This window comes from Daucus carota, chromosome 5, assembly GCF_001625215.2.
Source record: "Daucus carota subsp. sativus chromosome 5, DH1 v3.0, whole genome shotgun sequence".
NCBI classification, from domain to species: Eukaryota; Viridiplantae; Streptophyta; class Magnoliopsida; order Apiales; family Apiaceae; genus Daucus; species Daucus carota.
The window spans coordinates 13,916,366-13,988,244 of NC_030385.2; the positions used below are offsets into that span (position 1 = coordinate 13,916,366).

Consider the following 71,879-nt stretch of genomic DNA (forward strand, 5'->3'; position numbering starts at 1 on the left):
AGACTTGGCTACATTAGTGGAATTTTCAGGTGGTGGACGAAGACGAGTACGAAGCGATGCAGCAACAGGAGATGATGAAGGATGTTCAGGGAGGGGATGCGAGTGCTGGTGTCCAGACAAGCGAGAGTGGAGGCTCTGTTGCTGGTGGCTTGGCTGGGCATGGCGTGGCGAACGTCGACTAAGGTCCTTCCCTACTCATCTATTATGTTGCATGACTCTTTATCTCCTGTTGCAAGTTTGCATGCTGCAGTTTTCAATTCAACTATTATTATTAAGATCCTTATTAATCTAGTTTTTGATTTGAACTGTTCCATTAGCTCTTTGCGTAGAGATTAAGCCAATTAAGGGGTTGTAATTTTCAGATTTGGTTAATTTTGCTATGGATGTTTAATAGGGCTAGGCCCTGGATGTTTTATTTTTGACGAGAGTGGTTTTTTCCCTCTCAGTTAATGAATGTTGATTATAAAAAAAAACTGTTTTTATTTGGATCAGACCGATCATCAAACCTAAAACCGACACATTTACCTCTTTTATTTATGCAAAATAATATTTACAGAAAATAGGAATTTATTTCGACAAAAAATTATATTGACTTTCAAATTTTAGATAATTGGAAAAAGTTTAATATTAGCTGATTGAACTGAGTATTTGGGTTTAACTAAAACTAGTCGAGAAGCCGCGCGTTGCGGCATCCCATAAAAATTATATTAACGATTCAAAATTTATATTTGTAGAATAAAATAAATTTGCGACGGGCTATAAAAATTATAATAATGATTCAAAATTAATATTTGTAGAATAAAATAAATTTATATTAAAAGCATCTTGATGCAATACCAATATTAATATTTAAAATTGCAAAATTGGGTTATAATTCATGAGTGAAAAAATGAAAATTAATTTTCACATGCAATTAACGATTTAAAGTACAACAAATCTTAATTTTAATTATGTTTTTCTTAAATAATCATGTTCTTCAATGACATTGTCATTACCTTTTACAAACACTGCTTCTTAGACATATACACCACCCTTGCATATAAAAAGCATACAATTTTTCAACATAACTGATTGAAGACATCTAACCACATACATCGAATGGCCAATATATAATACAGACAGTAAGGTTGTTAGAACATAGGTGTATAAAAGCGTAAAAGATATTGAGATGCAATTCTGAAACCATCCGTAGTTTTAATAGAGATAAACATTATGTTCGAGTTGAAGATAGTATAATTATAAAAGAATAACCAATAAACATGTATCACTAACAGTTAACTTTATTGATGTTTTCATCCATTAATATCATGTCAAGACTATATTTTGTCACGTGTTTGAATTTGTCGACTCCCACATCTGACAAACTCTTAGTCTTATAAGCCAATCATCTCTATCGTCATGCTAAGCGTCTAGCATAGTGTAATTCATTATTGTATTAGATGGAGAAAATTAATAGGCATAAAAAATTGATTATGTTAAATTTTATGATATCTGGCCTCAATTTATAGAGGTTGATTTAAAAAAATACCGGCTTATCAAAAATATTTTCTATTTTCGATATACACCCTGTTCAAAAATATGGTCATAGCTTTGGAAGAAAAGCAAGCCTTTTTCAGATCAAAATAATTAAAAAAATATCGAATTCTGAGTTGATATTTATTAAGGTAGGTAGTTTTTATTTTTGATATATTGAAAAGGATACTTTTGAAACTTTTTTCTAATATATCCAAAACTTAAAATAATAATTTTTATTTTTGATATTTTAAAAATTAAAACCATAATTTAAAACTTTCTTCCAATAATTTTGATATTAAAAAAGGTAGGTAGATTTTTTTTGATATTTTGAAAAAGGTAGTTCTGAAACTTGCTTCCAATATATCCGAAACTAAAAACGGTAATTTTTATTTTTGATATTTTTCACCCAAAAATTCCAAAAATTTAGAAAAATAGAACGAAGCTTTTTGACATCTTTTCCAAAAATATGGACATAGTCTTGCAAGAAAAATAAGCCATTTTCGGTTTCAAAATAATTGAAAAGAACGAAGTTATCTGAGAGGCGCCACTTATACGCCCCTCGTTTCTCCTTTATATAAGTATACTAGTTGAGAAGCCGCAGGCGGCCTATATAAATTATATTAAGGATTCATATTTAATATTTGTAAAACAAAATGAATTTGCAACGTCTTATAAAAATTATATTAATAATTCAAAATTAATATTTATAGAATTAAATAAATTTCATATCATAAACATCTCGAGTATAAAAAAAAATACGTGATAGTATATCCTTATCATTAATGTATGAACTCAAATCCACGAGTATATTAGTGTTTTTGATATATAATTTTTCCAGAAATATATAGTCATAGTCTTGGAAGAAAAAGTAAGCTTTTTTCGTAAAAGTTAACAAAACAAACATGTCGGATGAACAAAACAAATATTATAAAAGAATGATAACAAACTTATATCACTAACAATTAATTTATTAACCTTTTCATCCATGCCTTTTTCGGTATCAAAATAATTGAAAAGAAGTTTTGAATACTGATTTGATATTTATTAAGGTAAACATTTTTTATTTTTGATATATTGAAAAAGGTAGTTTTGAAACTTTCTTCCAATATATCCGAAACTAAAAACAGTAATTTTTATTTTTGATAATTTTAAAATCAGATCATAATTTGAAACTTTCTTCCAATAATCTTGATACTAAAAAAGGTAGGTAGATTTTTTTTATATTTTGAAAAAAAGTAGTTCTGAAACTTGCTTCCAATATATCCGAAACTAAAAAATATAGTTTTTATTTTTGATATTTTTCATCCAAAAATTCTAGAAAATTAGAAAAATAGAACGGAGCCTACACGCCTCTCGCTTCTCCTTTGTATAAGTATATTGATGATTGATTTTTCTTTTTTGAAAATTGATGATGATTGATTTAATACTTCTATTTTCTCCAAAATAAATAAATAAATTTTAAAAATAGCTAGATATCAATGTAAATTATAATTGCTGTTGCCTCTTTTCTACAGTACTACATACATGCTAATTTTCTGCCCGGAAACATGCTACTAATTACAACCTTGCCATCAGCTTTTAGTGGCCAGCATTGTGACACGCAGGCCAAGCTTTCTACTGCCCACGTGCACGCATCCATGACAAAAGCACACGGAGGATGTAAACACACGGACCTAAAAACAATGAAAAAAAAATTAAAAAACAAATAATAGAAACTACACAAAAGAAGAACAGAGCAAGAAGAGGTGGCCAAGCTTCCGCGCGAAGCTTTCTCGCGGCCTGCAAGGACGATCACCCGCCTGCAATATGTAATATTTTTCTATTTTTTAACATTTCAAATTTCAAATTTCAAATTAGAGTTGAGATTAGTACTTTTTATTAGCTATTGCATCTTCTTCCTGAACACGTAGTTTACACTGCAAGCTTTGTAATTTCTTTTCACAGGCCATGGCAAAAGTATTACTGTTGTTTACTGTCGTCGTTTTCAATTCATCAATGTTTTTCTTCCAGTAGTTTCATTAACTGTGCACGTTTTGCTGTAGGATGAAGACGATTCCACGAAGTCATGGCGTCTTTTCACTTCCGAAGATATGGTCCAAGGTATCTTTCTTGGCTCTAATCTGCTTTCTCAAAGTTGTTTACCATCATTTGGTGGATAATAGTTTTATGTTTACTTCGTCATATCATGTGTATTTATTAGGTTACAAGCCAAAAAGTGTTAGGAAGCGCAAAAATTTTGCAGAGAAAGAGAATGTCTCTGGGAATTCGTCTAAAAGATTTTCTTTTCCTCTCACTCCACTGACACCAAACAGCTTAGGTAAACAGCACTTATTGATTATAAGTACATACGTTTCAAGAATGTAGTCTTTTAAATGATATGAAGAATAATTTCTCAAAACCATTCAGGTGAATCACAAACAGCAAATGCAACTCCTGAGACTTTAAACAGTAGGACATCCACCTTGGAAGATGGAGGTGCCTTTTCAATCTGTTTATAATCCTGTGTTTATTATTTTTCTTAGATATTATGAATTGCTAACATTAGGTTATATGTGTATGTTGTTTTCTTAAGGACTTGGCAAGAGGACTATTTTTAATAGGACAGTACAAAATCAAATAGCAACACCAACAACTCCGCTCTCTAACATTACTAATGTCTTGGGAAGTCCGCAACTTGCTAATAGGACCTAAAAACAATGAAAAAAAAATTAAAAAACAAATAATAGAAACTACACAAAAGAAGAACAGAGCAAGAAGAGGTGGCCAAGCTTCCGCGCGAAGCTTTCTCGCGGCCTGCAAGGACGATCACCCGCCTGCAATATGTAATATTTTTCTATTTTTTAACATTTCAAATTTCAAATTTCAAATTAGAGTTGAGATTAGTACTTTTTATTAGCTATTGCATCTTCTTCCTGAACACGTAGTTTACACTGCAAGCTTTGTAATTTCTTTTCACAGGCCATGGCAAAAGTATTACTGTTGTTTACTGTCGTCGTTTTCAATTCATCAATGTTTTTCTTCCAGTAGTTTCATTAACTGTGCACGTTTTGCTGTAGGATGAAGACGATTCCACGAAGTCATGGCGTCTTTTCACTTCCGAAGATATGGTCCAAGGTATCTTTCTTGGCTCTAATCTGCTTTCTCAAAGTTGTTTACCATCATTTGGTGGATAATAGTTTTATGTTTACTTCGTCATATCATGTGTATTTATTAGGTTACAAGCCAAAAAGTGTTAGGAAGCGCAAAAATTTTGCAGAGAAAGAGAATGTCTCTGGGAATTCGTCTAAAAGATTTTCTTTTCCTCTCACTCCACTGACACCAAACAGCTTAGGTAAACAGCACTTATTGATTATAAGTACATACGTTTCAAGAATGTAGTCTTTTAAATGATATGAAGAATAATTTCTCAAAACCATTCAGGTGAATCACAAACAGCAAATGCAACTCCTGAGACTTTAAACAGTAGGACATCCACCTTGGAAGATGGAGGTGCCTTTTCAATCTGTTTATAATCCTGTGTTTATTATTTTTCTTAGATATTATGAATTGCTAACATTAGGTTATATGTGTATGTTGTTTTCTTAAGGACTTGGCAAGAGGACTATTTTTAATAGGACAGTACAAAATCAAATAGCAACACCAACAACTCCGCTCTCTAACATTACTAATGTCTTGGGAAGTCCGCAACTTGCTAATAGGAGCACAATCAAAACATCCATCTTGGAAGATGGAGGTACCTTTAAAATCTGTTTACAAACCTGTCTTTATTTTTGTTTGTTAGAGATTAAGATTTTATAACATCAAGTTATATGTTTTTTGGTGTTTTGTTAAGGCCTTGCGAACAGGACTATTTTTGATAGGACAGGGCAAAATCAAATCTCAACCCCAACAACTCCGCTATCTAACATCACTAATGTTTTGGGAAATCCACTACTTACTAATAGAAGCACAGCTAACTTACATCTTGGGAATGGAACTCAAGAATCAAGAAAAAAGCTTTTCTCCAGCATTTCATCTCATAATGGAAAATTGAATGTCGGTGCTAATTTAACACGTACTGGGAACGCTGTGAAGAAAAGATTTGAAGAAACAACAAAAACCCTTTTTCCTGAAAAAGCATCTCAGAATGAAGAGAAGACCAGATATCTGCAAGATGATGACATTGGTATGTACCTTATATTCTAATACTTTTAATAGAAAATTTAGCTACACATTTTTTGATTAAAATGTAATTTCTATTTCAGAGTGTTCCATTGCTACGGACTGTGTGTTATCTGAAGATTCAGACAGTGAATTCGGTTGTGGTTAGTTATTAATTCATAGTCAACTTCATGTTATAACGTTTGATAGGTTTCTTTAGTCCATACAAATTACTATGCTCTGACTATCAATTGGACTTTGTTTTAACAGATTCTTCCAGCACTGATGAAGATTACAACACTGACATGGATGGACATTCGGACAGTGGTTTTGTTCTCTCCTTTGTGAAATCTTTGTTAATAGTATGCTTGATCAAAACATGAAAATATCCACATCTAACAAAAAAAATTTTGTCAGGAACCGAAGATCATAGCGAGTTTGATACAGTCAAACTACTTCAAGAGGAATATGTTAGCCTTGGAAGTCCAGAATCTATATGTCCAAAATGTAACGCACGACTTTGGAAAGAGGAGCGCACGAATAAAAAAGTCACAAAAAGAAGTCCAATTTTCTCACTGTGCTGCAAGAAGGGAGATGTTAGCCTTCCTCCGACTCCTCCCACTCCGGATTATCTACTGGATCTCTATACTAATAAGGAAACTGCAGGTTATTTCCAGCGTAGCATCAGGCTATACAATGCCATGTTTGCTTTTACATCAACAGGTGGAAATGTTGACCACTCTATAAACAATGGAAGAGGTCCATATGTCTACCGACTAAATGGACAGAACCATCACGTCTTTGGGCAGTTAATTCCTGATGATGGCCAACCACCAAAGTATTGTCAACTCTACATTTACGATACAGCCAATGAAGTTAATAATAGACTTCGTTGGGTTAATGTTGAAGATCAGAAAACAGTTGATAAGAATGTCATTGAAGGTCTTATCAGCATGCTTGATGAGACCAATGAATTGGTTGGGAAATTCCGTATGGCGAGAGACAGATTTGAGCAAGCTGACTTTATTGATTTAAAGGTAGAACTGAAGGTCTGCAGATCACAGAGTGGCAGAGAAAATCATATATCATCATCTGATGAGGTAGCTGGAATCATGGTTGGGAATTCTGACAATACCACTCCAGATCGCGACATAATAGTAGAGCAAAAATTTGGTGGCTTAAAGAGAATATCGTATATTCATCCGAAGCTCATGGCTTTGCAATATCCTCTTCTATTTCCAAATGGTGAGGATGGTTACCACGATCGGATACCTTTTCAGAGTGCTGACAAGAATGCTCCAAAGGATTCGGACATGATTTCAATGAAGGACTACTATTCATACAGATTTCAAGTTAGAGCAAATGAAGGTCTGTTGTAATTAATGAGAAATTATATTTTCTGTCTATTCCCAAATCTCAGAATTGCATACAATTTATCAGCTGTGTATTTATTGCAGGCCTGACTCCTAGATTAGGAGGAAGACTTTTCCAACAGTACATGGTCGACGCTTTCTCCTCAATTGAGCAGACTAGGTTGTGGTGGTTTCGTACTCACCAAACAATATTGCGTAATGAATTGTATACGCATATTTCTGATTCTGTTAGGAAAGGCGATGCAAACTCCGCAAATGTTGGTAAAGGTGTGATATTGCCTGCTGGATATGTTGGTTCAAAGCGCTACATGCAGCAAAATTTCCAGGATGCGCTTGCTGTCTGTCGCCATGTGGGACACCCTGATATTTTTCTCACGATGACCTGTAATTCAATGTGGGATGAAATACTTAAGATGATGACCTATGTGCCTGGATGCATCCCAGCCAACTGTCCTGATATAATTTCCAGAGTGTTCCGATTGAAGTTAGAGCAACTCACCAATGATATTAAAAAAAAATCGCACTTTGGTAAATGTATTGGAGGTGAGACTTTTATCTAACTGGATATTCACTTCCTTATGATTCTCTTTTCTAATGTACATATTTCTATTCAATTGCAGTAATGTATGTTGTGGAATTTCAAAAAAGAGGACTTCCACATGTACACATGCTGATTTGGCTTGACGGAGCATCCAAAAAGTTCTTAAAAGAAAATGTAGACAAATTTGTATCTGCTGAAATTCCGGACCCTGAGCTCGATCCAATTGGTTATGCTGCAGTCAAAGCTTATATGATGCATGGTCCCTGTGGTTTGCAGAATCCCAAATCTCCTTGCATGAAGAATTTCAAGTGTATCCGTCATTTTCCAAAGAAGTAAGATCCCACATTTAACTCTTTCAAATTTTGCTACTAATTTTAAATCATTCAAATCAGCCGCTGTCACATACTTACCTTCTTCCACTCTTAATAGGTACTGTGCTAGAACTGTTTTTGATGACAGTGGTTTCCCACTATATAAGCGGCGGAAGCAGAATATTACGGTTCATGTACACAAGGCTGACTTGGACAATCAGTGGGTAGTCCCGTACAATCGTGATCTATTGGTAAAATACCAATGTCACATGAATATTGAGATATGCTGTCATGCACGGAGTATCAAATATCTCTTTAAATATTGTCTAAAGGGGCATGACACTGCAACTGTTCAAATCACTAGACGTCGCAAGAAGAATCAAAATAACAGTGCTGCCGAGGTGGTTGATGAGATCCAAGCATATTTTGACGGTAGATATGTTTGTGGTTCTGAAGCAGCATATAGGATCTTTGGCTTTCCTATTCATCACAGAACTCTTTCTGTTGAGAGACTTCCATTTCATTTGCCAGGTCAAAAAAGTTGCACATTTCGTGCTAATGAACCTCTGCACAAAGTGCTTGAGCGTGAGAAAGAAAAGCTTAGCAAACTTGAAGCATTCTTTATGTTGAACACTGTGGATGTTGCAGCACGTTGTTACACGTACGATGAAATACCACAACATTATGTCTGGCACGACACTCTAAGAATGTGGAGAACGAGGAAAAGAGGCAACCAAATTGGACGACTTTCGTACACGCATCACAGTAGCGGTGAAGTTTGGTACTTGCGCATGCTACTTACAAAGGTTCGAGGACCTACATCATTCGAACATCTCAGAACAGTTAATGGTGTTGTTTGCCAAACTTTTCGTGATGCCTGTAAGGAATATGGATTGCTGGATGATGACAAAGAATGGCATGATGTCCTGGACCAATGTGCAGCTGGTGGACTACCACCACAAATCCGTCAGCTGTTTGTACATATCATAGTTAATTGCAAAGTTACTGATCTTGCAAGCCTGTGGAATAATCATTGGAAACAGATGGTAGATGACATATTGTTGAAGCGTCGTCTACAAAGTAAAGATCAGAAACTAATTCTCAATGATATGCAACTACAATTTTATGCGCTTGCAGGTATAGAATCTTCTCTTAACTGTAGCTGAATTTTAGAATATGTCATCCATATCTGTTAAGACATATATTTATGTGATTATACAATGTTAATTTGAATTATATGCAACTACGATTTTATGCAACTGTATTTTGTAAATCTAATGTTAACTATAGGTGTAGATTAAGTAAATGCTATGACAACCATATTTTGTTAAGTGATATGTTGCTGTAATTATTTAATTTTAACTTCAAAATGCAGAAATTGATGATTTACTTCGGGCAATTGGCAAGAGCTTGAAGACATATTCTCAGCTGCCGCAACCTCCAGATAGTTACTTGCATCATGGTACAAACAACCTCATTCTTGAAGAAACTAACTACAACCTGGCAGAAATGAAGTTGGAACATGACAATCTTATTGCCAACTGCAATCTAGAGCAGTTGAGTGTTTATGAATCAGTGCTAGCATCAGTTGCTTCTGGTGAAGGTGGCTTATTTTTTGTATATGGCAGTGGTGGCTGTGGGAAAACGTACATGTGGAGAACTCTAATAGCCAAATTAAGATCTCAAGGCGACATTGTTCTTCCAGTGGCATCCTCTGGGATTGCTGCCACTCTTTTACCTGGAGGCCGTACAGCTCATTCTCGCTTCAAGATTCCAATTGTGCTTGATGAATATTCAGTTTGCAATATTGGCCACAGTTCAGATATAGCTGAGCTTATCAAGCAGACAAAACTCATTATATGGGACGAGGCTCCTATGCAACATAGGTATGCGTTTGAGTGTTTGGACAGGTCACTTAGGGATATTATGAAGTCTGTTGATCCATTACGTGCAGAGTTGCCATTTGGTGGAATCACTGTTGTGCTCGGTGGTGATTTCAGGCAGATACTACCTGTAATAACCCAAGGAGACAGAGGTGAAATAGTATCTGCCTGCATCACCAGATCACGCCTTTGGTCCATTTGCAAAATTTTTTTGCTTACAAGAAATATGCGGCTTAATGAAGGAAAGTCTGAGAAGGAAGTCCAAGAACTTCTGGAATTTGCCAAGTGGGTATTGGATGCAGGCGATGGCAAACTGCCTGTTCCAGACAAGAATTTACATCCAGATGCAAAGGAAGATGATATTTTGATTCCTCCACAGTTCTGTGACATTGAGAAACAGAATTCGGTTGAGAATATGATTTCAAGTACCTTTCCTGATTTTCTGCAGCATTGCCAGGATCCTAAATATTTGAGTCGGAGAGCCATTTTAACACCTACCAATCAAACTGTTAGTCATCTAAATTCGCTCATTGTTGACAAGTTGCCTGGTGAATCTTTGTCTTACTATAGCGTGGATAGTGCTGAAGAGTTTGGTGGTACGGAGGAAGATTTAAACCATGCTTTCCCAAATGAGTATCTCAACTCCATTAACATTCCAGGAATGCCACCTCACCAGCTCAAGTTAAAAGTTGGAGTAGTTGTTATGTTGATGAGAAATTTGAACCAGACATTAGGTCTATGCAATGGGACCAGAATGATTATCACAAAATGTTTGAGATTTTGTGTTGAGTGCGAAGTTATATGTGGTTCATTTATCGGCACACGTCATTTTATCCCACGAATGGAGTTATGTCCCAGTGATACAAGGATGCCTTACAAGCTTATTAGGAAACAAATGCCTTTGCAGATTTGCTATGTTATGACGATCAATAAATCTCAAGGTCAGTCACTTGAAAATGTTGGTTTGTTCCTTCCTAAGGGTGTTTTTACACATGGGCAGTATTATGTAGCCATTAGTAGGGTTACCTCTCCGCAGGGATTAAAGATTTTCGTTGATGATGACAGTGGCCAGCCTACCAATGTCACTCAAAATGTCGTGTACAAAGAAGTTTTCTACGCTTTACCAAATGCGTAGCATCTTCTGTCTAAGTGTTATAGATTTGTAAATTATGGTTTGTACGGATCTATCCCGGTTCATTTTGTTGTACTTGACTATCCTTCACTGTAATGTTATCTTACTCTAATCACTACTTTAAACAATTTTGGCTTTATTGTTTATTCACTGCATTGTATTCGCTGTTGTACAAATTTTGAAAAATCTTGCTTCAATTTTCCTTGAGCAGAGGCAATTGCTCATACATTAGCTACATGTTTTGCCACTATCATTTAATACATTGCTATCAAAATGTTGATATGAGGTATACTATTCTCTGAAAGAAAGTAATGCTCGAGCAAACATCTTGCAATTGTAGTGTACCACGATCATCTGCTTCATAGTCCAGAACACTAATGCCGAAAGCAATACTGGGAGTGGAAAATGGAAACCAAAAGCAATTACTTTGCAGAGCACTGATGCTACAAGACAACTGATATTTTCAATTATGCATCTTATGTCTACTCCTTGAAACAGTGAAGTAAAATGATAGAGCACCAAGATTCTTTATCATGATAACAACCAGCCAAGAAAGGAACAGTGAGGAGTACTGAGCACTTCAGAGTAATGTAGTAACCCGTGTCTTTAAATTCAAGTTTGCTTCAAACAAACATAATTGACAAAAGCATGGATGAAATCCCATACCAGATGATCTCCAACCTACGCCCTAACGCAGCAACTGACTGGAGGCTTCAAGTGCGATTAACAAGAATGTGGAGAAATATTAATCGGAATGCAGAAACAGTTCCGGTAAACTTTATTTTCGTTGATGCATTGGTAAGTTCAACTATTTCAGCATGCAAATTATACAATCTTGGACTTTTTGATGTTAGTAATTGTAGTTTTCAATTTATAGGGCGGACGCATTCATGCATGGATTCCTCCACAACACTTCCAACAACTAGAGAATAATTTTATTGAAGGAGAAACCTATGTTGTGCATAGGTTTGTGGTTAGGCGATATTTGCCCATGCAAAATGAAAGATGTTTCGAAAATGATATTTATATCCAGTTGAATCATATGACTGAAGTTTTTGTTATTGGAGGTGTGGATTACATCCCGCCTCACGTGTTTCAATTCACTGATTTTGATGCTATAGTCGATGCTGCAAGACAAAACCAATACCTTATTGGTGAGTATTTTTTGTTATGTATATAGAATGAAATTAAAAATTTCACGTAAATCTAACTCTATGTTTTCTTACTTAGATGTTGTTGGGATTTTGCAAGCAGTTGGACCGCTTACTCCATTCAGAAACAAATACAATGTCCAAGAAAACTCTATTCAGTTTACCATCAGTGATATGTTGTTAGTATTTTAATTGTTAGTCTCTATTATTTTATAAATTTTAAAAATTTTAACAACTGATAAATTGTATCAAAAAATGAATAGCACATCCACGAAAGTGGTTTTCTACAATGAAATGGCTCAGTCTTTTGATCAGGCCGTCCGTGATGCTGTCCGACACCCAATAATTGTTATCATCTCAAGCTGTAAAGCTAAATTCATGCAAGGTACTTATCAATGCACTATATTTATGTTTTCTAACAGCTTCATAAAAATTTGGTACACTTATGTTTTAGATGAGCCAAAGTTGACGGACTTAACACCGACAAGGTTTTTCATAAATGAAAATAATGAGGCGGTGGAGGATCTTAGGAACGCACTGAGGTCTGTAATGCAAATAATTTTATTCCTAAGCTAAATTCCTTCCTACGATCTTGACAAGAAATGCAATTGTTTCATGCAACAGGTTGGCTAATTAGTTTCATAACTGAGTCACTGTGATTCAAGCAAGCAATGTCCTTTCTCTGCTCCTTTCAGTTCCTTTCTACCTCAAGTTGGTATTTATTTTAAGAAGTTGTTTAAAACTTAAGATGCTTTTACAATTCATCCATGCTGTTATTTGGTCTATTTCAAAGTTCAAGTTTGTAAACTAGATGAATGATGCCATGTACTGTATTGTTTTCTATTAACGTATTAAAAAGTGCTACTTTAGAATGTTGGCTTTGTAATTGGTCTGCTCAGCAGATTAATATTTCAGTTCTACCGGCATATTCGCTTTGCACACTAATGTTTATGAACTGCATTCTTTTTTACTTAACCATATGCAAGATTTTCAAGCAAAAACCAACATTCATTCCAGTAATAAACTAATAGAACAATCTCCAGCATTCATACAATCTCAGGCGCAATGACATTAGTGGCCATTACAGTTGAAGATTAAATAATGACATTTGTCACAAAATAAATAACCATTGACAAAAGTTATGCATAATAGAATCAACCAGTCTGATCCTAAGCTGTCCATTGGCAAAATGATTCTACTACTTACTCTAAAAGAGTAACTCGGAATGTTTTTTCATGTACGTAGTCCATCTGAATTCTTTGCCCCTCTTCAAACTCATTTCCCACTGTGAAATCAGTCCACCCACTCCCAAGCCTGCACTGCCTATTCCTCCTCAAGACGGATACATTGTAGACATCATCATCGGAAAGGAGCCTGATGTTTGTACCACTTCTCCAGCTCTTAAACGTAGAGTACAACAGTTTGGGTAGATACTGCAAAAGAAACAAGAAGTTATCAGTGATATGTAATTATACATTATACCATGTTAAATACAAAATAAAAGTCACATCTTACCAGTCCGTGACATTTTTTATCAACATGAGAGCGCTTTAAAGTCACTTGGAATGATACAATATTGATATCCTCCACCTCTTCAAAATCAGCCTCCATGTTGTTCTCTGGACATGAATGAAAACTATTAAAGCAGGAAATCAGGAAAAAAAGTGTAATTAGAAAAGAACTCTCAACAACCTGCATCTTGATTCACCACCTCTTCCAAAACATAATCCACTGCTGTAAATATGAAATCATAAAATTTGTAAGTCTATGATCCTTTAAGAAGATGGACAAATAAGCAGTACAACTTCAGGTACTATGCCAAAACAGAGTAAAATAAGGCCTATTTTTCAATATCAACCGAACCTGGATCTTCGTTGCCAATCTCTTCCATCCCAACATCTGCAACTACAAATTAGACATGACATTATTTTACGACTCTAGGTTGCTTTAAGAATAAAGGCTGAAGAAAAAATAGTTATTAAAATTTATACTCACCACCTACACTGCTGTCTGAGATCATTATTACATCTGGCTGTGGCACATTGTTAACTGTTGTCGACTGGATTGTAGACTCACAGTTGTACTTGAATTCCATCCCAGAGAACTTGAATAAGCTAACCGCAAAAGTTGATGCTTTCACATACTGGAAAACAATCACGTCGTTCTCATCCACCCCATACCGGCGCAAAAAATCCCTCATGCCTGTAAGGAAATTGCGTCGTGGACAAAATTCGGCATAAGACGAGTCTCCATCTCGAGTAATTAATTCAACCTTTTCTGAGAAACTTGCAGATCCACTTTGCATAAAAACTCTAGGTATTTCCTGCATTTTTATATCAGAACCACAGTTAGGAAAAATATAATAAATCTCTATAGAACCCAAGTATGGACATACCATCTGCCCGCCCCGTAAGAAGCTTTCGTTGACAAATTTGAACCAATTCATTACTCCAGTCTTTTTACCACCGCCTGAAATATATCATTAGGTCTTTGCAAGGCAATGAATGGTATGTCATGATTACACAACCAAAATATATATCTTACCTGATTTGTTACACTTAGAGAGAATATCATCGTCGTACACACAAATTTCAAATTTCTGTTTCTTTCCTGTCATATGGAAAACAACAGTGTCTCCTTCCTTCAGTTTCCAAGCCTTTGCTAAGGCATACCACTTTCTATCAAAATACACCTTCCCGTCATCCCATATTAGCTTTAACTTGCAAACCAGATTTTTGAAGCATAGCTTCAGTTTTTCCATACTTTCATCGAGTCCTAATTTGCGGCATGCTTTTCTTTTCAGAATCTAAAAAGAACAGCTTTGTCAATGCAGTATATTCTTATGTTACAGGTTCAAAATACCTAACAGACAGTATTAAACTTTTAACTAACCTTATAGTACTCCTTCTTACGCAAATGTTTTTGGTTTACCACAAGATCATACAGGCCACTCCCATTGTTATAAACATTGTGTGACAGTGTCCCACAAAGTTTGTCGATTTCTAGATCTGAGAACTCAAAAAAACTACGGTCGGCAGACAAAGCTTCATCAGACTTAGGACTTATCCAGTAGTTAATTTCCACACCATAAGGATTATAAATCTCTAGGTTGAAACTAGGTCCTCCAACATACTCAAAAATTAACATATAATAGGGTTTTATACAGTAGTAAATCATCATCTTTTCTAAGCCTTCTATCCATGACCTATCCTTACGAAAAAGAGCATTCCACACAACCTTGCCTGGCACGAGTAACAGTAGCCTCTCAGGCATTTTTTCGCCAAATTCATCACAAAACTCTTTCGGTAAAATCTACAAAAGTAGAGGTTCACTGATGTAAAAAAAATTTACCAACTATAACATGCAATTTCAACTTATGCAGTAAGCAGTAGCCACTTACAACAATGCCTGGAATATAGTTCGACGCGAAATTTTGGCATACAAATTTTGTTTCTTCCTCCACATAGTCAGTATGAAATAGATCTAACAACACACAACAATCAAATTGCAAAGAAAACTTACTATAAGCACAGAAAGATTCAAAACAACAAAGGCCTTTCGTATTCTCCCAAAACTTCAGATTATGTATATTGTCACTACGAGAACATACCTTTTCCTTCCGTGATCGAAGGCCTGAAAATATTATGTAAGCTAATTACTATATATTCATTAAAATTCATTAAAATACACCAAAACTTTTGCAGATTGAAGTACGAGATCGTACCTTGAAGACGAAGAAGCCATGCAGATTTACTCTGTAGACCTTAGTTGAAGGACCAAATGTGTAGATAGTGAAAAGTCTTCGAGAAAATGATTATGTTGTACAGACTTGGGCAAAGTTTATGTCCCTTCGGTTTTGAGTGGCTCAAGAAACGGACACTCATTTACTCCCCGTGCAGTCATTACCAGTTTTTGGGTCTACAATTGTGTCCATTTCAGCTGTATCTTTTTTCAACTTTGATCACTTGGCGCTTCATCTGTGTAATATCCGAACTTGGATATATTATAATTTATTTAAGAAAATCTTGGTTTAAAATATACATGATTAAACTACTTGAAACAATTAAAATAAATTAGACTTGCAACAAAGAATTACAAAATACATTTTAAAATGAGTATAGGTAATTTTTTCATGTTTAAAATTCAAAAACTAGATATATCTAAAATAGAGAAGTACATTTGTGCAATGAGGACTAACTTCAACGTCCATTGAACTGTCAATTTTGTTCTTTATATTAATATTTGTACACAAATATTAATATTTGAGCAAATGTCAATAAAATGAAGAAGTGAAAGTAATTGAAGAATTTTATAATTTATATTTATTCTTAATTGAACACATTTTTCGTTCTTGCTATTCGTTTTTTGTATAGCAAGAAATTATATATACCATTATTTTTTTAATGTCCCTTTGATTTTGTGCACGTAATTAGAGCGAAGAAAGTCCAATTGTCGTGTTAAAGTACGTGTTATTGCTCTAATATAACCAAGTATAAATATGTAATGTAAAATACTAAAATTTGATATTTGATGCTAAATATATAACCAAGTATAAATATAGTGCTGTAATTGGCACATAAACATATGAGTGACAAAATACATTAATAATAAAATAATATTGATAAATATAGTTATGTATTTTAAGATTATTTGATTAGAATATAACTTTTTATGGATTAATTAGGTTCAATTTTGCATTTATCATTGGATTATAAATTATATTTTAGCACCAAAAAAAACATTTTCTTTTCAAATTATAAATCAGATATCTCCTTTTTAATATTAACAGTCAAGTTGCTCTAACAAAACTTCAAACATCAAACATACACCGAGTAAATGTACTACTCCAGTAAATGTACCTCAAATTCTCCTCTAGCAATGATCCAAAAACTGATCCAAATTTAAAGCAGTAAATGGTACTGATCCAAATTTGGATCACCGCTGTTCACTGATCAAAAATTGGATCACCTACTTTATTATAAAATAATAATTTTATAATTTCTATATCTTTCGTTCATCGAACAAATTAATTTGTGATTTAGTTGACCAGATTATTTCTGTCCTCCAAGATAATAAAAATATTGTCCGTAGCTATTCATATCGTTTTGAGATCCTTGAGCTTCATCTTCATTTTCTTGATTTTAAGATACTTTGACAGGTGTTAAAAATAATAATTAAATTAACTAATTTAACTAATTAAATAAGTAGTTAACAATAATTTTTATTAAATTTAAGTAATATAATATACAAAAAGTAATTTGTTACATAATTTGGATCACGCTGCTGGAGTTCATCAGAAATTTGGATCAAAATTTGGATTAGTTGGTGATACAAATTTGGATTATGTAATCACAACTGCTAAAGATGGCCTAAAGCACACTTCAATTAGATCCTGTACGACTCCTGTCCGCAGTCACTTTTACCATTACAGTGGAAGTCTCCAGCTTCTCCAACAATGCATCCATTATCAGCCATACACCTGTTCCCATCTCTGCTTAACATAGCTGTAAACCCTAAATAATTGAATACCTGTGACAACATTAAGGAAGACATTACTGATTACAAACATAGCAAGGCAGTTCTCTCCCACATTCAATTGTTGTAATTACTGAGGCTTCAACCAGGTATGACATCCGTTTAAAGGCACAACTACTAATCTTAATGATTTCTCACCTATTTCTCATATATATTCGTTATTACACTTCATATGTTCTATAGGTTTGTGCAATGGAACTAAACAAGTTTGACTCTATCAAGAGTTTAACAACAACGCAGTTCGATTGGAAGTGTAGGCTAAGATTACAGTCACTTTGGAAAGGAGTTAACTACAAAACGAAAGAGTTCTGGGGCTTAAATATGATATTCATTGATGATTCAGTTAGCAAACTAACCTTCACAATTTACAAGTTTAGTCCGAATAGATGCTATACATACTAACTATGATGAAACTGCTTTTTCTGTAGAACGATAGGATTCAGGCTTTCGCCAGTACAAAATATTGTAAAGATGTTATTACCAACTTGAAAGAAGGTAAAATCTATATCCTTACAAACTTTAGAGTTAAGGACTACGTTGGAGACGAAACTTTCCGTCCAGTGCGTAACAACAAGCACATTTATTTTACAACGCACACCAAGTTGGAAAACGATGTTGAAGGGGACTTAAAAATAGATCGACATGCTTTCGATCTGTTCTGGCTAGGAGATATGGAGAAACTATCAAACGACAATCGATACTTAGTTGGTAAATCTCTTCCTATTTGAAGAATAGGAAATTATTACTCCATTTAGATTCTTTAATAGATTTATAATAAAATTTACTGTGTTCCTCAATTAGATGTTGTTGGCATGGTGAAAAATGTTCGTTCTATCAAGTCGAACAAAAATGAATCAGAGAAATTGCTGACAAAGTTCGACCTATCTGATGGCAGGTATGACGTTTGAATGATTCAGATTATGTAACGTAGTGAATAAAATTATTTTACTTCATGATATTATTTTTTTTAAATCACTAAAGCTGCGCCGTGGCTGTAACTCTTTTTGACGACTTTGGTGTGGAGTTCCAACAAACTTTAACATGTTGCAAAGAGCCTGAGGTGTATGTAATACTGTGCGCCGCCAGAGTTACAATTTATGAAGGTGAGATGATAGATACCAATATCACAGTGTTGCACCCACATGAACAAAACTAACCTTAATTACAGGAATGCCAAATCTGACAAACTACCCAGCAACAAGATACTATATCAATCCTGGCCACTACAGTGTGCAGCAGATAACTCAGAGGTAAACTAAATACAAGATTCATATGTAGATCAGATGTTTTTTTAAATAACAATAAATTTACTTTGCTTTTTACCTCCAGGCTTTTTGCAAAGAAAACTGAACCGGTTGAGTCGCCACCACCTGAGGAAATGAACTACGAAACTATGACTGTGAAAGAAATTCAAAGTCTGGCTTCTGATTCGAAGGAGGTTATTTATATTCTCTGTGACACTATGTTTTGCACTTAACAGAAATTACACATTTCTTATTCACGTGGCCTTTTTTCCTTAGATGAAAGTGAAGTGCCACGTCAAAGTTACTAAAGTTGAGGTGGACACGGCTTGGTATTATGCAACATGCACAAAATGCCCAAATGAAATACAACGCAATGAAGGAGTTTTCAAATGCTTGGACTGTAACAGGATTATACCATACCCTGACAAGAGGTTTAGTTACTATTGAAAACTCTAAAAAATAATACAGCCACATAGAACTTATGTTGTTCTCCAATTCTGCAGGTTCCGTGTTTGCACTTTGTGCAGCGACAGCACAGGGTCAATTGCTGTTATATTCCTTGACGAAGAAGTTAGTCGGATAATTGACAAGACAGTATTCGATCTTGAGGCTGAAGCTATTCAGGTTAATTATTTGACACAACTTATTTGTCCAAAAAGATTAATCTTATTATATTACTAATCCTAATTACTGTTGCTTAAAAGGAAAAAAATGAAGACAAGTTTCCAAAGGTGCTGAAGCAGTTTGAAAACAAGTTGTACAACATAACTCTCAAGGTAACAGACAACAATCTTAAAAAAGGTTCGAGAGTGTATGAAGCAGATGAAATTGTTGACAAAATTGAGAGTGGAGCAAGCTTTGATCCTTCAGCAAAGATAGACAGTGAAATGCGTGATGAATCTGCAATTAATGTAAGACAATTCCAGTGAAATATATGTACAGTTTGTTACTAAATTAGAAAAATGTCTAATTTAGTTGTCAACAGCTCGCAGATGACAACACCAACACGCCGCACACTGCAAAATCTTCAACCAAAATAAGGCCTCGGGTTGATATTGAGAGCGTGACTTTTGATCCTAAAGAAGAGATACCAGAGAAAGCCAGGCATACCGAGAAGAAGATGAAGGTGAAATTTTGTCAAAATTGTAATTAAATTTTTACTTCAATTACCATTGTCTAAATTGTTATAATTTCCATTCTTTCAGTGAATGAAACTGCTGCGCTACTTTTGCAAATGGGTGAAAGCTTTATTAACTTTTGGCTTATCAAGAATTTAAACTACCATGTTTGTGTTGTATAACTTTTTCGACAATTTAAGACTATTTGCTGTAATGATTTGTACTCTTCCCGAAATGACGTCAAAACTTCAGCCGTCACCCATCTCAGCATGTATTCAATTTGTATTAGCTGGAACAATATTTATTGTTCAACATATGCTTTGACAGGAGGAGTAAGTTGAGTTCATTTATATTAGATATAACTGCAACACCAAAAAAGTAATGACATATATATATATATATATATATATCACTATCACTCACTAATTTCTTTACAAAGGTTTACTGGCAAGAACAAAATGTCAAGCAGGTATACAGCTTTGGCCTCAATTACCACAGGAAGCAATGAAGACAAAATCAGAATCAAAGCTCGGATCATACGTCTCTGGAGAGGTATGACAAAAACAGGAGAACTCTTCACCAGTTTCAACATTTTGCTCCTGGACAACAAGGTAAAACACAGTTCCTCTTATCTACAATTTCTTAAACAAGCTGATTCTGAAATTTGAAATGCACCGAATATATTGTTTCAGAACGGTATCATACATGCTTTCATACCAGCCATATCAGCTCATGACTTTGAAAGGCAAATCAAAGTGGGAACTGTGAACATCATCACAGGTTTCACAGTGCAAGCATACAAGGCTTCAGATAAATTCAGAGTTGTTCACGGTCCAGTCCAACTGATATTTTCTAAGGATACGAAAATACAACAAGTTGATGACAAAGGAACAAACATCCCAACAGAGATTTTTGATTTTTATGATTACAGTCAAGTGAAAGATCATGCTGACCGGACGGATTTCTTGATAGGTTTGGAATTTTCTAACAAAGTGACAAAAAAATCAACAATATAAACTATTATCATTGTGCTAATCATGTTTAAAACAGATGTTATCGGGATCATGACAGACCATGAGGTCCATGTAAATGATATCACAAATAGGCATGGAGTACGGCAAGAGCAGGCCAAGTTTGTCATCACTGATGGAAGGTTGGCATTATTTTGGCAAGCTGTTTTACAAAAATACAAGTTTCCTGCTTTTTTTAACTTAATATGTTAAGAGTAACAGATCAAATCTGAAGATTACTTTGTGGGATCAGTATGCAAAAGATTTTGTTAAAGCAGTTTGGGAGAAAATGGAAACTCCTGTCATCTTAATTCTTGCCGGTTGCAGAGTACAGCTTTGGAACAGTAAGCTATTCCAATTGTTCAATTGTCTGACTAATAAAACATAACCTATTTTGAACAATAGCAGTGTAAAAATTTTTTACTAGGAGTTTAAGATCATTGTTTTCTGTTTTCTGTGTAGATGAACCAATTATAACACATGTAGCAGCTACAAAGTACTATTTCAATTACAATCATCACAGTGTGAAGCAACTTAGGATGATGTAAGCACACCTACTTCTACATTTTCTCATGCAACTTATTTTTCCTGATGTTTTTTTATGTATCCTTTTCAGGCTTTCTGAACCTGAATTTGCAAAAGCAGTCCGATCCACAAACCCAACAAGGATAGCAGAATTGTTGACAATTGAAGCAATCAGAGCTTTAGGCCCCGACTATATTCAGGTAAACAGTATTTATGCTTTCTTTCATATCAACCAAATTTTCGGCCGACAATCTTAACAAAATTAGTTTATGTATAGCGACAAGTGCTCACTCATGTCAACATCATTCAAGTAGACGAGAACCAGATTTGGAATATTATGGTCTGCACATCGTGCAATCTCGAAGTTGAAGCCAAAGGAATCCTGTACTTCTGCTCTGCATGCCAGAGGATTGTTCCATACCCTGAAATAAGGTATGCACAATATAATAAAAATAAATGGACTGTCCATCAAATAGACATTAATAAAATTCTAAAACACAGATTTCGTTTGGTTGTGCTTGCTTCGGACTCAAGTGGAACAATTCAAGTTGTACTACATGATCGAGAGATTAGACAATTAATTGGCAAGAGAGCACGCCAGGTTGTGCAAGAGGTAAGGGTGTCATACGATGTGATAAATTTCTTTTCATTATCATCTTTTTCCTTTGATAATTTTGTGATGTCAACAACCACCAGAACTCTCTTACTGGGAAATTTCCACAATGCTTCCAGCTTCTGGCTATGAAACCATATACCATCAAACTAACACTAAATGAAGCCAACCTTGTGATGAAAAGTATTTTGTACTTTGCAACAAATATCTGTCATGGGTTTAAGATGGAGGAGACAAGAGAGATTGTACAGCAGACAACAACCACAAATGACTTTCAAGCTACAACTTCCAGTACTCAAATACCAGGCCTTTCCAACCTCAAATGTGAATCCTCAACAGCAACAAAAGAATGAACAACAACAACAGCACTTAAGTTTCAGCTTGGTCATTACACTACTTTTGTAATGATGATGTTTTAATTTCCAGTTAAATAGCAGGTTCATTAGATTACTCTGCAGCAATCAAGACTTTAACATTTTGTTAATCAGTTACATTTGTGGAATCAAATGTAATATATCAAATGTAATATATATATTCTATATGGAATTTGCGTTGGAGAATTCTTTTATTTTTCGAAGCCCAGCAACGCGGGCATAAATACTAGTGTCCCATATGTTCGATAAAATATCGTAATCTCTTCCATTCGGTCAAAGATGATTCAAGAAAATCCTTTTTTTTTTTGGATTAAACATCATATTCGATATCTGAATTTGATATAGACAAGAATCGGACCGACCCAAACCAGGAAGTGACTTAGGTCTCATTTGTTTACTGCTTAATGATGCTTAATGAGCTTAACTGACTGATTAATCTCATTTGGTACAGAGCTGACCGAGAGCTGAGCGAAACATATTATGCTGATTCATTCCTCCTTGAAGTTCTATCTTATCAATTCAGCTGTGTACATCTACCTAGAATTAGCATGATTTGGTTTAGACTTATTTACTTATTCACGTAGATAATAAATAAATTAACAGCTTTAGAAAAGTATAAATGGATGCTAATTTTGCAGCTTTATAATGTGCAAAAAAGTGTTTTTACAATTTATGAATTAGTTATTATATATTTGCATTAAGCTTAAAAGATTATTTCATTACTTATTTGTTTATTTAATAATTTTTTTTTATATAATTTTCGTAGCTGAACTAGTTAATTAATGAGAAAATTCGAAAATAAAACCATTCAGATATTATTAAAATTTATATGTCAAATGATATTTATTATTCAGCATTCAGATATTTTATTGATTCAGATGTATTATTCAATCAGATATAACTAGTTCAGATTTGCCAAATGATCCCTTACTCTCCAACCCATATGATTCGAGAAACTTGCTTCGAGATTGAAAGTCAGTCCGGTAATCAGTGTACTCAGTATTTATTTGATGTGCACGCTAAACGTGAGGACCGAGCGGTTGTGATGGTGTGTACTCAATATTTTACACGGATGACGCTCTTCTTAACTCACTCGCTCACGATAAATAAAAGAATAAACAAACAAGTGGGTCACGCCCCTTTAGTCACACGTAGTAAATGCCATTTTTTGGTAGCAGTAGGCCAGCAGTAGATCCAAACTACAAACTACAAACTGAATCAATTTATTATTCTGCTACGCAACGCATCGCATTGGTTTCATTGTCAACTCTCCTCTCATTTCCGTTAAAAACATACATTTCATTTTTACCTCTCCTACTTCTGTCTCATTTTGTGTGTGAGATTAACGTAATTATGCTCCGGAGGTGGCGCCCTCAAAATCTTCAGCAGATTGAAGCGGTAGAACAGGCTGACAAGGTAAAAACAATTAAAATATAAGCATAAGAATGAGACTCAATTTTGCCGCACTTGTAAATATAATCCAGGATCCTAGTGTGTAATGTATCACATAATTCATACAGGTGAAGGAGCTAAGGACTGCACTGGGACCTCTATCTGGGCATGGCCTCAAATTCTGCTCTGATGCCTGTTTAAGGAGATACCTGGAAGCTAGAAACTGGAATGTCGACAAGGCCAAAAAGATGCTGGAGGAGACACTCAAGTGGAGATCAACTTACAAACCTCAAGATATTCGTTGGGTAAGTCAATTATAAGTCACTTGATCACACTCATGGAACTTGCAATTAATTTGGTAATGTATTCATTTTGATGCTTGATCTAGAATATCTTTATCGGGGTTCATTTTTAACGGATTTTCTAGTATGCCCATGGACACATGCTAGCAACCATTTTTAATTAAGCGGTGGATTTTTATTGGTTCAATGACAGCATGAAGTAGCCCATGAAGGGGAGACTGGTAAAGTCTCCAGAGCAGATTTTCATGACAGATCAGGGAGAACTGTTCTTATAATGAGGCCAGGGATGCAGGTCAATGCTTGACTAGTCTAGTCACTCTGCTTGTATATATGCCTTGTTTGTTTAGCAGGATTCTTGGTTACATAGGAACCCACGTTAATTACTTGGAAGTAGGTTCCAACGTGTGGTTGCGGTGTAACTGGAAAATACAGTGTTTGGTTGTACTGCATATCACATCTGTGACTATATAGTTTTAATAATTTAGATAATATCAGATTAATATATTATAAATATATAAATAAATAAATAAAAATGATATAATATGTATTATTAACATTAAATAATAAGAATTTTAACCTAATATAAAAAAAAAACATGATATTTAAAAATATAAAAAAATTATTTAGATGAGATGATATATTAATATAATATTAGTAATATCTAAATAAAAATAATTAAAATATAGAACAAAATTTATGTTTCATAATTTAAGAAGAAAAATAAATTAAAATATTTTAAGATGGATAAATTTTTATATAAAATAAACATATATAGTAATATATAGTAAATATTATTAAGAAAAAGATATCTTTTCTATAATTATTGATATATGTGATATGAGTAAATCCTAAATAAAAAACAATATATTATTAAATAAACAATTATGATATGATATTTATTTATAATTTAATTTTGCAGGAAGTTGAAGTTACATGGAAGTGTAAGTTACTTTGCTCACTTTTAATATCATACAACCAAACACCGGCACTCAGATGAGTTCCATGGAACTGTAGGTTACAGCGTTGGGTTACAGCGTACCAAACGAGGCCATATTTGCAACTTTCAACAAAGATTCTTGTTTATGTCTAATGAAAATTTAGATTTTTGGTTACAGAATACAACATCATCAGATGGTAATGTCCGCCATCTGGTTTACCTGCTCGAGAACGCGATTCTTAACCTCCCTGAAGGCCAAGAACAAATGTCTTGGTTGGTAGACTTCAACGGATGGTCCCTGAACACTAACATTTCCATTAAAACTACCCGAGATATTATTCATGTGTTGCAGAACCACTACCCGGAGAGACTTGCCATTGTTGTGCTCTATAATCCACCAAAGTTTTTTGAGGCATTCTGGAAGGTTTGTGCTTCATTCTTGACAATGTACATTTCTGTTGTGCCATCGTTTTGATATTACCTATGTAGAGTAAAAAATATTTGTTTTTTAGTGCAAATTTCCTTCCTGGTATATCTGTTACCCCTTCTACATTCCCTGCTTCCTCGTTTTCCCTTCGTGTTTTTCTTCAATCTGGGAAGTAGTATTTGATTGATCTTGAAAGGCACATGGCTAGTATGTTATGTCTCTTAAAAAGTTTTCTTTGAGTTGCGCCACAACTTTGTTTGATAGATGGAGCAATATGTTTACTGCAGTTTGTTGTTTTTTTTTTGTAAATGGACAATTCTTCGCATCTGCAGGTTGTGAAGTTTTTTGTAGACCCGAAAACATTTGAGAAGATTAGATTTGTGTACCCTAATAACAAGCAGAGTGCAGAGGTGATGAAGTCCTTCTTTGATGCTGAAAATCTACCAAGTGAGTTTGGGGGGAAAGCGTCATTGAAATATGACCACGAGGAGTTTTCGAGGCTGATGGCTGAGGAAGATGTTAAAACTGCCAAGTACTGGGGATCTGATAACATGCCCTGCAATGATATGAATGAAAAATCAGGCTCTGAGTTAACTCCTGTGGTTTGACAATTAAAATCCTAGCAAGCTGAATCATTAAAATTTAACCAGCTTCATTGTATTTTAAACTTGAGCATGCCTGTATGTTTACATCCTGCAAAATTGCGAGGCCTGATGGCTAAAAGCTTCAGATTTCTCATTTGTAACCGAAACACTTTTTCTTAAACTGGTCTGATTTCAGTGCCTGTTGAACGAAATCAATCAAAATAGAGAATGACAAGGCTCCAGTTACTAAGGATATATATCCACATGTTAATTCCAACTGAGTGGTGAATTTGTTGAATTGATGAAAGTTAATCACGTTATCAGAACTAAATATTCTCAGCAGCTTGATAGCAAGCATTACATGCCAAAAGATATACTCAAAGACAACTACTGCTCCACTGTTTCTGTGAACATGATTGACTATGTCACCATGTACAATATGTTGGAGTTTACCAAAAAGACTGCCAAAATGGGGGGATAAAAACCTACCATACTATAAATGTGCACACTGCAAATGATAAACAATCAAGACTTTGAGAGCTTGGTAAAATTCTGGCTCTAGCCTACAAAATTGCCGTGTGCATGGAATGTGAGCCTATAATACAAGTTCTAAAGGGCTTCTTGTATGAGCTTTTCTGCGAGAGATTTTGAGAGTCCCATAACACTGTCGTAAGTACCTACCTGCATAACCATGGCAAATATTAGATGTTTTTGTTAATTTCACCCGTTAACCTGTAAGTGGCACATATCAACCGTCCAATCGTGTAGAAGTTCAAATGGGCAGCTAGCTGCTAGCATGTCAGGCAGAGCAAAAATTTTATAAGAGACCGGGGATTAGAGGAGGCCAAATGGAAACCTTCAAAAAACATGCCATAAAACACAATTTGCGTTGGGCTGATGCAAATACAAGTTCAATACACTATTTACTAAAAGAAAACTTGTCAACACAAATATAAAAAATTGAACAATAGCCATTGCATACAGTGAGCAAGTCATATAAATCATAATTAGGATAGTAAGCCTGCCCAAGCAAATTAGCATGTTGACACTTACATCCTCATACTGTCCTAAAGATATCAGAAAGAGAGAAAAGAGCTAACCAGTGTGTCAATATGGGGTAGAGTCAGTGGATGTTCAATTGTCAAACCACCAGCAACTTTGAGCATAATTTCCTCCTCGACCTAGCATAGGAAATAACAATCGATGATGCCAATAAGAAAATAATCATAGTATGCAAGTGTCACAAATTTGTGGTTACCAGGCTATCAATAACTTCATCAGGTATTTCATGAAAATAGACCTGCAACAACAGAGCAGATATAGCAGACCTCAAATTAATATCATCAAGACAAGTAAATACCTTTATATATAATAGAGATACTATGAAGACTGGACAACATACAAGTTTGAGAAATACTTACCTCGGCCCTATCCCATCCTCTCGTTCTTTTCCCAGTAGTAAGGTTGCTCACTACAACAGATCCAACTACTGAGGCTTGGCCACCAGAATATCCTGAAAAACAAGTTACACAAGAGTTTTAAATTATGTAAAAATAAAGAACTAACAAGGTCAATGAAGCATACCTTTAATAAAATGGCGAGCTTCTTTCTTGTCTGATGGTTTTTCTCTGATTGTCCCTTCATACACCACCACCTCGATATCAATTAGTTGTACTGTAAGACTTAATATGGTATATGTACCCAAACGAAAGAAGGAAGAACACAATGAATATTGATTTACGTTTTTCAGAAATGTTTCCAATAATTATCACGAAAACATCATTAAAAGTAGGCCATGTACATGCTAAACAAGAAAACTAAATGTCTGGTGATCACTTTACAAAGCCGCTCTAAATTTTTAGTACAACTAATACACGTAAAGAAGAGCCATTGCCATCGATAGTTCGATACAATGAGCATTGATTGGCCAGTATTACATGAATTAGGCTTATGCAATCTGAAATACAGAGCACGCGTAAAACCTTATTACAGCAAAGCAAACTGCATGATTAAAATGTGTACTACTGGCCGGAAACCTATAAATGTCTAGATATAAATTTTCTGGAACACATAAAAGAAAAGAACAGTTAGGTAACACTGATAGACATGCCCCTTCATCATAGTCTACCAAATAAAAAGGCACTATTAGGCATCTACAGTTCCTAGTCTGATGTTTGATCTTAGTTGAACAGTATGACTTTGAATCCTTCTTCTTTGTTTTAAAATATTTTTTTATCGTTTTGTTTTATTATTATTAACTGTTGACATATATTAAAGTATAGGGGAAGGGCATGTAGATGATCATATGGCCATTCCTTAATTATTAAATTGTTTCCATGACAAAAGAACACATAGTCTTGGTTCTTTCTCTTAATTAGCTACAAATAATACTGTTTGCAATTTGGAAATAATCCTATCGGTTAATCGTTAATCACATTTGGGAAATAAAGTTTTGCCATGAAGCACAATAATAAATATATAAAACAAATTTGGTAAGAGCATACTGTGTCTGCAGTGATCAACAATGTGGGCTCTTTGGAGCTTGCATCCTCCACGGATTGATCCATAGTCTTTAGCCTTGCTATGATAGCATCTGCCTAAAGTTAAAATCATACAATCAAGTCAAAATTCAACAAACAAATACTCAATTACGAATTACCCTCCTTTTAACTAAACACACTTCTCATAACAAAATTGTTTCATTAATATTATTTTCGAAGTAAAATTGTTAAAAAAGAGAAAAAGAGTACCTTCGCCTCAGCTATAGTCACAACCAAATCCTCAGGCTTATCCATCCTAATAGCTTTCTCATCTATATCTGCAGTCTAATAAAAAAATAAACACAATTAATCAAGTTTTCAAAGCTGAATGCCATTTTCTTCAAGTCGAAAAAATATCAACAAATTAATTTAACATACCATGATAGTGAATTCATAACCCATGTCACCAAGAATCTTCCTTCGAGCCATCGAAGAAGAGCCCAGTATAATCTTTTCATAGAACATGCAAACAGTGTACATGAACATCTATACAAAAATCTTATACACTAATACTATTTTGATGGAAAAATGAAGCAAGCATTGTGAAATGAAACTGAAAAGGGTTGTAGTTAATTACATTTAACTACTAGTGTGTTTATCAAAATGAGAATTCATACCTTAAACGATGAGCTCTGTGCAGCCATTTTTGTATGTATTGTTATCAGAAGCGAAGTAGATAAAAGCTGCGAGAGAAGCTGCAATGAAACGCAACGAGTGATTTGTGGACCAGCGCAAACCCGAATGTGTGGGAATTGGAAATTCTTTATAGAGAGAATCTCGGGAATAATATATTTTACTCGTTTCGGGAAATCGGAAATCGGACCTAATCGGTTGAGCCACCGATTCAGGGATTAATCGGAAATCGGGGATTAATCGGAAGGATTAATCGGGGTAAAAATCAGATTTATTTTAATATTAAAATATTATTTAATATGTAGTTATTATTATATTAACTATTTAGTAACTAATATATTTACTATATTCATAAACTTTATAATTATTCATATTTAGAGTAATATAGTATTTTAATTTTAATAATTTATCATATATGCTTCGATTAAGAAATATTATATAAGGATTAATCGGATTTCAAAAATCGAATCGGTGGCCGACCTTACAGAGGATTAATCGGTTAAATCAGGGATTTTTAGAACACTGCCATGAAGTGATAATTTATTCGATTCCGATTTAAAAGAGTTTTTAGATTATTCAAATTTTAACGGATACCATTAAAATTTCAAAAAACAAAATTTAAATTTTTGGTGATATATTAAGAAAAAATCATATAAAAATTTTGGATATGCGATGAATGTATTAAAATTTTCTTTTTCGACATAATATATTAATTATTTAAAAAATGGGTGATATCAGTCATATCCTATTTTTAGATTATCACTAGTCCTCTCTTATTTGTAGATAATTTATTCATTCTTATTTTTCTGCGGAATAAACAATTCATTTCCTCCCTTTCTACAGATTCCCGCTACTTATACTTTTTATATTTTTTTGTGTCCATTAATTCTCCTTTGCCATTACAAATATATTATTATAATAAAAATAAGAAATGAGCATACGAATTCTTGTAAGACTTTATATACAAATTAGTGATCTAAGGGGATCATGCATGGGAATGGAAAACGAGAATAGGAATGGAGGGTATGAGAATGGGGGGAAACAGGATTGGGAATGAGGTTACTGATGTTGCTTGGATCATACTGGAATGAGAATGAATACTAACATAAGTTGTTTGGTTTACACCGGAATGAGAATCGGAATACTTTTTTAAAAAAAAATCTTATAAGATTTTATTAATAAAAAAGCCATTTTTTATTATTTAAAAAAATTAAATAATTCATTATATTTTTGGGTTTTAAAAAGTCAAACGGAGGCACAAAATTATAAATTATAAATTATAAAACAAAATTAAGTTAACTTTTCAATATAAATTTATTATTCACGCCTTTTATTATTTATTTGATTTTCCAAAAACCTTAAAGTCTTATTAAAAATATGAAAAATAATAAAAATAACGAGCAAGGAAAAACAAATAAAAAATCCTACAAAAATATGCTTTAATTATCCAATGCTCCTACAATAAGCAAAATAAAATTTCTATTTATTTGCATAACTTTTACACAAATCATAAGAACCTCATGCACACTAAACAAGTAAACTTCTCAACCTTTTACACATAATAAAAATTGGTTTAAAATGAGAATCTTCCTTTCTCAACAGTAGAAAAGTGATGTAATTGTAAGAGCGGCTTCGATAGAAATTGTCTTCCACCATTATCTGTCAAGCAAGTCTTTACAACTCGATTGCTTGACACCTCCTTTACAACTCGATTGTTATAGTACTCTTGCCTCAAGAGTACTACAACAAAACAAGAGACATACAAGCTAATGATTTCAGTCGGATAGAATGTTACTTAGCAAAATGTACCTCAGAAATCAATCACGAGATGACCATCAAAAAATCGTCCATTTGACCTGCCAAATGCAGTGGATACTGAGCCACTGTAAACAGAATCACAGAAACATCTAATATTTATTTCTAGCGATAACATTAGATAAATTTAAAACAGCACACCAAAATTTCAAACTCCGGCTAGTTAACTCTTGTAAAATCAAGCTATTGATCAGTATTGTGAAGCTAATAGTTTGATGCTCATGCCAAAGCTTTAAGTTAAAAGAATTATAAAAATTAAACATGTAATTTACTACTAATTTAGTCTTAGTATTCATCAGCGGCAAATATGTGCCGGCCGTGTAAAAATACATATATCATAGACTTGTAATACAGAATTAGAAACCTAATTGAAATGGTAAAAAAATTGAGATTTTCAAGCTATGTGAGTTTTAAGATATGATATAGCATGAAATCTATTTAAAACCTGACTCTAATATTTTAAAAATTTAAATTCTTGCTCTAACATCTTAAGAGTATAGATGTTAAGGTCCTCATCGGATGCCAATATATTTGTCTGAGTATTTTTGTTCCAACCGCCAAAAAAACAGATGCATACAATTATACTCTGAATGGAAGTGATATGCTCTTTTTGAACAAACATCATTAAACTCTTTGGTTTATAGTTATAGTTTCAAAAAATGTAAGCCACAGAGTGGCTAGGGAAGTGAGTCAAGTGACAGAGGTCTGGGATTGTATTAACACTACTTTTGTTCTTTTTGACACAGAAGAAGAGAAAGACAATGCTACATCTGAACATATTTATGGGTTACTAATAAAGAAAAGAGCTGGTGGTAAAGCCGAAAACAGTCAAGAAATGCTCAAAGAAAGATACTTTCAAGTTAAAAAGAATGAGAATAAAACTAAAGTGTAAGAAAGGACTAGGCTATTATTAGATGGCTATTAATCATAACCATTACTTCCTGCATCATTCAAAAGCGAAGATACATATTTAAAAGCAACCAACTACTACTGTCTATTTTAACAATATAATCAACAACTGCCTTCAATTATAACAGAAAATAACAATATCAGGACATGTATATAATTAAGCAGATATTTAAGGCACTTCATGCTTTTCATTGAAAACAATTATGGTATCCTATTTCATATCGAGAAGGCATTGAATGATAAATATTACCTTCCCTTCTTCTGTGCTCGTGACAATATCAATAACATAAACCTCATTCTCTTCAAACTCAGTGGCATCAACATTCGACTCTCGTATCAGGGTTTCAGACATTTGTTCCCGTCAATCACAAACTATTTGAGCTGATGACTAAGGACTCCTTTATTAATTTACAGTCATAGGCAGAGGCAACCTTCTGAACCGCTTCAGACACATCCTTGTTCTGCCATAGCAAAAAGAATGATTGAAAGAAATTGGAGAGAAATAAAGGAAACTTTATTTCAAATAAAGTTTCAAATAAGCATAGAAGACAGAGGACCATTTCAAATAAGCCTCTTCCGGAATCCATTTCAACTTTTGTAGTGTTGTCTCTAATTGTTTTGCATTTGTTAGCTTACGTTGCAGAAGCCTTTTTCTAGATTCAATGATCTATCTAGCTTAAACTAACTACTGAAACTTGTCAATTGTCATCTTAACCTTCTGTCAAAAGGTTGCAGAAGCCCCATTTTCACATTTTTTAGCTTAAAATATTACTACATTGGTGAACAAGGCACAACAGACCAAATGACCAAATAGAAAATTTCATGATGAATCAGAAAAAGGGTACCATGTCAACCCGGAGAAACCCTAAACTTATCAATCATCCATGTACCTTTTCTTTCCCTGTATGTCCCTATGCTACAGTGCAAGAGCAGTATTACTGAAACATACCCGACAAAGTATTTACCAGTGCAGACTGTTCAATTATTTGAGCTAATCGATCTGCAATATTTACTTGTTATACAACAGTGATAACTAGTTTCTTAATATAAAATGATGATCCCTGAGTGTGTGCTTCTGTGACAAGATAATATAACTAGTTTAGTCGTTACCCTCCGTTTGCTCATGTTAAGTTACTGAACACATATTCAAGAGTCATTCATGGTGTATGACATATCTAATCAATGTAGAAAATCAGCTTAAGGTTCCATTGCAACATACCTAGCAAAACAGTAATTGAGTAGCTCACACTGGCATTATGTCAAACACTTTATCAACAAAAAAACTCAAGAACATGTACTGCAAGTCTAAGGACTCTAAGAAGCTCGACATTCAATTAACAGAACCACTACACAAGAATGAATATATTTGTATAGAATTTACCATAAGAAATGGCCTTTGAAGTTGGGCTGTGTGTCGAAGTTGGGATAGCTCGATGACGAGAAAAGAGAGAAGATGGAGAGAGAGAGAGAGAGATGTCGATTTGCTAGAGAAGATGGAAAAAAGAGAACGAGAGAGATGGCGATGGAGAAGAGAGATCGAGAAAGGAGAGACTTGTGAGGTGGAGAGAAAACAGGAAATAATGGAAGAAAAAGGAGAGGTCGGGAGAAACGAGCGTCTTCAAATCCCGGGGTCCTGGTAAGGTTATCATTTACCGGCTAAAAGTTTACCGATACCCATTCCCGACAATCAAAAGCGCGATCCAAACAGCGTGTTAGGGAATGAGATTCCCATTCCTGTTTACCAAGCTCGTTAACCTCCAAGCAAACACCCCCTAAATCATTTAGATCTTTATATTTATAATATATACACTGAAATATGCTAGTACACTGTTCGACTTCTGGATTTGACATTAAAAGTTCGGGTGCTAGTCCCCGCAATGATTGCTGACAGTTGTAACCAACACATAACTTATGTACCGTCTGATATTGAGACGGACGACCAAGATTATAAAAAAACATCTGCTCGTTCAGCTCTTAAAAAGCGGAATTTTAGTTTATGATTGTTGTTCTTAGTACGTCCAATGCTAAAAAATCGCTGGACGTGTAGAATTTAGATAAGAATAAACCTAAAATAACGGACATTGTTGAATAGAAATTCATCACTATTATTCAAAGAGATTTAGGACGAATTAAAGGGCGACCACAAGCAGTTAAAAGCAAACACGAGCCTACGATTCTTTTTCTAATACGGCAAGCCGGTATAAAGTGAATCATAGCGATACTTTTGATTGGTTTTGATTATTTGTGACTATTATATGGTTTCGATTATTTAATATGCACTGTGTGAAGGCAATGCTTGATATTTGGTTCGGGTTTGATGTTTATGTATGGGAATTGTGGGTGATTGGATGATGTTTGCATTGTGTTTGATGAAATGCCGTTGAGGAATAGGATTTTTTTATGCTTATTTAAAATTTTCCATATGTTTATGATTATTCTTATTTAGTAATTTCTGGAGATAATTGAAGACATGGACATTGTATTTTTTTATGGTCGAAACTCTAGTTGTTTGATTAACAAAGATGCTCGCTGTCAATTTCTATGCGTGATGCAATTTGATGAAAAAATCTAGTATTTTCTTCATTAATGTGTTAATGGTATGCAAGTTTTATGTTTCACTTTAGATATCCATTACTCAGATATTTATTACTTTGTCCTTATGTTCATTTTCCTTAAAGTTTTGCTTGAATCTGCAAGTCTAGTCACTTGATTTCAAATTTGTGTTTTTGATGTTATCCTTATTCCAATATTATTTTAAGAAGACTAGCTAATTAGACTATACATTGGTCATTATCATGTTGCTTACTTGTAGATTCATGCTAATATGATGGTTAACTGACCCTGAAGTTTTACTTTATGTTTCTGCACAACAATACACATAAAATGGATTGTAATTTTATATGAATTATAGGATTGTGATTGCTTCACCCTCCCCTGTATAAAGTTTTTAATAAGTTTTCTTGTAGTTTATTTTGTTCAAAGTAACTTGACTATTTTGTTTGGATTTGAAGAGATGGAAGGCATACTACTGAGACCATCAAACAGGTTGGTATTGTATAACTCATATCATGTTAGTGATGATGTTTGTAGGGTTACAAATAGTGCGCTATAGAGTGTTTTGGTGCTAGCCGCCTCCTTCATACTTGGGTTCTATCTGAAGCACTAAGGGAGTACACTCAATCGGGTTTTGGACTATTTTCAAACCAGGATGTGGGGGTACAAACATTTGTGGAACGATGGAGGCTTGAGACCAACACCCTTTTTATGAGGAGGGGGCGATGACTATCACTTTGGAGGATGTTGGATATATTTTGGGCTTGCCTGTTCTTGGCCAACCCTTAGCAGGGCATGCCATACAGAGCCCGAAGGTGTGGTTTCGGAAATCACTACTAGAAAAAGTGGATATAACATCGTGGCTTTAACATCGGTTGTAAAAACCACCGATGTTAAAAGCTTTTCTAACATCAAAAGTGAAAAAACCGATGTAAAAGAGTACTTTAGACATCGGTAATTAAAATAACCGATATCTTATATGCAGTTTAAAAATGAAAAAACAGGCGGGTTTTGTTCCCCCCCTTTTATCAGACAACAAAACACTGCTTTTTGTACTTAACAAAAAAAACGCCCAAATACAATTATTTCTTTTATTCCTCCTATCTTCAGACAGCCTCTCCCTCTCTCCCCGCTCTCGGGATTCTCTCGCCCAGCAGCATCACCAACTCTCTCGCTGTCTCTCACTCTCACAACCTCACGACCTCAGCTCCCTCAACATCTCACCAACTCTCACATTTCACCTAGCTCTCCCATCATCTCTCGCCTTTCACTTCGCTGTCGAACTTGTAGATTCAAATTTGGAGCTTCAATTGAAGACCTGGTTGTTACCCATCTTGGAGGAGCACATCTTGAAGACTCTTGCTGAAGAAATTAGGGTTTGCAGCTTCGTTCGTAACTCAGTTTGTATTTTGGAGTTTACGGTTTTGAAACAAATTTGGGGATTTCATCTACAACCTCGTTTCTCAGTTGCTCTAAGGTATATATCCTCTTTTCTCACTTTTATTGTGGTACAAATTGGGATTGTAGGTTATTATAATTTTTTTGGATTCGTATTACATGCATTTTTTGTTTATTTTTGATTTGAATTCGAATTTGTTGTATAATATAGTCTCACTGGTGTTACAAGTGTGATAATATGCTCTGTTATTTGCAAGCTTATACAGAGTTTATAAAGTTTATTGTGCTCTGTTATTGTTTTTGAGATTTGGGGATTTTATAAAGTTTAGTGTGCTCTGCTATTGTTTAGTGTGCTCTTTTATTGTTTTTGAGATTGATAATTGCTATGTTTAATTAATGAATTGATGTTTAATTATCTTTTAATTATGTAATATATGTGAATCTTATAATTAAGTAATATATGTGTAATAATCTATGTTACTATATATACTAATTATATGTTATGTTACTTATGTATATGCTGATGTTTGAAATGACAATTACGTAGGTTGTACTTGGTCCATTGAATACATAGAACAACATATAGATAAAAACTGGATTTTGAAAGACAGGGATACATTGGATTATGAAATCGGGGTCGAAAAGTTTTTAATGTATGCAGAGGAACATTGTGAAAACCCAAAGAGTATATCTTGCCCATGTGCACGTTGCGTGAATTTCAAAAAATTCTCTGTGAAAATAGTTAGGGGTCATATCTATGAAAATGGTTTTAGTCAGGGTTATGTTGAATGGATTTGGCATGGAGAGAATTCTTCTAGGACTAGCAGGCCATCTAGTAAGTGCCCCAGTTCTGACCCCGAGTTCAAAGCTACATGTGAAACCTTAGGTGCTTGTGAAGCGGCATATAAGTCAGGGGATTACGATAATGATTCCGAGGATTTCGGGATGTTTGTGGCTGATGCTGAGAAACCATTATTCGAAGGCAGCGAATCAACCAAATTAGAAACAATTTTGAAATTACAAAATTGGAAATCTAGGTTTGGTATTAGTGATAGTGCTTTCACTGATCTGTTATCTTCAATGGGGTCATTTCTTCCTCAAGATCATGTATTGCCAGTCAATACATATGACGCAAAAAAATCCTTATCTGATTTAGGGCTCGAGTACATCAAAATTCATTCTTGTCCGAATGATTGTGTGCTATATAGGGGTATAAATGCAGATGCCTCTAGATGCCCAAAATGTAAACTATCTCATTGGAAGGTGGGGAAAGATGGTAAATGTAGGGTTAATATTCCGGCAAAAGTTATGTGGTATTTCCCAATAATACCTAGATTTAAACGGATGTTTAAATCTCAGTCAACTGCTGAGCAGATGACTTGGCATGCGAACCAACGAACAAAGGATGGCAAGATGCGTCATCCGGCAGATTCTCCTTCATGGAGAAATATCGATTATAGGTGGCCAGAATTCGGTACCGAAGCAAGAAACATTCATTTGGCTTCAGCGGCTGATGGTATAAACCCTCATAACAATGGCCTCACCAATAGGTATACTTGTTGGCCCGTAGTGTTAGTAACTTACAATTTACCTCTTTGGTTATGCATGAAGAGGAAGTTTTTGATGTTAACAAGTTTAGTTTCTGGTCCGCATGAGCCTGGTAACAACCTTGATGTATATTTACAACCAATGATTGAAGATTTGAAGAAGCTTTGGGAAGAAGGTGAACCAAATGTATATGATGCTGCCACTAAATCTTATTTTACTTTAAAAACAATTTTAATGTGGACGATAAACGACTTTCCCGCATACGGGAACTTGTCTGGGTGCGTCAACAAGGGTTATTTGGCTTGTCCTGTATGTGCTGATGATACTGTGGCTAAATATGTGCCTCATAGTAGGAAAATGTAGTACCAAGGTCATCGAAGGTATTTGGGTTTGTATCATCCTTATCGAAGGCAAAAGGCTGCTTTCAATGGAGAACAGGAGCTTGGGACAGCACGTCAACCGCTTTCTGGGGAAGAAGTGTTGGCTCGACAAGAACAAATTACGTTTTCTTTCGGAAAAGAATTGAAGAAGTTTAAAAAAGTGGACTGTCCATGGAAAAAGAAGTCGATTTTTTTTGAGTTGGAATATTGGAAATTTCACCATGTTCGTCACTGTCTTGATGTTATAACTGAAAAAAGAGAATTAGTTTTTTTCTTTTGTTTTATTTTGTTTATTTTTATTATTTTTTAACAGTGTTCTAAAAATAGCTTACCTAACCTGAATTGAGATAAAAATAGTGTTGATGTTTACGACTGTAAAATTGATAACATATACATACTTAGTAATAACTTGTGTTATTGGTGTGGATCTTTGTGCTAAAACAATTGAAAGGGGATATGAGAGAAACTTGTATTTAATTACTCTTTTAAACTTTTTTTTTAATTACAGACAATGATAATATTTAGATTAGTGGATTTGATGGTCTAGGGTTTGCTGCAACTCTAATATTTATGCTGGAGTTTGGATTTTTAGAGTTATATAGCCCGCCCTCTGAATTTGTATGTGTATTACAGAAAAAACGTTTGAGATCTGATCTTGAGTTTTGTATCTCTCTGGTCTCATTTCTATCAACCCCGTGTATCACCTTCTTGTTCTGTTTTCTTTCCTCCCTTCCCCCTGTATAAAGATTTTAATAAGATTCACCCGTTTATACGAAATTCTCTGTCCATAGTTTTTTTCTTGTGCTCTTTATCATGTTCCTACATGTTATGTTATGTTATATCATTGGCAAGTTCAATTTATTGGTCCTAATGGTTTGATGTGTAAGGTGTTAGTTTAATTACCTTGCAAACTAGATATTTGTGATTCGAACTACTCAGTTATTAGAAATTTGCAGTACCATTGAAATGGTGATCTTTACATTTGATAGTTTAATTACCTTGCAATCTAGAAATTTGTGATTCGTACTACTCAGTTATTAGTAATTTGCAGTACCATTGAAATGGTGATCTTCACTTTTGATGCGTAATTTGTATTATAGTCTGATAGAGCTAGTCATTTGTAGTTTGTAATGGTGTGTTGTACTAGTGGGAGAATTGGTGCCATTGTAATGGTGTTTTCTACTGCTTGGAGTGACCGTGACTGGTGTTTTGAGGATTAAACCTGTTCCTGAACAATTAGGAAGCACTTAAACCTGTTCCTGAACAATTAGGAAACACTTAAACCTGTTCCTAGAACAGGTTTTCATTTAGAAAGGAGTTTTGAGGATTAAACCTGTTCCTGAACAATTAGGAAGCACTTTGATGGATATTGAAAATTTATCTATTGAAGTTTGCATATTCGAATCGGTAATATAATTTGTACTAATATGATTAGTGATTTGTAGGTTAATGGATAATTTGTACTAATGTGACTACTAGTGAATTCGAATGGTGTGTGTGGAGCGGTCAGCTAGTTTGTGAATAATTAAAACTATTTTTGGAGGATATGCTTTGGAGGAATAAGTTTAAGGAAGATTGATGGGATTAGTTCCAAATAATTATTCCTCTAGTACAAAAAGAGAGAGAGTAAAAAATAGTCAATAAAAATATAAATACTTTAGTTCTACTAGAACAATTGACTAGGTTGAGCTCTTTGGTAATTCAAGTAAGTAAGTCCAAGGGAACTTTGTGCGTACCAACCTAAAATCATTTGTTTTTAATTAGCGGGTAAATCTTGATGTATTATATAGTTCAAGACAATAGGGTTCCCAACATGAATTACTCACTTGAATCCCGGCTGACCTATGTGTATGCTTATTATTTCTCTCATTCCTCTCCCTCTCTGTCTCTCTGTCTAGTGTCTAGGTCTCTCTCTCTCTCTCTCAACTATAGTTAAAATGTATGAACTATATAATAAACCAAGTGATGCATCCACATTAGTGGGTAATCATCAGTCTCACCAAAAGAATCTGTCATGTAGATCTTAAAAAGCGAACACGTGGGGAATTTGAAAGTGATTGTGAGAGTGTTGGAGATAATTTTAAATGTTTTTTTAAGCATGAAACTGATCATAAGGTTAGTAATTAATATTTGTATTCATTTCGACATATACCTCCAATCAATTTTTTTTATTGTTTTTAACTGTATTTTTTTTCTAGATGAACAATCATGCTTCCACATCTGCGCATCTTCCTATAGCTTTCAGTTTCTGTTGGACAGACGATCGGTTGGAACTCCTAATAGACCATTATTATGCTTATCTGGTGGGCAATGATCGTCTCGAATACTGTTTGACAAAGTTGAAACAAGCCTTAAATAAGAAGAGCATTGAGCTTGATAATAATTGTCATGAAATAGAGGTCGATGATGATGGTATTTCAAGTAAACTGACTGAACTTACTGAAATTGTTAAATCTAAATCTGAGGTAACATGTTTTGTTAGTTTTCATTGTCAAATGTAGTTGATATTCAATTTTTAATGGAAATAAAAGACATCCTTTACAGGAGTTTTTATGTCAAATTTAGTTGCTATTCACCTTTTATTGTCTATAAAATACATCCTTTCCAGGGAGTTGGCAAGATGAAATATGGCGAGTTAAAGGAAATTCTTGGTAAAGACAAGTGCAATAAACTTAAGAATATGGTTCGTCATACAAAATTTAAATTTTATAGTCCACCAACTTATGTAGAGGTTAGTGACTTGTTGAAAGTTTGTGTGCGTGTGTGTTTTCTGTACATTTTTCTGCCTAGTTCTTGAACCCGAACTTGGGCCTGCAGTTAGTGTATCTCCTGCCCTCTAAATTTTATTGTGTAATTGCTTTTTGGTTTCTCTGTAGGAAAGTGTCCTTCACATTAAGAAAAGATTTTACTGGACAGACAGCAGGCTGCGGCTTCTGGTAATGTCATGCCTTGACAACGTATTTTCTAGTTTTTCAATATTTTTGGTGTTTTTGTGTGTTTTTATGTGTTTTCTGGTAGAATAAGATAGTAAGCAAGCAAGAGAAACAGAGAATCAAGCTAGAATTGCAGAGAAACAAGAAAGAGATTGATAGTTTTAGAGAGAGAAATCTAGAGAGAGAGTCAGAAAGTCTGTTATAGAGAGAGATAGATCAGAATTCTAGAGAGAGAAAGAGATTGGTGGAATACTAATTCCATTTTCTGAATATTGATCAACATATGAAAAGTACAATGCCGTTGGTCTATTTATACTACTGGATTACTAAACAGTGGTTAAAAGACCATAACACCCTTACTCACTAATACTGCTAATACTAGTATTCATCTATCCTGACAGGTAACAAGTTATCACTCATATGTGGAGAAGATTTATAAAGTTACGCGCAAGGGTGGTTGTCGAAAAGATTGCTTGACATTCATCAAAAGGTCCTTTGGTAATGTCAGTTTTGATGAGTTGACCAGAAAGCTTAATGAAATTTTTCAGCACCAAAACAGTGGGGTAAGTTGTTTTCTTAGTTTTTCTAGTTATCTTTGTCACATATAGGTTGCTAAACGAATTTCAATGGTAATGATACAAAATGAATTTCAATGGTAATGATACGAATACAGGGAGAATTCCGTGCACGTTTAAGGTTGAGACTTGGTGAAGAGACGTGCATCATATTTGATCAATTGTTAAGGAGTAGTTGTCATATGCATGAAAAGCCCGAAAAGCCAAGTGTGACTTCTCCAAGTCATGGTAGTTATAGTAGATCCTTCTGTTCGTCCGGTAGGAGTAGTACGTACAGAAGCCTGTCTATGCAAGATCAAGCAGATCAAGAACTAGCAGAAGCGACAAAAGTGACTACAGAGTTGAAGAAATTAGGGTTAAACAACACAGACTTTATAAGTGCATTGTGCGTGCTCATGGATGATAAAAAAAGAATTTTTTTTGGGGTTGGATGGCGATGAACTAAGAAAAATGTATGTGCTGCGGTTGATAAAAGATGGCTGAACAGAGGTGCCAGCAGCTGGGCATGCAACCAGGGAATCTCCAGACACAAACAGGGCTGCTTTTTTGTTATTTATGTTGCAGCTGCGTTCTTATTCCCACGGCTTTGTTATTATTGAGCTCGTGCTTTGACACAAAACTGTTGTGCTACTGATTAAGAGTAACATGTACTTTATTGTATGATAACTTATGTGCTATTGTAACATGTACTTCGAATGGCTTTTTTGCCGGAGTTTAATTCTTGTTATTCTCCTAAATGGAGGTGTTTTCATGCCATAGTTTCACAGCCACAACTGAAAATCCGAAAAAAAAGTCTAAAAAAAAGTTTTCTATATTTTTTACATTGTTTTAAAATCTATTTCATAATGTAAAATGAAATGTTTTATTCGGTAGAATTAATCGGTTATTAATCCCGATTAATCACCGAACTTTAGAACACTGATTATGTTTATATATGGTACCATTTACCCTCTATCTACCCCATTTGCACGGGTGATGGCCAAAACTACCACTATTCTTGATTTTGATAACCAGAATACCACATTTTAAAAATATCGCCAAAATTACCAGCGAAATACGCTTTCTCAGATTGGGTATATCAGAATACGCTTTTTCAGACCAGGTATATGCTCAAATACGCTCTTTCAGACTGGGTATATGCTCAAATACGCACTTTCAGACTGGGTATATGCTAAATTACGCTTTTTCAGACCGGGTATATGCTCAAATACGTTTTTTCAGACTGAGTATATGCCCGAATACCCAATTTCAGACTGGGTATATGCCCGAATACCCAGTTTCAGAATGGGTATATGGTCAACTATCCAGTCTCAAAATGAGTATTTCACTCATAAAAATTTTAAAAAAAATCATAAAATTATATTTTTTCTCAATAAAAATTAATTTTTTTTCTTTTGAAATACCCAATCTGAAAATAGGTATATGATGGGTAAAATTGACTAACACACTCAAAATTAGACATTCTTGTTATTTGAACACAAAAATGTGTTATTTTTGTCATTATTTCCATTTTTGCAGTATAATTACTCTATCAAAAACATTATAATTACTCGCAACGTCTATCTACACCTAAGACTAGGCGCAGCACCCCAGCGCATACACACATCTCTTCGAAATCTAGACCATAGGAGGGAGTTGTACAAACATAAATGCTAGTTTAATTTCTAGCCGAACATAAACATATTTCAATGCCTCCATTGATATCTTCTACCTTCCCCGTTCAACTTGTATTTATGGAACCGATTCCTGTTTCTTCCCCAGTTCCTATTTCTTCCCCAATTCCGATTTCCAAAGGTACTCACTTGTAATTCCGATTCCGATTGATCTACTTTATTGTTGTTCAAAATTAGATTTTGTAAGTTAAAGATGATGCATGTAAGAACAAAATTGTAATTGTTGTGTTGATTGTTCTGTAATTCCGATTTCTCACCATTTTCATGCATTCGCATATTTGTTTGGTTTGATTATGTAATTCCGAATTCTGCATTCGCATGTAGTTGATTTGTTTGACATCATTGTCTTGTTATGTAATGACCTGACCCGGCAATTCGACCCGACCCGAGAGTGGCCATATGGGTAGGACCGGTTTTTCATTCTTGATTTGAAGGGTTAGGATTGAAACAACAGTGAATAGTAAGAGTAGAAATGCCCATGATGGTCTTGTGTTTATGGTGCCCATGAGTTTTTTTGTGTAGGGCATTTCATTGTCCATCATCTTCTGTGTGTATTTGTGTGTGCGTAATTTACATGGTGTGTTGAAAGAAGGTGTTCTTATTGCTACAGAATCAGTGTGTTATTATACATATATGTATGTGAGTGAATAAGTGTGTGTATTGTAAATTTATACATGCTTGAAGAAGCTTGTGATATATGGATGGGTATTTGGTACTCTGTGTGTGTGTGTGTGGGAGAGAGAGAGAGAGAGAGCGCGAGAGAGAGAGAGATGGTTTTTTGGGTGTAGAATGAAACAGAGCAAGCATGGTATGAGATGATTCCTATTTATATAACTGAAAAAAGAGAATTAGTTTTTTTCTTTTGTTATATTTTGTTTATTTTTATTATTTTTTAACAGTGTTCTAAAAATAGCTTACCTAACCTGAATTGAGATAAAAATAGTGTTGATGTTTACTACTGTAAAATTGATAACATATACATACTTAGTAATAACTTGTGTTATTGGTGTGGATCTTTGTGCTAAAACAATTGAAGGGGGATATGGGAGAAACGTGATTTTAATTACTCTTTTAAACTTTTTTTTTTAATTACAGACAATGATAATATTTAGATTAGTGGATTTGATGGTCTAGGGTTTGCTGCAACTCTAATATTTATGCTGTAGTTTGGATTTGTAGAGTTATATAGCCCGCCCTCTGAATTTGTATGTGTATTACAGAAAAAACGTTTGAGATCTGATCTTGAGTTTTGTATCTCTCTGGTCCCATTTCTATCAACCCCGTGTATCACCTTCTTGTTCTGTTTTCTTTCCTCCCCTCCCCCTGTATAAAGATTTTAATAAGATTCACCCGTTTATACGAAATTCTCTGTGCATAGTTTTTTTCTTGTGCTCTTTATCATGTTCCTACATGTTATGTTATGTTATATCATTGGCAAGTTCAATTTATTGGTCCTAATGGTTTGATGTGTAAGGTGTTAGTTTAATTACCTTGCAAACTAGAAATTTGTGATTCGAACTACTCAGTTATTAGAAATTTGCAGTACCATTGAAATGGTGATCTTTACTTTTGATAGTTTAATTACCTTGCAATCTAGAAATTTGTGATTCGTACTACTTAGTTATTAGTAATTTGCAGTACCATTGAAATGGCGATCTTCACTTTTGATGCGTAATTTGTATTATAGTCTGATAGAGCTAGTCATTTGTAGTTTATAATGGTGTGTTGTACTAGTGGGAGAATTGGTGCCATTGTAATGGTGTTTTCTACTGCTTGGAGTGACCGTGACTGGTGTTTTGAGGATTAAACCTGTTCCTGAACAATTAGGAAGCACTTAAACCTGTTCCTGAACAATTAGGAAACACTTAAACCTGTTCCTAGAACAGGTTTTCATTTAGAAAGGAGTTTTGAGGATTAAACCTGTTCCTGAACAATTAGGAAGCACTTTGATGGATATTGAAAATTTATCTATTGAAGTTTGCATATTCGAATCGGTAATATAATTTGTACTAATATGATTAGTGATTTGTAGGTTAATGGATAATTTGTACTAATGTGACTACTAGTGAATTTGAAAGGCATATGTTCAGCCTATTTGTATTTAAAGAGGTACAACTCAATTCAGATAAGAAAGTTCAGTAAATAGCAAGTCATCAGAATCCGTACGAAGAACGTCAAATGATTTATGGGAATTAAATGTCAGATAAATTCCAGGATGCTGCTGCACACCACTGAAAGAAGTTCATTAATATGTTCAAGCCTCAGTGCACAAATAATCTTTTGTGGCACGTCCAGGAGTTCAGAAGATATAAAGTTTCTATACTTTATTTTATCAGAAGATTCCATTTAATGAGGATGTACTTACAAGACGAAGACTCGACGAACAAATCAAATTCTTAATGTTTATTTGACAGAGAATATTTGATTTAACTAGATACAGATGAACCAGACAGTACATCTTTGTATCAGTTATTCAAATTAAATATTTGAAGTCAAGCAGAAGTGGTAGTTCGTTCGTTCGACAATTCAAGAAGAAGTTATTAAAGTTTAATGAAGACCGGAAGCTGTTCTACTGAAGAATAGGTGATTAAATATTTAATAGATTATTATTTCACTTCACAAATAATTATATTAATTATGTAATTTATTTGTTAAATTAATTCACTCACGAATTAATTTAATTTATGAATTTATATGATTAATTTAATTAAGTGGATAATTTTCTATTTAATATATATCTTAAATTACATCCTTAATCATCAAAACAAACTCAGTAAGACAATCCAAGATTGTCTTACCGAATCTGTTTCTAGGATGAATGAAGCAACAACCAAGACAATATTCATTTGTCTTACCGAAGAAATCAAGAAGTCTGCAAGACAATCAATTGTCTGACCGAATGATTGCCTACAAGACAATTAGATTGTCTGACCGAAGCCTTGTGATTGTCTGCAAGACAATCATCAATTGTCTGACCGAATGGATGCTTGCAAGACAATCATAAATTGTCTGGCCGAATGTCTTCTGCCAAGACAATCCAAGTTTGTCTGACCGAATGGTTTCTGCAAGACAATTGTAATTGTCCTACCGAAGTTAAATTGTCTTGCCCTTCTTGTGGATTGTCTTTCTGCTGTGTAATTGGCTTTGTTAGACATTTAAATTGTCTTTCCTTTCTAGATTGTCTTGTTTTTACATTGTCTTACAAGTACAATGCTTTGCCTATAAATATGGCATTGCATTCTTCATTTTTAGTGTTCATCACTTTGTAAATCAAAGCATTTGTAAAGCTTTCAAGTTGTTTGTAACTTGCTTGATCGTTATATCCACAGTTTTCTGTGCTTTGATAACCCGGTTGTTTTAATCACTAAATCTAGAATATACCCTGTCATATTTATTCTACGAACTTTAGTGGACATTAAAACTGAACCATATTAATTATATAACGACTTCAAACATTGTTATATTAATTAATTATAATCTGATTAACAAGTTATATTCAATCAGATTCACTTCCGCGATTATTTTGTATCGATTGTATTCAACCCCCCCCCTTCTACAATCGTATCTGGACCTAACAATTGGCATCAGAGCGGTTGATACCATTTTTCTGTATCAGATCCTATACACACTCTGTAACGTTCAAATATTTTTTATTCGAATTAATTTTATTCCAAAAATTAATTTTGATTAAAAATATTTTTCATTCAAAAATCCAAATCTCATTCAAACACTATTCACTTTAAACCTTTAAAAATGAGTACACAAAAGATTAGTAGCATTAAAATCCCACCGTTCAGCAAAGAACACTTCGGCCTATGGAAGAGGCACATGTTACTATTCCTCCGCACTGCGAACAGGAAATACATCGGGATTTTGAACAAGGGTGTTTCAACTCCGATGAAGCTTATAATAGCACACGAAGAGGATGGTGTGTTGATGCCTCATAAAACTGTTCCGAAAGAACTTTCTGAGTACACGGATGAAGAGAGTGAACAGATGAACCTTGATGACACTCTCCAACTGATCTTAGTTGAATCCCTAGATCCTGTCATGTACAATGCTGTTGTTAATTGTACGAATGCGAAGCAAATCTGGGATACGCTAGAGATCATTAATGAAGGCTCAGAAGAAGTAAGAGAGAACAAGAAAGAAATACTGATGGCTCAGTATGAACAGTTTGGTTCCAATCCCGGAGAAGGGATTTCAGATGTTTTCATCAGACTTAATAATCTGATTAACAACTTAAATCTGAATGGAAAATACTACGACAATAAAGAGGTCAACATGAAGTTTCTCTTAACCCTTCCTGAACATCTGGAACACAGAATCACTGCAATCAGGGAAAGCAGAGATCTGAATGAGATATCTCTGGAAAGACTCTACGGAGTTCTGAAGACTTATGAACTGGAACAAGCTCAGACAAAGCAGAGATATGGATGGGGTAAAACACAGAACCATTCAAGAGCTCTAGTTGTTGAATCACCTACACCGGAAGAAAAGAAGGATATTGTTGTTCCTTCTAAAACCACTCAGGAGTTTGTTGTACCTGAGATGGGTCAGACTGCTTCTTCCAGTGGTGATGATGAGTTCTATACAATGGAAGAGCTAGAACTGTTAGAAGATCAATCTCTGTCACTGTTTGCCAAGAAGTTTGGAAACATGAGATTCCGGAAGAACCCTTCCTACAAATACAAACCTACTGTTAGTAAGTTTCAGAAGGGAGGTTATTCATCTTCTACAAGCAAAGGAGGATACAAGACTAGGATGGTCGATAGAAGTAAATTTAAATGTTTCAACTGTGGTGAACCTGGACACTTTGCAACTGAGTGCAAGCAGCCCAAGGTTCAAGGAAAGAGAAAGGATTCGTATGACGAGCTGAAGCAGAAGTATGATGCCTTAGTGAGAAAGCATCAGGGAACTTCTGGAGGTCATAACTTCAAAAGCAAATCTTATCTGGCAGAAGGCAAAAGCTGGGATGATATAGATAGTGATGAAGAGGAGCAGCTAGGGAATGTTGCTTTCATGGCTAATACTGGATCATCTTCACCTCCTCCTGCTGGAAGCTTTCAGGTAGATCCTACATGCCCTAAACTGTTTATGCAATTAGGACTTGAAAGAGATGATGCTATTAAGAAGTTGAAAGCTGCCAATCTTAAAATTGATACGTTAGTCTTAGATATTCATGCTTATAAGATGAATGAGATGAATGTATTGAAACCTAAAATTGAACAACTGACTATGGATTTAGGATTACAAGTTGCTAAAGTCAGAGTTCTAGAAAAAGGTGAGATTGCTTTAAAACTTCAGCTAGATGAAGAGAAAGTGAAATGTAAAGCCTTTAAGGATGCCTCCACTATAGTTAAAGAGCTTAATGATAAACAAGAGATCAAGAGAACTGTTGGAATAGGCTTTGACTATAACAAATCTGTAGGAAAGGCTAGTAACATTACTCCCTTTAAGAAGAGTGCTGAGGAAAGAGGAATTCCTTTTGTTTTGAAAAATTCCCCTCATCCTTTGTTTAAATCCTCAGTAGCTGAACCTCTGTTAGAAACTCCTGTTGTCATTAAATATGAACTCAAACAGGAAGACCTTAAAATGAAAGAGAGTAATGAGATGAGAGATGAGATTCTGATAAACCTGAAACCAATCAAAGTGAAAGGCAATGTTAGGTTGCCTAAAGCTGGTTTAGGTGTCAACTCAGAAAGAACTAAGTTCAACAAGCCTAATAACTTTGTGAATAGTAAGAACAGAAACAATAGATGCCATTCTACTGAGAACTTTAAAACTTTTAACAATGTTAGAGTAGAATCTGTTGATGTTCCTACTATTGTGACTGATATTCCTGTTGCTCCTATATTTGATGCATGCCATAAATTTTGTGGTGTTGATAATTGTATGCTATGTGCTTTCAATACTATGTCTGCTTATTTTAAGAATTTGCATGCTAAAAATGAAAACACGTCACCAAGACAACACACAAACAAGAAGTATGCTAGGGCAAAGACTGCTAGTCCTCCTCGTGTTAGGAAGGAGACTTATGTTCCAAAGCCTAAAACTAAGGTTTATAAGGCTGTTGTTAAGGAAGTAAGTTCAGTCAAGTCTGAACCAAGTATCAGTCCAAGAGGCTCTGTTGTTACACCTGATAGAAATCAGTTCTTTAAGTTTGCTGGACCCAATCAAGTGTGGGTCCCAAAGAATGTTTAATCAAGTTGTCTTTTGCAGGGTGCCAGTGGAGTTGTTCGAGTTGTTTGGGTGCTTGAGAGTGGAGCGTCAAGGCACATGATTGGCAATAGATCCCTGCTGACAGAAGTTAGAGAGGCAACTGGACCTACAGTAACTTTTGCTGATAATAGCAAGGGTCGTACTGTTGGATATGGCAAGTATAAAGTTGGAAGGATCATCATAGAAGAAATTGCACTAGTTGAAGGACTAAAACATAATCTCCTTAGTGTCAGCCAATTTTGTGACAAGGGTTATTATGTTCACTTTGAAAAGGAAATATGTATAATCAAACATACCAAGGATAAACGTCCTTCACTATGTGGCATCAGGAAAGGCAACATATTTGTAGCTGATCTATCTACTGGACCAGGAAATGAATATCACTGTTTCTATGCAAAAGCATCTTCTGAAGACAGTCAGTTATGGCATAAGAAACTCTCACACCTCAACTTCAAAACTATAAACTCTCTGGTCAAGAGAGATTTAGTGAGAGGTTTGCCTTCCCTGGAATTTACATCTGATGATCTCTGTGAAGCTTGTCAGAAAGGAAAAGCAAAGAGAGCATCTCACAAAAGCAAGACCATCAATAGTATCACTGAACCATTGCACCTGTTGCACATGGATTTATTTGGCCCAGTGAATATTGCTTCAATTGATGGAGGAAGATATGCTTTGGTCATTGTGGATGACTTCTCAAAGTTTACTTGGGTTTACTTCCTAGCTTCCAAGGATGAAACTCCCCTGACAGTAATTGATCATATCAAGTTGGTTGAGTTGGAAAAGGGTGTTCCCGTAAAAGCTGTAAGATCAGATAATGGAACTGAGTTCAAGAATCAAACCTTAATCAACTTTTACTCTGACAAGGGAATTAACAGACAGTACTCAGCACCAAGAACTCCTCAACAGAATGGAGTCGTCGAAAGAAAGAATCGTACACTGATTGAAGCTGCTAGAACAATGATTGCTGAAGCAAAGCTTCCTCTGTACTTTTGGGCTGAAGCTGTAAGCACTGCCTGCTACACCCAGAACAGAACCTTGATCAATAAGGATCACATGAAAACTCCCTTTCATCTGTATAACAACAAGAAACCATATGTCAAACATCTTCATGTCTTTGGAGCCAAGTGCTTTGTTCTTAAAGATGGTGAAGAGAACTTAAGTAAGTTTGAGCCAAAGGCATATGAAGCAATCTTTGTTGGTTATACCAAAATTGCTTATAGAGTTTTTGTGATTGACACTCTGTCAGTGAAAGTTAGTGTCAATGTTACATTTGATGACACTAAACTTCCAAGTCTACAATCTGCTGATCCATCTGAGTCTCTGAAGTTTGACAACTATCCAGACTCTGATTCAGATGATGATATACCACCTGAGGTTGCAACAGGAGATGACAACAATGATGGTAATGATCCAGGCAATGGTGGAGGAAATGGTGGAAACACTGGAGATTCCACTAGTGCCAGTGGTGGATCATCAAGTCAACCTGGCAACAACTCAGGGGGAGCTGATGGATCAACTAGTCACACATTTCAGCTCAATGATAATACTGCTGAATCATCAAGGACACATCTTCCAAGGGAAAGGATTTGGAGCAGAGATCATCCCTTTGATTTAATTATTGGTGATCCTGATGTTGGTGTCAAGACTAGAAGTGCTACGACAAATGAATGCTGGGTTTTTATCTCAACTAGAACCAAAGAAAATAGAAGAAGCACTTGCTGATCCTGATTGGGTTCTTGCCATGCAAGAAGAACTCAATCAATTTGAGAGACAAGAAGTCTGGGCCCTGGTTCCAAGACCAAAAGGAAAATCTACCATTGGAGCTAGATGGGTCTTCCGTAACAAGTTAGATGGTGATGGCATTGTTGTGAGGAACAAAGCCAGACTGGTTGCAAAAGGTTATTCACAAGAAGAAGGAATTGATCATGATGAAACCTATGCTCCAGTTGCTCGTCTTGAAGCCATCAGAATATTCCTTGCATTTGCTGCACACTCCAACTTCAAGGTTTATCAAATGGATGTGAAAAGTGCATTTCTGAATGGAAAGCTAGAAGAAGAAGTATATCTGGAACAGCCCCCTGGCTTTGAAAATCCAGAGTTTGCTGATTTTGTATACTTCCTATTCAAAGCTGTCTATGGACTCAAGCAGTCACCAAGGACATGGTATGACACTCTCTCTGAGTTTTTAATTGAAAACAATTTTACTAGAGGTGTCATAGACAAAACTCTCTTTTACAAATTGCATGATAAGGATATGATATTTGTACAAATATATGTTGATGATATTATATTTGATTCTACTAACTTTAACTTGTGCAAGAGATTTGCTAAGTTGATGCAGAGTAACTATGAGATGAGTATGATGGGTGAGCTGTCCTACTTCCTTGGTCTTCAAGTAAGCCAAAAGGAAGATGGAATATTCATTTGCCAATCCAAGTATGTTAGAGATCTTCTTCGAAAGTACAATCTAGAAGACTCTTCACCGGCAAAGACACCCATGGCCACTTCCACAAAGCTTGACCAGGATAAATCTGGTAAGAAAGTTGATATCACAAGCTATCGAGGTATCATTGGCTCTTTACTTTATCTCACTGCAAGTAGACCAGAAATCATGTTTGCAACATGTTTGTGTGCTAGGTTCCAAGCTGATCCTAAAGAATCACATCTTATAGCCGTCAAAAGAATCTTTAGATATCTTAAGGGTACACCTGGATTAGGTATTTGGTACCCTAAGAATACTGGTTTTGACTTAAACGGCTATACAGATTCTGATTATGCAGGATGCAGGATTGATAGGAAGAGTACGTTTGGAAGCTGTCAATTTCTAGGACGTCGGTTGGTTTCCTGGTATAGCAAGAAGCAGCACTCCGTGTCTACTTCTACTGCTGAAGCTGAGTATATAGCTGCTGGTAGCTGCTGTGCTCAGATCTTGTGGATCAAGAATCAACTGAATGATTATGGTGTTGTAGTAAACAAAATTCCTATATTTTGTGATAATACAAGTGCCATAGCCATTTCCAACAATCCGGTTCAACATTCAAGAACCAAGCACATTGATATCAGGTATCATTTCATTCGAGAACATGTCATGAATGGTACAGTGGTGTTACATTTTGTACCCACGACAGAGCAAATTGCTGACATCTTCACTAAACCACTGGATGAATCCACTTTCTCTAAGCTGGTTTGTGAATTAGGGATGTTAAATATGACATAGTTCTCTTGTATATATTTTTCATATGCATTATATGTTTTTATATATTTTTTTGTGAATTTTCTGTGTAATTATATCTTTACTATTAGATTTTATATGATATTTTGTATATTATCTGATAATATTCTGAGTAATTATGCATGCTTGTACATTAAATCTGTAATTTTATAAGTGCTCTCGTACTCCCCTGTAATATTCTCTAGGCATTTAGATAATTATTCGTAATTATTTTGTATTTTTCAAAATTAATTAAGCATAAATATTTGATTTTAAGTTAATTCATTTTATTGAATTAAAGTTAAAGTCATAAGTATTTATATTTAATTAAAGTTGAAATTTACAAAATATTTGTGTAATATATAGTATTGTTTTTATTATAGATTTTTGATTTTAATTGCAAAATGTTTTATCTTTTAAAATCATCAAAAATCATATTATTATATATTAGTTTTACTTATTTTCGGCAAGACAATTTGTTTGTCTTGATAACTTTTGTGTTTTCACGGATCGGTAAGACAATTTAAATGTCTTAGGCATCTGGCTGACTCGGTAAGACATTGTTTTTCCTTTTGTCTTGCCAGAGTCAGTCAGAAAGACAAATAGATTGTCTTACACATCTCCTTACAAACCACCCCGCTATACTCGGTAAGACAATCCAATATTGTCTTACCCGAGTTCATTTGTCGCCCCCTTATCTCATTCTCGGAACGACAATCTTGATTGTCTTACCGAGACTTTGATAACCCGTAAGACAATCGTTTGTCTTTCTATTTAAACTCAAACCCTTAAGACAATTTAGTTTTGTCTTGCCTCCATTTCATCTTCTCCATCACGCATACACACACACTGTTACACACGATCGTTCTCGGTTTTCAAGTTTCACCACGAAAACTTGTTGTGTTTGTTTTCAAGCCTTAGTTGCTTGCTGGGTTTCGATCATTTCGGTCAAATCATACCGAAACTCTGCCCGTTTTTAGTTCGAATCGAATTGTATTCGAAGTGACATTGCTGGTTCGTGTTCTTGGCTTCGGTTGTGGTGTACTGTGTTGTCTCAATCTTGTGTCTCTGCTTTGTGTGGTGAAATCGATTGTTTGATTTTGGAAGTTAGGGTTCTTAAGATTTTGAGGACTTTTCAATTTAAGGACTCGTTTGGCTAGCTTATAATTGGTTATTTGGGGATTTAAAGCTAAGGGCGTGTTTGGATTGATTGGAGCCATTTAAATTAATTAACTTTTAATTCGATATTATTCTAATATCTCGAATTATTAATTAATTAATCAAGTTTTAATTATTAGTTAAAATTTGCGAGATATTTGAGAATTATCATTTTATTTGAAAAATTCTCGCTTAATTCAATTTTTAATTATTAAAAATGGCCGGAGAATTCGTGATTACTGAGACTAACTACTGTGCCAGCCTTAACCCTGATGATTGCTCTGATAGATTCCGGACTTGGGTCAGATTTCTTTCTAGACAGAGTCTAGTCAGTACTGCACTTACAACAGATATTCCGATTAAACTGCAACCTCTACTCGACTACTACTCAAATGCTGTCAATTCTACGACCCTGGAGAACTACAAGATTATAGGGGATCTACCTAACGGGAAAAGGATTGTCATCACTGTCGATGATGTGAACAGAATCCTAGGATTTCCAAGGGACAATTTTGAGCAAGATCCCTCAGATGATGAACTCAGACAATTCTTTCAGGATATTCACTATCAAGCTCAGATTTTTCTCCCTAAAATGTCTAAGGGAAATCTGAAGGCTGAATGGGATGTGTTCTTTGACACCCTTGCAAAGGTGTTTGCTCCTACTAACAGAAAGAATTTTGGCAATATATCTTCGATGCTGCAAATCTTTGGCTTCAGCATAGCTTATAACCGACGAATCAACTTTGGGAAGATATTGCTGAGGGAGATTATCAGAAAGATGGGGTCTGTTACACAGAGATCAATTCATCAGAATGAGAAAGTTGAATGCTTCTATCCAAGATTTCTGATGTTGTTTCTGAATGATAAAATGAATGATGCTGATAGGAACATGTATGTCGATTCTCCTGTTGTTCCTATTCAGAGAACTTGTGCTAAGATCCAGACCAGGCTGGTAAACAAGAAAAAGCATGACAATGTGCCACTGGTGGTGACTCCTTTCATGCTAGAGCAATTCAGTGCTCCATTCCAACCTATTCAAGTTCCTGAACCTCTACAACAGCAACAATATCAAGCTCAACAACAGGCTCATCCAGACATTCAACCAGAACAACTGCAACAACAATCACCTCCACAAAACCCTCAACCACTACAACTTCTGCAAGACTATCAATCATCCAGCCAATCCTCACATTACTCTCCCTACAACCCTCCTTACAACTCACCACATCAATCACCTCACCAATCATCATACAATTCTCCTCACCAATCTCAACACCAATCCCCTCCACATTACAACTTCTTCCCAGACCAACAAGCCTCCATTCTTCCCTCTCAATCTGAACCAACACCTTCACCTACACATACACATACCATTCCTCAACCACAATCGACCTCTCAGCCACTACCTGCTGATTCTGCTATCAATCCAGGCCTACAGGACTTCAGGGCTGATTTACAGGTAGCTCAGGTACTTTCTAATCTCACTGATACCTTTAATATTGATATTGCAGATTTTGATTGTGATATTGGATTTGATTTCCAGACTCCTAGCATTGAACCTGAAAACACCCAGGTTCATATCCAAGCTGACGTTTCCGTTTCAACAACTGATTCTTCCTCAAACACTTCAAACAACACTGCTACAACCCCAGTTGTTAGAAAGGTAGCCCGGAAACGGAGTGGGAGTGCAATTTTGAGAGATCACGCAGCTCTGTCTCATAAGAAGCAAAGGGTGGCAGAACCAGAGACAACTGCAGCTGCATCCATTTCCTCCCAAAAGGATTGGACACTGAAAAGGTAAATATACAGTCTCTAGATTCATTCTCTCCACAGAATGCATTTATTGAAATTGGCCGTCCGACCGCGGTATCCTGTAAAGAGTCAAGCACACAACTAGCACTCACGCTAGTAAACACTGAACCTGTGTCTTTTGATTCTTCACTTAGAGAGAGCACAGAATTTCAAAACATGTTATATGAAAAATTTTCTGATCACTCTTTCTTTTTGGATCAGGATCTACTTGGCAACCTGCAAGTACATCAGCCTTCACAGGCATTTGAAGGACAATTTGTTCCTTCACTTCCTACAGTTCCATCTCAGGGAACTATGGTTGTATACACAGGTTCTGGTGACGGTGTGAAAACTACGAGTGAAATCAGGCAAACACCGAGCGAAACACATGCACGAGAGGATAGTGAAAAATCTTTGAGTGTTCGTGAGATGAGTGCACACACCAACACAGATCTGTTACAGGAACAAATGGCTGCTCTGAAAGCTGAGATAGAAAGGTTGAATGCTGAGAATGCCAGATTCAGAAGTGGAGAGCTGGTGACTCTGCAAGAGAAAGTTGTTGATCCCTCCTTTACTTCTCTGAAAAAGGATTTGGATGATCATGTAAAGGGCATTCACTCTAGGATGGACAAATTTGATAAGACTAGGAGCTCTGTCTGACAAAGCTTGACAACTTGGAGCAAACTCTGGCTCAAGTTGTTCAACACTTAAAGATTAATCCGTCGACATCTCAGTCTACTCCAGATGATCCCTCAACTAAGGGGGAGAAGGATAAGGATGACAAATATGGTCACAGCAATGCTGATGCTGCTGATAGGAGTAATAAGGATGGAGATACTGATAGGAGTGATAAGGGTGGAGATGGAGCAAGTGAAAAGGATTCTTCTGCAGCTGACAAGTCTAAAGGCAAAATGCCTGAATCTGAGAACATCTTCACTAATCAGGATTATGACAACATTCCTGAAGATGTTGATGATGATGATGCATTTGATTCTGCTTATTTTGAAGCTGAGGAAGAAGGTCGTTTCGAGGAAGGCTTTCTTTTCAATGAAGATCAGTCTGTGGACCCTGAGCATATGGAAAAGGTCAGAATGTTTAAAGCTCAAGATGAAGCTAGCAAAGCAAAGCTTCAGGAACTACAGAAACTGGTGGATGAGAAGAGGACAACTGATGAGTTGGTCAAGCTGGAGAAACAGAAGATATGGGATGCAAAGTGCAAGGAAAAGAGAGAGGATATCTCCAGGAAAGTTGGTGAAAGCTGGGATATTGCTAGGCAAATCCTCTCTGGACCTCAAAGGGAACCTTTCAATGATGGTAAGTTCAAATCCTTCATTTATGACCAGAGAGAGGCTAACCCTAATGAGGATATGTTTATGCGTGCTCTTGCTCTCGAGTTAGAATACATAACTATTGGTGTCAAGAATCTTCTCAATGAATGGGAGATCATTATTTCTACTCAGAGAAACGGAACATTCAGGGTTTCAATTGATTTATTCAAGTTTCTATCTCTAACTGAAATCTGGGTGATTCGTAACAAGATCAGACGCAGCTCAAATCTGAATGAACTCCTACGTGACAGACTTATGGATTGTGCAATTCATAACAGTCCACAAGTTGTCAGAAATCCCTACTGTGTTAAGTTCATTCACGAGGGAAAGTCTGGAACCTTCTACCTGGACCACCAACATCTTCTTAAGTATGATGTTAGTCAGATGGTTCTTGTTTCAACAATTCTACGTACCAAGGGCTTCGCTTCTAAGGCCAAAGCTGATGTTGATACTGAGATTGTGAACTACTGCACAAGGAAGAACATTCAACAATACTTCAGAAAGATGAAGTATATCAACCAATCTCAGCCAGCAGATTTCATCGAAGACCCTGTGGACATAGAAGTTCAATATCATCTTTCATTGGCTCGTGAAAGAAAGAAGCGTGGAGAATCCACTGCAGCTGAAGAGCCTACTCAAAATGAGCCTTCTACTCCAATTATTCACTGTTCAGATGCTGAAGAAGGAGAAGTCACTCGTTCTGAGTGAATAGATTGATTAGGATATTTGTTAGATATGTTCAAGGAACATCCTTTTGTAATCTATTTATGATCATGGTTTAATGTTTAATGCAAGCCATAAACTTTTGTTATTTACATTCCATTGTTTAAATCTTTGTCTTATCTGTTAGTTGAGTTATCCTCTAGGAAATTTGCATGTTATGATAACAAACAAATAGGGGGAGATTGAAAGGCATATGTTCAGCCTATTTGTATTTAAAGAGGCACAACTCAATTCAGATAAGAAAGCTCAGTAAATAGCAAGTCATCGGAATCCGTACGAAGAACGTCAAATGATTTATGGGAATTATATGTCAGATAAATTCCAGGATGCTGCTGCACACCACTGAAAGAAGTTCATTAATATGTTCCAGCCTCAGTGCACAAATAATCTTTTGTGGCACGTCCAGGAGTTCAGAAGATATAAAGTTTCTATACTTTATTTTATCAGAAGATTCCATTTAATGAAGATGTACTTACAAGACGAAGACTCGACGAACAAATCAAATTCTTAATGTTTATTTGACAGAGAATATTTGATTTAACTAGATACAGATGAACCAGACAGTAAATCTGTGTATCAGTTATTCAAATTAAATATTTGAAGTCAAGCAGAAGTGGTAGTTCGTTCGTTCGACAATTCAAGAAGAAGTTATTAAAGTTTAATGAAGACCGGAAGCTGTTCTACTGAAGAATAGGTGATTAAATATTTAAAAGATTATTATTTCACTTCACAAATAATTATATTAATTATGTAATTTATTTGTTAAATTAATTCACTCACGAATTAATTTAATTTATGAATTTATATGATTAATTTAATTAAGTGGATAATTTTCTATTTAATATATATCTTAAATTACATCCTTAATCATCAAAACAAACTCAGTAAGACAATCCAAGATTGTCTTACCGAATCTGTTTCTAGGATGAATGAAGCAACAGCCAAGACAATATTCATTTGTCTTACCGAAGAAATCAAGAAGTCTGCAAGACAATCAATTGTCTGACCGAATGATTGCCTAGAAGACAATTAGATTGTTTGACCGAAGCCTTGTGATTGTCTGCAAGACAATCATCAATTGTCTGACCGAATGGATGCTTGCAAGACAATCATAAATTGTCTGGCCGAATGTCTTCTGCCAAGACAATCCAAGTTTGTCTGACCGAATGGTTTCTGCAAGACAATTGTAATTGTCCTACCGAAGTTAAATTGCCTTGCCCTTCTTGTGGATTGTCATTCTGCTGTGTAATTGGCTTTGTAAGACATTTAAATTGTCTTTCCTTTCTAGATTGTCTTGTCTTTACATTGTCTTACAAGTACAATGCTTTGCCTATAAATATGGCATTGCATTCTTCATTTTTAGTGTTCATCACTTTGTAAATCAAAGCATTTGTAAAGCTTTCAAGTTGTTTGTAACTTGCTTGATCGTTATATCCACTGTTTTCTGTGCTTTGATAACCCGGTTGTTTTAATCACTAAATCTAAAATATACCCTGTCATATTTATTCTACGAACTTTAGTGGACATTAAAACTGAACCATATTAATTATATAACGACTTCAAACATTGTTATATTAATTAATTATAATCTGATTAACAAGTTATATTCAATCAAATTCACTTCCGCGATTATTTTGTATCGATTGTATTCAACCCCCCCCCCCTTCTACAATCGTATCTGGACCTAACAGAATTCGAATGGTGTGTGTGGAGCGGTCAGCTAGTTTGTGAATAATTAAAACTATTTTTGGAGGATATGCTTTGGAGGAATAAGTTTAAGGAAGATTGATGGGATTAGTTCCAAATAATTATTCCTCTAGTACAAAAAGAGAGAGAGTAAAAAATAGTCAATAAAAATATAAATACTTTAGTTCTACTAGAACAATTGGCTAGGTTGAGCTCTTTGGTAATTCAAGTAAGTAAGTCCAAGGGGACTTTGTGCGTACCAACCTAAAATCATTTGTTTTTAATTAGCGGGTAAATCTTGATGTATTATATAGTTCAAGACAATAGGGTTCCCAACATGAATTACTCACTTGAATCCCGGCTGACCTATGTGTATGCTTATTATTTCTCTCATTCCTCTCCCTCTCTGTCTCTCTGTCTAGTGTCTAGGTCTCTCTCTCTCTCTCAACTATAGTTAAAAAGTATGAACTATATAATAAACCAAGTGATGCATCCACATTAGTGGGTAATCATCAGTCTCACGAAAAGAATCTGTCATGTAGATCTTAAAAAGCGAACACGTGGGGAATTTGAAAGTGATTGTGAGAGTGTTGGAGATAATTTTAAATGTTTTTTTAAGCATGAAACTGATCATAAGGTTAGTAATTAATATTTGTATTCATTTCGACATATACCTCCAATCAATTTTTTTTATTGTTTTTAACTGTATTTTTTTTCTAGATGAACAATCATGCTTCCACATCTGCGCATCTTCCTATAGCTTTCAGTTTCTGTTGGACAGACGATCGGTTGGAACTCCTAATAGACCATTATTATGCTTATCTGGTGGGCAATGATCGTCTCGAATACTGTTTGACAAAGTTGAAACAAGCCTTAAATAAGAAGAGCATTGAGCTTGATAATAATTGTCATGAAATAGAGGTCGATGATGATGGTATTTCAAGTAAACTGACTGAACTTACTGAAATTGTTAAATCTAAATCTGAGGTAACATGTTTTGTTAGTTTTCATTGTCAAATGTAGTTGATATTCAATTTTTAATGGAAATAAAAGACATCCTTTACAGGAGTTTTTATGTCAAATTTAGTTGCTATTCACCTTTTATTGTCTATAAAATACATCCTTTCCAGGGAGTTGGCAAGATGAAATATGGCGAGTTAAAGGAAATTCTTGGTAAAGACAAGTGCAATAAACTTAAGAATATGGTTCGTCATACAAAATTTAAATTTTATAGTCCACCAACTTATGTAGAGGTTAGTGACTTGTTGAAAGTTTGTGTGCGTGTGTGTTTTCTGTACATTTTTCTGCCTAGTTCTTGAACCCGAACTTGGGCCTGCAGTTAGTGTATCTCCTGCCCTCTAAATTTTATTGTGTAATTGCTTTTTGGTTTCTCTGTAGGAAAGTGTCCTTCACATTAAGAAAAGATTTTACTGGACAGACAGCAGGCTGCGGCTTCTGGTAATGTCATGCCTTGACAACGTATTTTCTAGTTTTTCAATGTTTTTGGTGTTTTTGTGTGTTTTTATGTGTTTTCTGGTAGAATAAGATAGTAAGCAAGCAAGAGAAACATAGAATCAAGCTAGAATTGCAGAGAAACAAGAAAGAGACTGATAGTTTTAGAGAGAGAAATCTAGAGAGAGAGTAAGAAAGTCTGTTATAGAGAGAGATAGATCAGAATTCTAGAGAGAGAAAGAGATTGGTGGAATACTAATTCCATTTACTGAATATTGATCAACATATGAAAAGTACAATGTTGTTGGTCTATTTATACTACTGGATTACTAAACAGTGGTTAAAAGACCATAACACCCTTACTCACTAATACTGCTAATACTAGTATTCATCTATCCTGACAGGTAACAAGTTATCACTCATATCTGGAGAAGATTTATAAAGTTACGCGCAAGGGTGGTTGTCGAAAAGATTGCTTGACATTCATCAAAAGGTCCTTTGGTAATGTCAGTTTTGATGAGTTGACCAGAAAGTTTAATGAAATTTTTCAGCACCAAAACAGTGGGGTAAGTTGTTTTCTTAGTTTTTCTAGTTATCTTTGTCACATATAGGTTGCTCAACGAATTTCAATGGTAATGATACAAAATGAATTTCAATGGTAATGATACGAATACAAGGAGAATTCCGTGCACGTTTAAGGTTGAGACTTGGTGAAGAGACGTGCATCATATTTGATCAATTGTTAAGGAGTAGTTGTCATATGCATGAAAAGCCCGAAAAGCCAAGTGTGACTTCTCCAAGTCGTGGTAGTTATAGTAGATCCTTCTGTTCGTCCGGTAGGAGTAGTTGTACAGAAGCGTGTCTATGCAAGATCAAGCAGATCAAGAACTAGCAGAAGCGACAAAAGTGACTACAGAGTTGAAGAAATTAGGGTTAAACAACACAGACTTTATAAGTGCCTTGTGCGTGCTCATGGATGATAAAAAAAAAAGAATTATTTTTTGGCGTTGAATGGCGATGAACTAAGAAAAATGTATGTGCTGCGGTTGATAAAAGATGGCTGAAGAGAGGTGCCAGCAGCTAGGCATGCAACCAGGGAATCTCCAGACACAAACAGGGCTTCTTTATTGTTATTTATGTTGCAGCTGCGTTCTTTTTCCCACGGCTTTGTTATTATTGAGCTCATGCTTTGACACAAAACTGTTGTGCTACTGATTAAGAGTAACATGTACTTTATTGTATGATAACTTATGTGCTATTGTAACATGTACTTCGAATGGCTTTTTCGCCGGAGTTTAATTCTTGTTATTCTCCTAAATGGAGGTGTTTTCGTGCCATAGTTTCACAGCCACAACTGAAAATCCGAAAGAAAATTCTAAAAAAAAGTTTTCTATATTTTTTACATTGTTTTAAAATCTATTTCATAATGTAAAATGAAATGTTTTATTCGGCAGAATTAATCGGTTATTAATCCCGATTAATCACCGAACTTTAGAACACTGATTATGTTTATTTATGGTACCATTTACCCTCTATCTACCCTATTTGCACGGGTGATGGCCAAAACTACCACTATTCTTGATTTTGATAACCAGAATACCACATTTTAAAAATATGGCCAAAATTACCAGCGAAATACGCTTTCTCAGATTGGGTATATCAGAATACGCTTTTTCAGACCAGGTATATGCTCAAATACGCTCTTTCAGACTGGGTATATGCTCAAATACGCTCTTTCAGACTGGGTATATGCTAAATTACGCTTTTAAAGACCGGGTATATGCTCAAATACGTTTTTTCAGACAGAGTATATGCCCGAATACCCAATTTCAGACTGGGTATATGCCCGAATACCCAGTTTCAGAATGGGTATATGGTCAACTATCCAGTCTCAAAATGAGTATTTCACTCATAAAAATTTTAAAAAAAATCATAAAATTATATTTTTTCTCAATAAAAATTAATTTTTTTTCTTTTGAAATACCCAATCTGAAAATAGGTATATGATGGGTAAAATTGACTAACACACTCAAAATAAGACATTCTTGTTATTTGAACACAAAAATGTGTTATTTTTGTCATTATTTCCATTTTTGCATTATAATTACTCTATCAAAAACATTATAATTACTCGCAACGTCTATCTACACCTAAGACTAGGCGCAGCACCCCAGCACATACACACATCTCTTCGAAATCTGAGACCATAGGAGGGAGTTGTACAAACATAAATGCTAGTTTAATTTCTAGCCGAACATAAACATATTTCAATGCCTCCATTGATATCTTCTACCTTCCCCGTTCAACTTGTATTTATGGAACCGATTCCTGTTTCTTCCCCAATTCCTATTTCTTGCCCAATTCCGATTTCCAAAGGTACTCACTTGTAATTCCGATTCCGATTGTTCTACTTTATTGTTGTTCAAAATTAAATTTTGTAAGTTACAGATGATGCATGTAAGAACAAAATTGTAATTGTTGGGTTGATTGTTCTGTAATTCCGATTTCTCACCATTTTCATGCATTCGCATATTTGTTTGGTTTGATTATGTAATTCCGAATTCTGCATTCGCATGTAGTTGATTTGTTTGACATCATTGTCTTGTTATGTAATGACCCGACCCGGCAATTCGACCCGACCCGAGAGTGGCCATATGGGTAGGACTGGTTTTTCATTCTTGATTTGAAGGGTTAGGATTGAAACAACAGTGAATAGTAAGAGTAGAAATGCCCATGATGGTCTTGTGTTTATGGTGCCCATGAGTTTTTTTGTGTAGGGGATTTCATTGTCCATCATCTTCTGTGTGTATTTGTGTGTGTGGAATTTACATGGTGTGTTGAAAGAAGGTGGTCTTATTGCTACAGAATCAGTGTGTTATTATACATATATGTATGTGAGTGAATAAGTGTGTATATTGTAAATTTATACATGCTTGAAGAAGCTTGTGATATATGGATGGGTATTTGGTACTCTGTGTGTGTGTGTGAGAGAGAGAGAGAGAGAGAGAGAGAGAGAGAGAGCGCGCGAGAGAGAGAGAGATGGTTTTTTGGGTGTAGAATGAAACAGAGCAAGCATGGTATGAGATGATTCCTATTTATATAACTGAAAAAAGAGAATTAGTTTTTTTCTTTTGTTTTATTTTGTTTATTTTTATTACTTTTTAACAGTGTTCTAAAAATAGGTTACCTAACCTGAATTGAGATAAAAATAGTGTTGATGTTTACGACTGTAAAATTGATAACATATACATACTTAGTAATAACTTGTGTTATTGGTGTGGATCTTTGTGCTAAAACAATTGAAGGGGGATATGAGAGAAACTTGTTTTTAATTAATCTTTTAAACTTTTTTTTTAATTACAGACAATGATAATATTTAGATTAGTGGATTTGATGGTCTAGGGTTTGCTGCAACTCTATTATTTATGCTGGAGTTTGGATTTGTAGAGTTATATAGCCCGCCCTCTGAATTTGTATGTGTATTACAGAAAAAACGTTTGAGATCTGATCTTGAGTTTTGTATCTCTCTGGTCTCATTTCTATCAACCCCGTGTATCACCTTCTTGTTCTGTTTTCTTTCCTCCCCTCCCCCTGTATAAAGATTTTAATAAGATTCACCCGTTTATACGAAATTCTCTGTGCATAGTTTTTTTCTTGTGCTCTTTATCATGTTCCTACATGTTATGTTATGTTATATCATTGGCAAGTTCAATTTATTGGTCCTAATGGTTTGATGTGTAAGGTGTTAGTTTAATTACCTTGCAAACTAGAAATTTGTGATTCGAACTACTCAGTTATTAGAAATTTGCAGTACCATTGAAATTGTGATCTTCACTTTTGATAGTTTAATTACCTTGCAATCTAGAAATTTGTGATTCGTACTACTCAGTTATTAGTAATTTGCAGTACCATTGAAATGGTGATCTTCACTTTTGATGCGTAATTTGTATTATAGTCTGATAGAGCTAGTCATTTGTAGTTTGTAATGGTGTGTTGTACTAGTGGGAGAATTGGTGCCATTGTAATGGTGTTTTCTACTGCTTGGAGTGACCGTGACTGGTGTTTTGAGGATTAAACCTGTTCCTGAACAATTAGGAAGCACTTAAACCTGTTCCTGAACAATTAGGAAACAGTTAAACCTGTTCCTAGAACAGGTTTTCATTTAGAAAGGAGTTTTGAGGATTAAACCTGTTCCTGAACAATTAGGAAGCACTTTGATGGATATTGAAAATTTATATATTGAAGTTTGCATATTCGAATCGGTAATATAATTTGTACTAATATGATTAGTGATTTGTAGGTTAATGGATAATTTGTACTAATGTGACTACTAGTGAATTCGAATGGTGTGTGTGGAGCGGTCAGCTAGTTTGTGAATAATTAAAACTATTTTTGGAGGATATGCTTTGGAGGAATAAGTTTAAGGAAGATTGATGGGATTAGTTCCAAATAATTATTCCTTTAGTACAAAAAGAGAGAGAGTAAAAAATAGTCAATAAAAATATAAATACTTTAGTTCTACTAGAACAATCGACTAGGTTGAGCTCTTTGGTAATTCAAGTAAGTAAGTCTAAAGGAACTTTGTGCGTACCAACCTAAAATCATTTGTTTTTAATTAGTGGGTAAATCTTGATGTATTATATAGTTCAAGACAATAGGGTTCCCAACATGAATTACTCACTTGAATCCCGGCTGACCTATGTGTATGCTTATTATTTCTCTCATTCCTCTCCCTCTCTGTCTCTCTGTCTAGTGTCTAGGTCTCTCTCTCTCTCTCAACTATAGTTAAAAAGTATGAACTATATAATAAACCAAGTGATGCATCCACATTAGTGGGTAATCATCAGTCTCACCAAAAGAATCTGTCATGTAGATCTTAAAAAGCGAACACGTGGGGAATTTGAAAGTGATTGTGAGAGTGTTGGAGATAATTTTAAATGTTTTTTTAAGCATGAAACTGATCATAAGGTTAGTAATTAATATTTGTATTCATTTCGACATATACCTCCAATCAATTTTTTTTATTGTTTTTAACTGTATTTTTTTTCTAGATGAACAATCATGCTTCCACATCTGCGCATCTTCCTATAGCTTTCAGTTTCTGTTGGACAGACGATCGGTTGGAACTCCTAATAGACCATTATTATGCTTATCTGGTGGGCAATGTTCGTCTCGAATACTGTTTGACAAAGTTGAAACAAGCCTTAAATAAGAAGAGCATTGAGCTTGATAATAATTGTCATGAAATAGAGGTCGATGATGATGGTATTTCAAGTAAACTGACTGAACTTACTGAAATTGTTAAATCTAAATCTGAGGTAACATGTTTTGTTAGTTTTCATTGTCAAATGTAGTTGATAATCAATTTTTAATGGAAATAAAAGACATCCTTTACAGGAGTTTTTATGTCAAATTTAGTTGCTATTCACCTTTTATTGTCTATAAAATACATCCTTTCCAGGGAGTTGGCAAGATGAAATATGGCGAGTTAAAGGAAATTCTTGGTAAAGACAAGTGCAATAAACTTAAGAATATGGTTCGTCATACAAAATTTAAATTTTATAGTCCACCAACTTATGTAGAGGTTAGTGACTTGTTGAAAGTTTGTGTGCGTGTGTGTTTTCTGTACATTTTTCTGCCTAGTTCTTGAACCCGAACTTGGGCCTGCAGTTAGTGTATCTCCTGCCCTCTAAATTTTATTGTGTAATTACTTTTTGGTTTCTCTGTAGGAAAGTGTCCTTCACATTAAGAAATGATTTTACTGGACAGACAGCAGGCTGCGGCTTCTGGTAATGTCATGCCTTGACAACGTATTTTCTAGTTTTTCAATGTTTTTGGTGTTTTTGTGTGTTTTTATGTGTTTTCTGGTAGAATAAGATAGTAAGCAAGCAAGAGAAACAGAGAATCAAGCTAGAATTGCAGAGAAACAAGAAAGAGATTGATAGTTTTAGAGAGAGAAATCTAGAGAGAGAGTCAGAAAGTCTGTTATAGAGATAGATCAGAATTCTAGAGACAGAAAGAGATTGGTGGAATACTAATTCCATTTTCTGAATATTGATCAACATATGTAAAGTACAATGTTGTTGGTCTATTTATACTACTGGATTACTAAATAGTGGTTAAAAGACCATAACACCCGTACTCACTAATACTGCTAATACTAGTATTCATCTATCCTGACAGGTAACAAGTTATCACTCAAATCTGGAGAAGATTTATAAAGTTACACGCAAGGGTGGTTGGCGAAAAGATTGCTTGACATTCATCAAAAGGTCCTTTGGTAATGTCAGTTTTGATGAGTTGACCAGAAAGCTTAATGAAATTTTTCAGAAACAAAACAGTGGGGTAAGTTGTTTTCTTAGTTTTTCTAGTTATCTTTGTCACATATAGGTTGCTCAACGAATTTCAATGGTAATGATACAAAATGAATTTCAATGGTAATGATACGAATACAAGGAGAATTCCGTGCACGTTTAAGGTTGAGACTTGGTGAAGAGACGTGCATCATATTTGATCAATTGTTAAGGAGTAGATGTCATATGCATGAAAAGCCCGAAAAGCCAAGTGTGACTTCTCCAAGTCGTGGTAGTTATAGTAGATCCTTCTGTTCGTCCGGTAGGAGTAGTACGTACAGAAGCGTGTCTATGCAAGATCAAGCAGATCAAGAACTAGCAGAAGCGACAAAAGTGACTACAGAGTTGAAGAAATTAGGGTTAAACAACACAGACTTTATAAGTGCCTTGTGCGTGCTCATGGATGATAAAAAAAAGAATTACTTTTTGACGTTGGATGGCGATGAACTAAGAAAAATGTATGTGCTGCGGTTGATAAAAGATGGCTGAAGAGAGGTGCCAGCAGCTGGGCATGCAACCAGGGAATCTCCAGACACAAACAGGGCTGCTTTATTGTTATTTATGTTGCAGCTGCGTTCTTTTTCCCACGGCTTTGTTATTATTGAGCTCATGCTTTGACACAAAACTGTTGTGCTACTGATTAAGAGTAACATGTACTTTATTGTATGATAACTTATGTGCTATTGTAACATGTACTTCAAATGGCTTTTTCGCCGGAGTTTAATTCTTGTTATTCTCCTAAATGGAGGTGTTTTTGTGCCATAGTTTCACAGCCACAACTGAAAATCCGAAAATAAATTCTAAAAAAAGGTTTTCTATATTTTTTTCATTGTTTTAAAATCTATTTCATAATGTAAAATGAAATGTTTTATTCGGTAGAATTTTTTGTCAATCCATGGTCGACTAGTATCATCACAGATCTATTGTAGAAGATTAAGGCGGGACTCTCAAAATATAAGGTAAGGGATTTAATTACCTTTCACTGGTTCCTCTATATAATAAATAATGCTATTTTTAATGTATTTTTTGCAATACATAACATTTCAGGGATACTATTCGTACGTTGAAGAATATCCAGGAAAAGTGGCATTATCTACTCTGGCAAAGGCAGTTAGGAATGGGGTTATTATTGATATAGGTAAATATGATGTGTTTTGCTTTTACTTTGGACGGTCTTCCATGGATATGTGAAATGTCCTTTGTTAAAATTATTTTCTTACTGTTCAAGAAATAATAGTAAATTTTATTTGCTTTCCTGTAGAACGTGTCATCTTTAATTGGACTCTTTTATTTATTTGGGTACTTGAGATAATATTGCCACAAGAACTCTATTATTGTTATCTCAGATGCAAAAATATTCATTCGCATGTGCTTGTCCATTTGTAGTTCAATTAGTAGCATAAAATGAATCGATCATTACCACTTGAAAGCCCTCTAACCAAAAGAGAGGCCTTTCCTTGTAGACAATTTTTATAAAAGGACTACAGGTCCTTTTGTTGATCAGTGTTTAGTGCATGTACATTGACTTAGATTTCTCCTTCAGTGCCAGGAGAATATAACTCTCTATAACAGCTCTTCTGTATGCTAATACTAAGTTAGGCTTAGCATTATAGCTAGCAATGGCATTTCCAATGGTGTCCGAATATGTAGGATGCTGACTGGTAAGACATAAGGTCTGTTGTAATATTATGCATGATCCTTGTCTAAATGTGAACCTTTGTAATTGTGGCAAAATTTCTAATATTCAATTTCGAGTCATGGATGATATTTCATAATTCTTTTTTAAACATTAGATTGAATTGAAGATCTGCAAGCAGTTGAGCTGGAAAGTGGGATTGGTCATCAACAGCGTCTTTGGAAATGAGCCTCCTTTGTTGCATCAGAGGTAAAGGCTTACTCTCTTTTGCAAAGCGGTTCATGAATTTTGTATGTTTGTCTCATCTTATATCTTATGTGACCTATCTGGTTTCCTCTTCTTTTTTTAAATAACTTATCTCTTCTTATTTTAATGATTCTAAATCGGATTATATGCACCTGACATCAAGTTTATAGTTAAATATATACTGTTTGATGAATGTTCCCTACATTCTTACTTTGCAAGACTAGACCTGCAACTTAGTAATATTGTGTAAGGAGAGTCCGAACTGATTAAATAGTTTTTCTGTTGTTTTGAATTGAAAGAAGATTGCAGAGGAAGAGGGCAGTAAATATGAAGCAGCGATATATGCTTCCCAATGCAGTAACTTGAAGCGCATTCTTTCTATTTGCACCAACTGGGAGGTATTTTCTTATAAGTTTTAATTGAATTGGAATTATATCACTTTAGATGAGAAGGGCGTGTGATTTGATAACTGTAAGTTTGATCATGAGCTTGAGATGTTTGAGATCGGCTCTATAGCATTTAAAGAAACAATAAAAACGGTTATCTTCAGGATTATCATTCATACTGAAAAGTGCCTGACATACATGAGTACATGGAATGCCTCTCAAATTCCATCGTCTACAACTGCATGATTTAGCAACCATCAGGCATCCCCCTCTAACTTATTCATCCTTTTCGAGATTATAATTTTATTATTTTGATCAGGTTATTGTTCAAAAATTTTATCTATCCTCTTTACTATATTAACCGAAGCTCGATTACCAGGAGGCTACCTTCATTCAATCAGCTTTACAGGGCATTGTTTCTGATGAACTTACCAAAATTAATGACGATTTATTATGGGAATATGATGGTCTTCGTTCCCAACCCGAATGTGAAGATATTCTTCTAGAAATGCAAAATATCTTCTATCAAGATATTGATCTCCACCAAACTACACAACAAACCTCTTGGGAAGACGACGAGGACGACTACTTGGCGCGTTTGGTATATCAGCATATGCAGCTCAATGATGGCACGGTATATCTTACAAACAGTACCTTATCAATATTTTGGTTGTTATGCTTACATCCCTATAATGTTCTTCAACTATGCATACCATCTTACCAAACTACTCTACTGTTATAAGCAATTCAATAAGAGCCCTAGTAATATTGAGGAAAAATATGCTAGTAAGAGCCCTAGTAATATTGTTCTGCATATTCGGTCTGATTCTTTTTACATTATAAATTTGCGACATATTGAGAACTGACATTTCTGACTGATGGAAACCCTCGTAACCGTAAATTCGGTTCTAAAGAATAGAAAGCACGAAAGTAGATGTATATTCAACAAGCACATGTAAAAGATAAGATGTTTCCACTTAATTTTATGGTCTTTCTACTAGGTGGAAAAGACGGTTTGGTGTCCCATCTGCAAACAGGGAGAGTTGCAAGAGAATCACTTCCTGTTTATTGCACTGCTTGTGAACTTAGACTACTCCGAGGGGAAGAGGTCCTGTTGCTGTTCTTTTTCTTCTAATATACTTTTATCCCTGCTCTTTACTCTTTTGATCCCTAAATTTGTTAAGATTAGTTGAAGTAACTTCTGTCCTCTGTTTTCCGACACTTCATCAAACGTAGTAAAGTTATTTGAGGTTGGATTCTGACATCTACATTACTTGGCCATTCATTTGCAAGTTACTTTGGAGTTAATCCGGAATCGGCTGGCTGAAGTTCATGAAGAACATCTTGACAGGGGATGCAAACTGACACCGAAGATTCGCAAGGAATCAAGTCCATCTGTCTTGTACATAGAATGTTCTGGTTGTGATACATTTGAGGCTGTGTGCCGTGAGTAGTGTTGTTATTTGTCCTAAAGCGGTAGAATCGTGGCTAGTTTGTTTACTTGAGTGGGTAATTTGTTGTTACTGGGTGGCTACTTGCTACTTGAACTTTTAATCTTACTGTTGTGTTAATTTGTGCTACTATGTATTAAATAATCACTTGCGTGGCCTCTTTGTCTTTTGGTTATATGGCAGCTTATGGTTCTTATGTTTTATTTATGGTGCGTAGGTATATGGCAGCTTATGGTTCTTATGTTGTACTTATGTCATATGGAACGTATGGTTTTGCTGATTATGGTACTTACGTTAGATGTTTTCCTGGTTTCTTGACTTTGTTTGGATCTCCATAACATATGTCTAGCAGCCTCTTCTGCACCTCAAATTCATTAGGAGAAACTGAGCCCTTGCATTTATCTTCATCCTCATACTTGTAGGTTGATAATACAAGGCTCCCAATCGAATATAAACTCAAGTATACGCCAATCATATATATATATATATAATCTGCAAAGGTTGTAGTTGAAACATAACAGCAAGGATCCATATCCAAAAGCCTCAGTGGTAATATAATTATAATCCAAGTAGCATGATTAAACAATTAAATCATTGTATTTGCACATACATATACCAGGCAGCAGATAACAACAATTCGGGGTCAAGAAATCCCAAAATATCATAAGTATGGATTGACTTACGAATGCAACCTTAAACATCTTCAATCATAATAAACAATGAGGCAAGCAAATTTCGGGAACAAAATAAGAATTACAGTCCAGACTTAAAACACGACTCGGCCTAAGTTAATACCCAACGATTTGATTACTCAAAGAAAACTGCTCCTGCTTATCGAGCCAGACCAAGTCACAGATAACGCAAGTAGTACTTATCGAGTAACACAAAACAGGACATGATCAAATGCATACAACTTAATAAAACAGATACAAATTCATTGATGTGGTGGTTGGCTATTGGATCAAATGCATGCCAGTTAATGGCTTCCCTCCTTGCTTCCATGTACCTTTCCAGCTCCATGGCCTTCACCGACTACGCAGAATCCATCAGCAGAATCACCGACTACACCTAAAATGATGTGCTTATTACAGATTGAACATAGAAAGAAACTGAAGATAATAGTAAGACATAAATATATTACTTACACTTTGTAAGACAAATGTACGCAACCT

The 71,879-nt window shown here is 35.0% G+C and overlaps 6 protein-coding genes and 1 long non-coding RNA gene across 8 annotated transcripts; 6 read left to right on the forward strand and 1 right to left on the reverse strand.

Moving 5' to 3' along the window:
- Positions 1 to 3,462: 3,462 nt before the first annotated feature.
- LOC108221374 (uncharacterized) lies at positions 3,463 to 9,046 on the forward strand. Its single transcript, XM_064093835.1, has 17 exons — positions 3,463 to 3,471; positions 3,558 to 3,615; positions 3,716 to 3,832; positions 3,922 to 3,990; positions 4,088 to 4,119; positions 4,572 to 4,629; positions 4,730 to 4,846; positions 4,936 to 5,004; positions 5,102 to 5,248; positions 5,348 to 5,680; positions 5,760 to 5,819; positions 5,926 to 5,982; positions 6,073 to 7,023; positions 7,113 to 7,571; positions 7,649 to 7,901; positions 7,999 to 8,131; positions 8,213 to 9,046. Exons 1-17 carry the CDS (start codon positions 3,463 to 3,465, stop codon positions 9,044 to 9,046), a joined length of 3,756 nt encoding a protein of 1,251 aa, XP_063949905.1.
- Positions 9,047 to 9,477: 431 nt separating this feature from the next.
- LOC135152747 (uncharacterized) lies at positions 9,478 to 10,898 on the forward strand. The gene has a single exon (XM_064093836.1). The coding sequence runs from the start codon at positions 9,531 to 9,533 to the stop codon at positions 10,896 to 10,898; it is 1,368 nt and encodes a 455-aa protein (XP_063949906.1). The 5' UTR covers positions 9,478 to 9,530.
- Positions 10,899 to 11,543: 645 nt separating this feature from the next.
- Positions 11,544 to 12,683, forward strand: LOC108221375 (uncharacterized). Its single transcript, XM_017395258.1, has 6 exons — positions 11,544 to 11,693; positions 11,773 to 12,049; positions 12,126 to 12,225; positions 12,310 to 12,431; positions 12,501 to 12,588; positions 12,671 to 12,683. The coding sequence occupies exons 1-6, from the start codon at positions 11,544 to 11,546 to the stop codon at positions 12,681 to 12,683; spliced, it is 750 nt and encodes a 249-aa protein (XP_017250747.1).
- A 5,090-nt stretch (positions 12,684 to 17,773) lies between these two features.
- Positions 17,774 to 18,835, forward strand: LOC135152748 (uncharacterized). The gene is made up of 5 exons (XM_064093837.1): positions 17,774 to 17,923; positions 18,010 to 18,289; positions 18,383 to 18,476; positions 18,563 to 18,684; positions 18,750 to 18,835. Exons 1-5 carry the CDS (start codon positions 17,774 to 17,776, stop codon positions 18,833 to 18,835), a joined length of 732 nt encoding a protein of 243 aa, XP_063949907.1.
- A 2,335-nt stretch (positions 18,836 to 21,170) lies between these two features.
- Positions 21,171 to 21,630, forward strand: LOC135152697 (uncharacterized). Its single transcript, XR_010292101.1, has 3 exons — positions 21,171 to 21,297; positions 21,416 to 21,497; positions 21,570 to 21,630. It is a non-coding gene; the product is annotated as an uncharacterized LOC135152697 (long non-coding RNA).
- Positions 21,631 to 23,614: 1,984 nt separating this feature from the next.
- On the forward strand, positions 23,615 to 26,309 carry LOC108220696 (uncharacterized). Of its 2 annotated transcripts, XM_017394538.2 has the most exons (6): positions 23,615 to 23,881; positions 23,986 to 24,162; positions 24,353 to 24,451; positions 25,079 to 25,100; positions 25,174 to 25,520; positions 25,856 to 26,309. In XM_017394538.2, exons 1-6 carry the CDS (start codon positions 23,624 to 23,626, stop codon positions 26,129 to 26,131), a joined length of 1,179 nt encoding a protein of 392 aa, XP_017250027.1. In that variant the 5' UTR covers positions 23,615 to 23,623; the 3' UTR covers positions 26,132 to 26,309. The 2 variants fall into 2 exon arrangements, with proteins under 2 accessions (XP_017250027.1, XP_017250028.1); XM_017394539.2 differs by lacking the exon at positions 25,079 to 25,100 and having other exon boundaries at positions 23,620 to 23,881; positions 25,275 to 25,520; positions 25,856 to 26,292.
- A 155-nt stretch (positions 26,310 to 26,464) lies between these two features.
- Positions 26,465 to 29,414, reverse strand: LOC108220697 (uncharacterized). The gene is made up of 9 exons (XM_017394540.2): positions 29,265 to 29,414; positions 29,026 to 29,097; positions 28,858 to 28,932; positions 28,612 to 28,704; positions 27,692 to 27,761; positions 27,529 to 27,620; positions 27,366 to 27,407; positions 27,208 to 27,288; positions 26,465 to 26,788 (listed from the first exon to the last, which is right to left on the reverse strand). Exons 1-9 carry the CDS (start codon positions 29,289 to 29,291, stop codon positions 26,717 to 26,719), a joined length of 624 nt encoding a protein of 207 aa, XP_017250029.1. The 5' UTR covers positions 29,292 to 29,414; the 3' UTR covers positions 26,465 to 26,716.
- Positions 29,415 to 71,879: the final 42,465 nt, after the last annotated feature.

Bases quoted from the DNA above. Each gene is read 5' to 3' on its own strand.
- LOC135152748 (XM_064093837.1), top strand. From the start codon at position 17,774: ATGGAACTAAACAAGTTTGACTCTATCAAGAGTTTAACAACAACGCAG. The intron at 18,290-18,382 runs GTAAATCTCTTC...TTCCTCAATTAG, and splicing joins CGACAATCGATACTTAGTTG to ATGTTGTTGGCATGGTGAAA. The intron at 18,477-18,562 runs GTATGACGTTTG...AAATCACTAAAG, and splicing joins TTCGACCTATCTGATGGCAG to CTGCGCCGTGGCTGTAACTC.
- LOC135152747 (XM_064093836.1), top strand. From the start codon at position 9,531: ATGTGGAGAACTCTAATAGCCAAATTAAGATCTCAAGGCGACATTGTT.
- LOC108220696 (XM_017394538.2), top strand. From the start codon at position 23,624: ATGCCATTTTTTGGTAGCAGTAGGCCAGCAGTAGATCCAAACTACAAA. The intron at 24,163-24,352 runs GTAAGTCAATTA...GTTCAATGACAG, and splicing joins AACCTCAAGATATTCGTTGG to CATGAAGTAGCCCATGAAGG. The intron at 24,452-25,078 runs GTCAATGCTTGA...TTAATTTTGCAG, and splicing joins TAATGAGGCCAGGGATGCAG to GAAGTTGAAGTTACATGGAA.
- LOC108221375 (XM_017395258.1), top strand. From the start codon at position 11,544: ATGGATGAAATCCCATACCAGATGATCTCCAACCTACGCCCTAACGCA. The intron at 11,694-11,772 runs GTAAGTTCAACT...TTCAATTTATAG, and splicing joins TTATTTTCGTTGATGCATTG to GGCGGACGCATTCATGCATG. The intron at 12,432-12,500 runs GTACTTATCAAT...CTTATGTTTTAG, and splicing joins TAAAGCTAAATTCATGCAAG to ATGAGCCAAAGTTGACGGAC.
- LOC108220697 (XM_017394540.2), bottom strand. From the start codon at position 29,291: ATGGCTGCACAGAGCTCATCGTTTAAG. The intron at 27,762-28,611 runs GTATGCTCTTAC...ATTGATATCGAG, and splicing joins TGTTGATCACTGCAGACACA to GTGGTGGTGTATGAAGGGAC. The intron at 27,289-27,365 runs GTAACCACAAAT...TTCCTATGCTAG, and splicing joins ATGAAGTTATTGATAGCCTG to GTCGAGGAGGAAATTATGCT.
- LOC108221374 (XM_064093835.1), top strand. The intron at 4,630-4,729 runs GTATCTTTCTTG...TGTATTTATTAG, and splicing joins TTCCGAAGATATGGTCCAAG to GTTACAAGCCAAAAAGTGTT. The intron at 7,572-7,648 runs GTGAGACTTTTA...ATTCAATTGCAG, and splicing joins CTTTGGTAAATGTATTGGAG to TAATGTATGTTGTGGAATTT.